General features: G+C 49.3%; 1 protein-coding gene across 2 annotated transcripts; it reads left to right on the plus strand.

The window, feature by feature from the left end:
• The first annotated feature begins 29,407 nt into the window (after positions 1-29,407).
• Positions 29,408-50,713, plus strand: PES1 (pescadillo ribosomal biogenesis factor 1). Of its 2 annotated transcripts, none has more exons than XM_054006466.1 (15): positions 29,408-29,528; positions 30,498-30,577; positions 35,372-35,525; positions 36,364-36,473; positions 39,930-40,101; positions 40,548-40,637; positions 43,842-43,958; positions 44,236-44,313; positions 44,800-44,889; positions 45,074-45,204; positions 45,718-45,843; positions 46,179-46,363; positions 46,598-46,725; positions 48,590-48,757; positions 49,822-50,713. In XM_054006466.1, the coding sequence occupies exons 1-15, from the start codon at positions 29,505-29,507 to the stop codon at positions 49,903-49,905; spliced, it is 1,737 nt and encodes a 578-aa protein (XP_053862441.1). In that variant the 5' UTR covers positions 29,408-29,504; the 3' UTR covers positions 49,906-50,713. The 2 variants fall into 2 exon arrangements, with proteins under 2 accessions (XP_053862441.1, XP_053862440.1); XM_054006465.1 differs by having other exon boundaries at positions 29,410-29,528; positions 46,595-46,725.
• The last annotated feature ends 10,235 nt before the right edge of the window (positions 50,714-60,948 follow it).

Below are 60,948 nucleotides of genomic sequence, written 5' to 3' on the forward strand. Positions count from 1 at the left end.
GGGATCTGTTTGTTGAGCTGCATAAAGCCCTGCACTGATTCTCGGAGAGGATTCCCCCGAGCAGTTGGGGGAGGCAGGACCTTATTCCTTACCTCCCGTGACAGGGCCGTGTGAGCGCTTGTAGGAAGCCAGAGGCAGCTTTCTAGAGGGTTAATTCAGAAAGTCCCTGTGGAACCTAGGGGCCGCGGCCTACGGCAGGAAGGAGCCAGGTGGTGGTTGGAGAGACTCTAGGAGGAATACTATGGGATGGCGCTCTGATCTCCTCTTCACTCTGCTTCTTCCCACCCCCACCTTTGGGGTAAGTGCATCACCTTCTCCTTACTGCCTGTGGGCTGGAAAGCAGAGATGGCAGGAGAGAGGTTGCCCATTCAGCCCACGCACAGGGGGATCGATTGTAGCTCACGTCCTCCTGCTTGTCCCAGCCCAGAGCAATGCCTGTCACCGAGCCTGGACTCGGTGACTGCATTAGTTGCCAACAGGGGAGTGTGGCAGGAGAGGACACAGAACATGTCTACAAATCACTTTTTCTGGACTGCTGAGCTGGGGGGAGAGGCCAGAACCCATCTGGTGCTTTAGGACTCTGAGGACGCTCTGGGATCAGGAGCGAAGTCTCTAGAGCCTCGGGAGGTGCAAGTTTGGAGACATGTGGCTCCTACCTAGTCCAGCGTAACCTGCTGTGTTCCCCCACAAGAGCCATGGTAACAGGCAACACTGCCTCTCTCTTTCCTTGGCCACATAGATCGTGTACTTTTTCTGGTGGCTAGCCCAGAAAAGAAGGACAAGAGCTCTGTCACGGAGTATTGGGGGACTCAGGGCCCTGCACCCCCGGCTTCCTGCGATTCACCATGACTCTCAGCCAGCCAGTAAAGCAGAAGGTTTATTTGGATGACAGGAATACAGTCCAAGACAGGTCTTGCAGGCACAGACAACAGGACCCCCTCAGTTAGGTCCAGCTTGGGGTCCCAGGGCATCCCAGCCCACCCCCCTTTGGGGGGTCATAGCCATCTCTGCCTTCCAGTCATCTCTCCAGCCCGCTTTCAGCACTCTGCCTTCAGCGACCCCTCCCACAGCCTTTGTTCAGTTTCCCGGGCCAAGGTGTCACCTGGCCTCCAACCCCTTCCTGGGCTCCCATGCTACACGCCCAGGTATTCGCCCTCGGGCAGACTCCCATCCCCCAATGCAGACTATCCTAGCCACACACCCCTGTCAGCATTCACACACCACAGTAAGAACAGGCCCAGCCAGAAAAGGAGGACAAGAGCTCACTACTGCTACCGCTGAGGGAGTTGCTGGGTGGAGATCAGCTGGTAGAAGGAGGCAATAGCCCCAGAATCTGGGACTTCAAGCCCCTAGAGCGACCTCTTACCTTTATAGACCCCCCGCCCCATACACAGCTATTTTAAAGTTTAGCCTGATAGTAAAGAGACCCCTTTTCAACCCTTCAGCACACAAGAGAGAGCCGGCAGCATTTGTCATTAAGTATTTATTTCTCCTTTCCTGGCTCCCAAACTGCTTCTCCTCCTTACTGCCGCCAGCCACCTTCACGTTCTCCCTCTTCTCTCCCCGGCTCTGCTCACTTGAGTGCAGCAGCTCAGCGGATGGTCCAGCTTTACTCTTTCACTTCCATTCTTCTTCCCTTCTTTGGGGGGCTGCATTTGCCATTGAGCAGGCTGATGGAAATCCCTGAGTGCTCGGCCTAGGCCAGGGGTCTCCAACACGCGGCCTGCGGGGCTATTTCTCTAGGTAAGCGGCTCCAGGCCACAGCCCAATGCCATCCTGCACCCCAACCCCCTGCCGTGAGCCCCCTGCCTGCACCCCAACCCTCTGCCACACCTCGCACTCCCGCCTGCACCCCACATCCCAACCCCCTGCCCTGAGCCCCCAGCCTGCACCCCAACCCCCTGCTGCACCCCTCCAACTCCCTGCCCTGAACCTCCTGCCTGCACCCCATTCCCCTGCTGCACCCCAACGCTCTGCCACACCTCGCACTCCCGCCTGCACCCCACACCCCAACCCCCTGCACCAGTACATGAACTGGAATCTTGGCTGTGGAAAGAGTCTGGAAATGCTGTCTAACTGACTGGATTTGTCACAGGCCCCCTGTAGATCAGCCTCACTTAAACAGAGGGAGAAAACAGATGGAGTGGCAAAGAGTACCCCATGACTAGAAAGGAGTCTGATTACAATTCAGCACTGTCAGAGTAAGGGCTTCAGGAATGGTCCCCAACTGAATGGGTGTTCTTTAGGGCTGTCAAGCGATTAAAAAAATTGATCACGATTAATCGCATGACTAAAAAAATTAATTGTGATTAATCATGGAATTAATCACACTGTTAAACACTAGAATACCATGTATTAATTTTTTTGATGTTTTCCACATTTTCAAATATATAGATTTCAATTAGAACACAGAATACAAAGTGTACAGTGGTCTTTTTATATTTATTTTTGATTACAAACTAATACAAGTACTGCAGTGCAATGTCTTTATCATGAAAGTGGAACTTACAAAAGTAGAATTACTACAAAAAATAACTGCATTCAAAACCAATGTAAAACTTTAGAGCCTACAAGTCCACTCAGTCCTACATTAGCTAATCACTCAGAAAACAAGTTAGTTACATTTGCAGGAGGTAACGCTGCCCACGTCTTGTTTACAACGTCACCTGAACGTCAGAACAGGCGTTCGCATGGCCCTGTTGTAGCCAGCATTGCAAGATATTTACATGCCAGATACGCTAAAGATTCATATGTCCCTTCATGTTTCAACCACCATTCCAGAAGACGTGTCCATGCTGATGACGGTTTCTGCTTGGTAATGATCCAAAGCAGAGTGAACCAATGCATGTTCATTTTCATCATCTGAGTCAGATGCCACCAGCAGAAAGTTGATTTTCTTTTTTGGTGGTTCAGGTTCTGTAGTTTCCACATCCTAATATCCAACCTAAACCTCCCCCACTGCAACTTGAGACCATTGCTCCTTGTTCTGTCATCTGCTACCACTGAGAACAGTCTAGATCCATCCTCTTTGGAACCCCCTTTCAGGTAGTTGAAAGCAGCTATCAAATCCTGCCCCCATTCTTCTCTTCTGCAGACTAAACCAGTGGTCTCCAAACTTTTTTCATCGCGTACCCCTATCAGTAAAAAAATTTTGAGCACGCACCCCCTGCCGCGCCGCAGAGCCGGCTGTACCATTTTTGCCGCTCCAAGCAAAAAAAAAAAAAGCCGCCCTTGTAAGACCTGGTACAGATCCCACCAAGTTTAGTAGAAGCCACATGAATGTATCAAAGGGCAAAATCTGGCTCTGTGAAAGAGAAAGAAATAACCAATTAAGGCTTCTCATTGTGTAAGACACTAACAGTTCAAAATTATAGTGATTGTACAGTACAAAAATCCTGATGTACAATCTATTCCTTTATGGATATGATTTAAAATTCATTCATTCTCCAGACTCATTCCCATTATTACCAGCAAACCAGTGATATGGAATTACTTACTTCTAAGCCATATGGTCTTTCCAGGACAGCTAGAATACCTCCTTAGAGTTTACCCTAATTAATACATTTTCTATACCAGAAGTTCATTCTGAATCTTAATTTTATGTTAACTAAACTGTACAAATACAAAAAGGAAAGTAGAATTTACAGTTAATATTACTGTTGCTTTTTTGTTGTTGTTGGGATTTGTTTTGTTGTAGAAAAAATTTTGGGCCTAAACTTAGCTGGATCAGGTAGGCCTATATTTTGGGCCTGGGCCTGAACATTTGTCAAGTTGAACTGAAAAAAGGGTTGTTGGGGTGTTGTTGTTTTTTTTTTTTTGGAGAAACAGGGACTTTTGGCGACAGGGTAAAGGGAAAGTACAAAAGAGGAACTACCTGTACTTACAAGGCTGGTGATTCATAACTGCCCACTGTTAGTCTGTAGGGAAGCATGTAACCGCAAAGGGCAAATTAAAAAAAACAGGAAAGCTTGCTATGCTATATTCCCTTTTAAGAATATTGTATTCCATTTATGGCTATAATGCTGATAAGAAAGTGTGTATTAATAATTGTGGTTTTGTCCTATATAAGCTGCTGAATTTTATCTGTCAGGCGAGTGTTCGGCTGCCTTAGCTGACTCCCCCATGCATGCATGTTTGGTTAATCAATAAAGGAGCCTCAGGCTGTCTGATCCAAAAATCTACTGTGTGGTCAATTTTTTCCACAACAATTTGGGGGCTCGTCCGGGATCCACAAAAGACTTCCCCAGACCGGAGGTCCGCGGGCAATCTCCCACCAAACCCAGGGCCCATCTGAAAGGTAAGAGACCTTTTGAAATCTCTGGAGTAGGTTTTGGTGGCGGATCTGCCCATAGGCTCAGGGTTGGGTGAGTTGCACGCTGGATCTTTTGTTAAAAAGACACGCCTGATGCCCTTTTGTTTGTCTTGTTTAGTTTGTTTTCTGGTTCTGGTTCTGGTTCCCCGGGAAAAGCCACCGGCGAGTGGCTAGGTAGGTCTTGAATAGGCCTCAGTTTTGTGTACCAGTGTAAAAGTAAAGGTCATCAGACCGGTGTGAGTGAGGGTCACAGGAAGATGCCCCGAGACCCCTGCGAAGCCTTAAGGGGCTCGTGACCAGGGATATCTTGAACGCAAGCCCTGCGACCCCTTTAGTGGGTCATAAGGACCCTGACCAGAATATGGACCTTCAGCATGGCATGACTGGCGAAGGGCCTATCCAGGTCTAGAAGTATGTATGTCCCTGTCCTTTACCATCTGCAAACGGTCTGGTTTCCTCACCCTCTTTCCCTCTGGTTCCCCTCCTCGTCTGCCGGTAGAGGCAGTCTCGTAGCCCACTGACTAGTCCAAACGCCCCACCAAAGGCAACAAAGTAGCCGACACTCTTTGCTGGACGGGGGTGTAGGCAGTTGTGGACACTCCTGAACAAACCTTTCCTGTGTAGGAGACCTGTGTAAATGTGTCAGATCCTGGGTTAGGTGAGCTCAGGGGGAGCGCCATCCCACCAGGAAAGTCAGGATACGGAAAAGCCGAAGGATCCTAATTGATCTTCGTCTCACAGGAAAGCTGTAAACTAGGGGGGCGGTGTTGAATCACCGTCCCGCCAATAGGGCACACTTGGTTCTGGTTTAGTTTATTTCTGTCTGTCTGTCTGTCTGTCGGTTTGTGTATATATTGTCTGTAAAAATATGGGGGCCAGTGGGTCAAAAGGAGTTACTATCCCTCCAAAAGGCACGCCCGCATTTTATATGTATACCAACTATAGCCCCTCTACTTGTAAATTCCTAAATAAATGGAATTGGTATACTCGGGACAACCCGGAAAAACATTTTCCCCTAGAGGGAAGCTTTGACCTGGATAGGATTGTCCACCTCAGAGGTGCACTCGTGAAAAATGAAGTAGGTCAGGGTCAGTTTGATGCATATTTTAATTGGTATGGGGAAACTGAGAAGCAGCGCCATGAATCGCAGGTGAGGGGTCTTAGAGACACCCAGGAAAAGCTTAAAACTTAAGAAACAAAGAAAAAATTGGCAATAGGCCATGGCCCAATAGACCAACAGGCCCCCCTCTATCCTGCTATGTCTCCAATACCCCGTAGAGTCTCCCCTTCTGCCCCATCCACCAATCTCATAGATTTTTTTTTTTTGTAAAAAGCCAACAGTGGCCTCCCCGTCCGCGACCCATTGAAGGAGCCATGGGGGAAGCTGGTCCCCCTGAGTTGCGGGCCCCAGAATATTCAGAGAAACCTGCTGCCCAGGAGCCCAGACCCCAGGCCTCTCCCACGGTTATGGCCATGGCAACCTCAACCCAGACCTCGCCACTCGGCAGGTCTACATCTACACCCACACCGTCCTCGTCCTTGATTGCGGATTCCTCAGAGGCCCAATTAGACCCCATTAAAGACTGGACTAGACGGGCGGATGGGTTGTTAACTAAATTTGAATGCTCGGATTCAGACTTAAGGGAAAACCCATTCCGACGGTTGTCTAACCATGTTGCAATTATGAAGGAACTCGTTAAGTCCCCCGAATATAGGGAATATAAAGATTCACCACCAGCAAAAAACACGAGATATCAGGGGGCCCTTAAAAGGATACAGGAAGTTTTAAAAACGACCCCAGAGGAGACTATTAGTTTCCCCTTCGCCAACTCCCTGGGATAAATCGGGATGGAGCGGGGACTATGGTAACTGTACATGAACCGTGGGCCCCTTCAGATTTATATAACCTGGTTAAAAAATTTCCCAAAATAAAAAAAGACCCTGTAAAATTTCAGGAGCAACTAAAGATGGTCATCCAGTGTTATAATCTCACCTGGGCCGACATGAACCAACTTCTGAGGGCAAAATCTGTATTGCTCAAAGAGACACTAGACCGTCTTTGTCAAAAAGCTGGTTGGCCTAACCCTGAAACTGGCTTAAATCTTACTCCGGCCAATTTGAACACGCACCGTACAAATCTGGTAAACGCAGTCCTCACCGTATGCCCCCCCAAAGCAGACTGGGCAAAGATTAATGGCTGTAAACAGAGCAAAGGAGAAAATCCAGCTAACTATATGCAGCATATTAAAGAGGTGTTCAAAAGACATTCAGGCATAAAAAATGCTGTTAGGGACGCTGAGTCGGCAATGGTGTCTGCCTTTGTTCAGGGACTCCTCCCAAAATTAAAAGACCATTTAAAAGTAAATACCGTAGACTGAAAGGAAAAAAAATTAGCTAAAATTTTGGCAGTGGCCCAGCATTATTATCGCCAATTAGAAAAAAAAAAAAAAAGGAATAATACCAAGACCAAGTTAATGGCTCTCCAAATTCACAATATGCAAGGAAACCATAATGGTAATAAGCGGCGGGGAAAGGGAGAAAAATTTAATCAAGGCCTTTCCTGACCTCCTTTCCAGAATCTAAGCAAGACAGCATGCTGCTTCTGTAAGCAAAAAGGGCACTGGAAAAACGAATGCCCCTATCGTTTAAATCAATCTGTTCACCCTGCTGCTCTACCGCAGGCCCCATTTCCCCAGAATTGCTAGGACAGCCAGAAGACTGGTAACATCATTGCTCCTCTTGTATCCCTGGACCAATCTGGACCCTATATAACGTGTGCTGTTAATGGCTCGCCCACCTCCTTTCTAGTGGACACTGGCGCTTCCCGATCCACCCTCCGCGGCAGTGATTTTCCTTCTCTTCCTTTATCTTCTGAAATCGTAAATGCAGTGGTGGTCAGCAGCATTCCCATACCCCATCCTGTCTCGTCACCCTTATCTATCTCCATTGGTCCTTTATCAAACCGTCATGCCTTTCTCCTTAATCCTTGTTCACCCGTTAACCTTTTGGGAAAGAATTTGCTATGTAAATTAAATTGTACCATTTATTGTTCCCTGGATGGGGTATATTTGAATGTTCCTGACCCGAGTCGCAATGAGGTCTTGGCGGTCTTACAGGAGGACCCCCCAAGCAGGGAGCTGGACCCCAGCCCCTCCTTGTTGCAACAGGAATTGCTGGCTAAAGTCACCCCCTCATTGTGGTCAGAACACGCTAACCAGGTCGGGCGTATTGGAACTGCCCAACCCATTAAAATCCGTCTAAACCCAGCAAAGCCTCTTAACAGGGTCCAGCAATACCCTCTTTCTAAACAAGTTGAAGAAAAAATTCGGCCAGTAATTGACTCCTTGATTCAACAAGGGGTTGTAATACCGACAATTAGTAAAAGTAATACCCCCATCTTCCCGGTCAAAAAACTGGGCAAGAAGGCCTGGCGTTTTGTCCAGGATCTCTGTGCTATAAATGCTGCTGTTCTCCCCATTTTCCCCGTTGTCCCTAATCCCGCGACCATTATCTCTTCTATTCTCTGTTCTGCCACTTATTTTACTGTAGTAAATCTTTGTTCAGCCTGCTTCTCTATACCTGTTCATGAGGATAGCCAATATTTATTTGCCTTTACCTATCAAGGGCTCCAATATACTTGGACCAAATTGCCCCAGGGTTATACTGAATCACCTGCTTTGTTTTCTCAAGCCCTCAAAAGGGACTTGAATAATATTGTGTTCCCCATGGAATCCGTTCTGGTCCAGTATGTAAATGATTTGCTTTTAGCATCCCCATCGCTAAAAGCCTCTCAGACCAATTCCCTTGTGCTCTTGCAGGCGCTGGCCCAAAAGGGCCACAAGGTTTCTAAGTCAAAATTGCAGCTCTGCCTACCCAGAGTCCATTATTTGGAACGTGACATTTCGGCAAAAGAAAGATGTCTGTCGCCTGTACGAGTACAGGCCATTCTCCAGGTGCCAAAGTCAACCACCAAGAAACAAATGAGAGGTTTTCTGGGAATGGCTGGGTACTGTAGGCAATGGATCCTTGGGTATGCAGCCATTGTCAAACCTTTGCATGAGATGACCCTTGATAGGGTCCCAGAACCCCTGCAGTGGACCCCAAAAGCCGAGAAAGCCTTCATGCAAATTAAAAAGGCACTTACAGGGACCCCTGCCTTGGGTCTTCCAGACTATCAAAAACCTTTTACCTTTTATTGCCATAAAAGGGATGGAATCGCCCAAGGGGTCCTTACTCAAACACATGGCACTGCCCAACGACCCATTGCCTATTATAGTTCCCCCTTAAACCCAGTGGCAACTGGACTTCCTCCGTGCCTTAGGGCGGTGGCAGCAGCTGCAGCCCTAGTAAAGACCTCTGCTACTCTTGTTCTGGGGTCCCCTTTGTGCGTCGCTGTTCCACATGCAGTAACAGCCCTGCTTTTAAAGGGAAGTACCCAGCATCTTTCTAATTCCAGGCTCACCAAATATAAAATGTTATTAATTAATGCCTCTAATGTAACCCTTACTCGGTGTTCTGTTCTCAACCCCACTTCCCTGCTCCCCATTGCTTTGGATGGGGAACCTCATAATTGTCTTGCTGTAACAGCGGAACTCTCCATCCCTCGAACTGACTTAAGTCCATAACCCTGACCTCTTGTTTTATGTCGATGGGTCCTGCCTTAGAAATTCTGCGGGCTCACTTGTTGCTGGTTATGCTGTTTGTTTTCAACATAAGCCTGTTAAGGCCTATTCTCTTCCGGACGCCCGCTCAGCCCAGGTCGCGAACCTGGTTGCCCTTACTCGAGCCTGTACCCTGGCGGCGGGAAAGTCTGTTACTATTTATACAGATTCCCGCTATGCATTCAGGGTAGTCCATAATTATGGACAGCTTTAAAAACATCGCGGGTTTCTCACATCAAACGGGGGGGGAAATTTGTAATGAAGCTTATGTGAATGCTCTTCTCTCTGCTCTTCAGCTTCCTTCTGCCATTGCAGTTGTAAAATGTGTTGCTCACCAAAAGCTCAATAATAATGTTACCAAAAAAAATGCCTTGGCAAATGCTGCTGCCAAGCATGCGGCCCTTTCCGGGTCTCCGGCTCCTATTAAATCTGTTTTTGTGTCACAATCGGCTTTACAATCCCCCTCCATAGCTGCTACCCATCAGGATTTAGCTCTCATGCAGGATTCGGCCCCTAAGTCTAAAAAAGCCCGATGAAGGCGGAATGGTTGTTCCTTACATCCGGATTCCTTGTGGTGCTCCCCTACTGGCCGCTTGGTGGCGCCCAAGGCCTTACTCCCCTACCTTGCCCGTGTGGCTCATGGGGTGGCACATGTAAGCAAAGGGGGGATAATTGCATCAGTACTGCAACATTGGTATGCCCCAAATTTTTCTATATTGGCCAGCAGTACTTTAATTCCTGTCCTGTCTGTTTAGCCCACAACAGTGGCAAACCGGTACAAACCAAGCCTGCTGGACATCCAGCCCCTTGGGGGCCTTTTGTAAATATCCAAATTAATTTTATCAGTATGCCTAAGTGTTGTTCTTATAAATATGTTCTTGTTTGTGTTTGTATGTATTCTGGGTGAATAGAGGCCTATCCTTGTGTAAGGGCCAATTCTCTCACATTAGCAAAAAAATTGTTAAAGGACTTTATTCCCCTGTTTGGTCTACCTGTCTCAATTAACAGCAATAAAGGCACCCATTTTACAGGCCAAATCATGCAACAAATTTGCCAGGCCCTCAATATTTCTCAGCACTTACACTGTGCCCACCATCCCCAAAGCGCGGGGGCGGTGAAACGGAAAAATGGGGAACTAAAAAACAAGATCTCTAAGATCTGTGCTAAAACTGGATTAAAGTGGCCTAATGCCCTACCCCTTGCTCTCATGTATATAAAAAGCACTCCTTCACGTAAGCACGGTTTTTCCCTACATAAAATCCTTATGGCCAGACCCATAAAAATGCCGGTATCCCCTCCCCTACTCCCTCACCACTTGAACCTGCAACTAAATATTAATACTATTATGGCATATTGCCGAACTCTAATAAGGTGTGTTAGGTCTCTTCACTCACAGGTCCAAAGTGCCCTGCCTGACCCAGCTAATACTCCGTGCCACACCCTGCAGCCTGAAAATTGGGTCTACATCAAGGTACATAAAAAAAAAAGTCTCTGAAACCTCGCTAAAAAGGCCCTTACCAGGTTCTGCTGACCGCCCACACCGCGGTAAAGTGCAAGGGACTGGCTAGCTGGGTACATGCCTCCCGCTGTAAATCGACTCTGCCACCCGTGAACCCAGACGCCAACAACTTCCATCCTGCAAGCCCTGCCTTGAGAAGCAAGTAACTGAACCTCTCCCCAGACCCTAACAAGAAACCTAAATATAACCTCAGAAGCAAAAAGCCGTGAACCTTCCAGTCAACGTCACTTCGTGATCCGCCTTTATAGTCAGTTAAGGCTTTGGACCTGCTAATAAAGGGGATACAAGGCCATAATAACGCCTTTTCAAAAAGTCCAGTAAAGAGCCAAGTGCCCACTGGCTACAGCCATAACTGACCCGTCTGCAAAAATAAAAAAGTCGGCCATGGTAAAAAAATGGCTTATACCCTCCATTTGGTTCATTTGTGTAACAATGCTTTTGTTATTAATATTAAATTTTCATGACACTTTGATGTTTTTCTGGGCCTCTGGAGCTGGTAGAACCACTCCTCCAGGAAGTCCTTTCCCCTTAGCCACAAAATCATTTATCCTTAAACGTCTGGACTTTGTAGAACCTCTTCAAAAAAAGACCCCACCAAAGTCCTCCCGCCCCTGGGATGGTGTAAAACCACTACCCTTTCGTAAAAAACAAAGAAATACTCAATCCATGAACATCAAAAAAACTGGGTCCCATACGGGGTATCAGGGTAACACGTTTTTTGACTATTTGCAAACTATTGCAAATACTAGCCATTTGTCAGACTGTTGAATTTGTGCCCACAGTCCAAAACATGCAGAATATGGGTTCCCTCTTTTTGGTATCCCCGACAATGATTCCTGGACTCTTTATAAAAAAAAACAAAAAAAAAACATGTACCTGGCTTGGGCAACCGCTAAAAACATACCTCCCACTTTTGCCTTTCCCCCAGAGGGACCTCCATTCTGTGTATAAAATCACTCCAGTAAAAACCACCCAAGCTGCCAATATATATTAAATTATAAAGAAAATAAAACTTTTAAGCTAATTGGTTCCCCATCCACCCAAACCTGGTGTAAAAACCTCAATTGTTATTCTTATACAATCCAATTAAATGGCTCGGCTTTACAATTATTTAACAACGGATGCATTCTTAGGCCAAATTCCTCCCTTTGTCATGCTAATACCACCTTTTTGTTAAATAAACCCCCTGCCTCCATCTTATGGGCCAGTTTGGTATGCAAAAATGCCTCTAATGCTGAATCTAACATCTGAAAAGGCACCTGCAAGTCCAGAGAAAAAGGTGCCCTGTACCCTGCCATCTATCAAAAGGGTGTATACTGGCTCTGTGGAAAAAAAGGCATATAAAATTTTGCCCACTAATTGGACCGGCACCTGTAGCCTGGGCTTGGTCAGTTCTGGCGGATCTGTTCATAAAACCCTCCTGGGACACCAAGTAAAAAACTATCGTAGCGTCTCAAAGGCCCAACGCGTCTGGGGCATATTAGTCCCGCATTATGGGGTCGCGGTGGCCTTTAATAAACTCAGAGCCCTGTCAAAAGCTTTAAAGACCTTAGGCAACACCATGCCAGCGCCCTCCGCTCCCTGAGTGGCAAGCTAGGTCAAGTTCGTAAAGTGTCCCTCCAAAACCAAATGGCTTTGGACTTTTTGTTATCCGTAAAGAGGGATATGTGTGCGCTAATTGGGGAAAAATGCTGTGCATATGTCAATAACACCTCTCAAATCATAGAACGGGATGCTTCGGCCATTAAGAAAGCAGTAAAAAAGGCTAAACAACCGAAGACCTGAAATAACCCCTGGTCTTGGTTCACCAACATATTTTCTTCATGGTCTCTTCGTTTAAAGCAAATATTTTTTGGAATTATTGCTGTATTATTGGGTGTTGTTGCTATGTATTTAGTGGCTAAATTGGGTTGTTGTTTTTGTAATTGCTTGCCTAAATTGTCACTAAAAATACAAGGGCCTCCTACTAGGGAGCAGGTAGCCTTAATAATTGTTAACAAAATGTATAATAAAAGTTGGGATGAGAAGAGGGAAAAGGAAGAGGAGGAGATTAGTGGGCTCATAAATATAAAAGTTTAGGCCAAGGTGATGCCTGTTTAGCATCAAAGGGGGGAACTGTTGTAGAAAAAATTATGGGCCTAAACTTAACTGGATCAGGTAGGCCTATATTTTGGGCCTGGGCCTGAACATTTGTCAAGTTGAACTGAAAAAAGCGTTGTTGGTTTTTTTTGTTTTGTTTTGTTTTTTTGAGAAACAGGGACTTTTGGCGACAGGGTAAAGGAAAAGTACGAAAGAGGAACTACCTGTAGTCACAAGGCTGGTGATTCATAACTGCCCACTGTTATGCTTCCCTACAGACTGTAACCACAAAGGGCAAATTAAAAAAACAGGAAAGCTTGCTATGCTATATTCCTTGTTAAGAATATTGTATTCCATTTATGGCTAAGAAAGTGTGTATTAATAATTGTGATTTTGTCCTATATAAGCTGCTGAATTTTATCTGTCGGGGGGGTGTTCGGCTGCCTTAGCTGACTCCCCCATGCATGCATGTTTGGTTAATCAATAAAGAAGCCTCAGGCTGTCTGATCCAAAAATCTACCGTGTGGTCGATTTTTTCCACAACAGTTTGTTTTAATATCAAAGAGGTTTCCACTCCATTGTGGGGCAGTATTTCATGGTTCTGTATTAGGAAATATTTTGGAGTGGAGTAACGTGTTATAAACCATCTGGGTTAATTTTAGATTTTCATGCTTCTAACAAAAATGTTACCCGTTTTAAGAGTTAATTGCAACAGAAAAGTCAGTTGGACATGTGCCTGAAAAGAGAAAAAACACCCTACCATGCTGACTCATTTATGTAGCAGGAGAGGTTTTATGTATGTAGTAGGACAAAAAAGAACTGCTGACCCATAGCAGCTTTTTTTTTGGTATTAACAGTAGGGCTTTTTCCCCTTCGGTTTTTTCAAATTGTCAGAATGACAGAGAAGAGGCAGGTCACTATGTCTGATTAATTCTGCAGCCAGTTAAACAAATATAGGGAAAGGCAAATAATTAGCTTGGAAAGCTCATCTGGAAAGTTTTCAAATGCCAGGTGAAATATCCTGAATTATGAAAGATTAAAGATAGTTCATAACAAAGCTTTTATGCAAAAAATAAAAAATCTACATATATACCTGGAAAACATACCAGTGGAAAGTACTGTTAAAATACCAAAAACAAGCAAACTAAACACACACGATCATTAAAAACCTATTGCAAATGCCAGAGCATAACACGATTAAAAATAAAGAAAATCACCTAACATAGAACTAAAGCCAGCTATCTCCTCCCTATCCACTGCAACCCCAGACTTCCACACCTATTTCCCATCAACACACAGGTTTCCCAAGTCCCTCCTGCTGCATGTACTCCTGTGGGAATTCTGCACCAAAACATTTAAAATTCTGTGCCAAAAAAATTAAAATTCTGTGCACAATATCTTAAAATGCTGCACAATTCTGCATATTTTATTTGTCAAAATAACACAATATAATCACACCAGTTTCTATTATTTTAGTAATTTATTTCAAAATACCTGTCTGCAAGTATGTCTGTACCCATGTTCCCTCTAATTTTTTCCATTCATGTGCGGAATGAATTTTGTTATGTGCAGATGTGCACTACCAGTAGAAACCAAAAACCTAGATATAATATGTATTTTTTAAAAGTTACCATAGGGATAATTACTCCAGCCAGGACAAGTTAGGCATTTTAGAACTCATTACTCAATTAATTAAATTTAAGAGTAAGAGAGAAATAAAAATTATGAAATGTATAAACCAGTCAAAAAACTAAAATAGCACTTTGAAAGAAGTATCAAGAAGTAACAACAACAATAATAATAATACAAGTATGTGTTGGGAGGTGAGTGTGAAAGATTGTGTGTGTGTGTGAGTGTGTGTGTGAGAGAGAGAGAGAGAGACACTGTGTGTGTGTGTGTGTGTGTGTGTGTGTGTGTATGTGTGAGAGAGAAAAAGACACACACAGTCTGGTGTATGTGTGAGACACATACACTGTGTGTGCGTGTGTGTGTGTGTGTGTGTGACAGAGAGACACAGTCTGGTGTGGGTGTGTGACAGAGAAACTGTCTTGTGTGTGTGTGTGTGTGTGTGAGAGAGAGAGACACACACACGCGCACACACACACACACAGCGCGTCTGGTGAGGGGGGCATGCGTTGCCCCTTTAAGTACTCTGCCCATTTAAGTAGATCGGCACTCACCAGTCTGAAACCTGCTTGTTCAGATACAGCAACGGCTGCCAGCAAGCTCCGTCCCACTCCTGAACCCTGTCATGTCTCACCCGCCCCCCACTGCACAGCAAGCAGGAGGCTCCTGGGAGCAGCTGGCCAGGGGCTCCAAGGCAGAGGGCAGGAGCAGCACGGCAGTGGGAGGAGGGGCACCTGAACTGCGTGGCACTTGATAGATTGTGGGCGGCCACCCAGCCACGCAGCTTAGAGGGAACTTAGGTCTGTACCAATACAGACAACTAAAAGGATTCAGGAATGTTTTTTAACAGTCCTTACTAGGCATATTAATACAGAACTTTGAGTAATAATTCCTTTAAACACAGAACTGTATTTCCTGCACTCTTCAGGAGCAGTGCAATGGCTTGTGGGAGTCAGGGGTAACGGAGGAGCTGAGGGAGAGGGAAGTAATTGCTGGGAAGGAGTCTGGGGGGTTCACACCTGGAGGGTTGTTGAGTGTGGATGGGAGAAGTATGGAATGGGGGGAAGAGGGGTTGGGAGGGGGAGAGCAATTGTTAGGGAACTGGGGATCCTCCCCCATGCGGACCCTGGCTGACCCTTGTGACCAAGGTCCTAATTGGGAGCCAGCTGTGGTCACTCAATTTGGGTGAACTGCAAAGAATGGGGCAGCCAAACCCCAAAAAGCTGGTGGATATTCCAATACTTACATTTACCAAGCCAGCATAAAACAGCTTCTTTATTACCTTACTGGTTACTCAGAAGTCCAAACAACACAGTTCGCTTAAGTGATCCAGCCTCCGGCCTCCATCCAAGTACCCACGTCAAATATGATGAAAATTTCTGTAAATCTTATTTCATCATGTAAAAGAAAAGGTTCTACCAATCCCAATGGATTGGACACATTACCTCCCAGGTTAATGAATGTTTCAGATCTTACCCGAATACAGCCAATTCTTATTAACTAAACTAAAATTTATTAAAAAACAAAAGAGAGTATGGTTAAAAGATCAATATACACACAGACATGAGTTCAGTTCATTGAGGTGCAGATTCACAGCAGAGATGGTGAGCTTTGTAGTTGCAAAGAGTTCTTTCAGAAATAATTCATATGTTATAGTCCAATGTCCAAATCTCATATTCAGGGCGGACCAGCATAACTGGGACCTGAGTCTTGCGACTCAAACTTCCCCTGATGAAACCTAAGCAGATCTGAGATGACAGAATCAGGACCCAAGGATCTTTTATACAATTTCATGTCTTTTGACAAGTTTGGTCAATGTACATTGGACAGTCACTACGCAAGAGGATAAATGGACACAAGTCAGATATCAGGAATGGCAACATACAAAAACCTGTAGGAGAACACTTCAACCTCCCTGGCCACACTATAGCAGATGTAAAGGTAGCCATCTTACAGCAAAAAAACTTCAGGACCAGACTCCAAAGAGAAACTGCTGAGCTCCAGTTTATTTGCAAATTTGACACCATCAGATCAGGATTAAACAAAGACTGTGAATGGCTTTCCAACTACAGAAGCAGTTTCTCCTCCCTTGGTGTTCACACCTCAACTGCTAGCAGAGCACCTCACCCTCCCTGATTGAACTAACCTCGTTATCTCCACACTGATATATACCTGCCTCTGGAGATTTCCATTACTTGCATCTGAAGAAGTGAGGTTCTTACCCACGAAAGCTTATGCTCCCAATACTTCTGCTAGTCTCAAAGGTGCCACAGGACCCTCTGTTGCTTTTTACAGATTCAGACTAACACGGCTACCCCTCTGATATTGGACTGTTGTTTCTGATCTCTCCTTGCCCGCCAACTCCTATTCCTTGGGCTCACTTGTAAAACCTATTACCTCAGGCAGATATTTATTTATTTTAAATATTTAATTTTCAGTGTCAGCCAGCTTCATAACAAAAGCTCAGTTGGATAAAAAATTACTCCCATATACACACCTGTTCATTTTTACTACCCTTTAATACAGCTCTTCTCAAAGTGTGGGACATGCTTCCAGATAGGACATGAAGAATTGGCAGAAGGCTGGGGGAGGGGGTGGTGGTGATACCATTCAGTTGTTCTCAGAACTCTGTTTTAATTTCTCTTGAAAAAAGTAAGGCAATGTCTACACTACCACTTATGTTGGCAAAACTTATGTCAGTCAGGGGTATGGAAAAAACCACCCTCCTGAGTGACATAAGTGGTAGTGTGCACAGCACTATGTGAGTGGGAGATCTTTTCCCACTGACAAAGCTACTGCTGCTCGTTAGGGGTGATGTGTATCAACAGGAAAACTCTCTTCCATCAACATAGAGTGACTACACGAGAGATCTTATAGCAGCGCAGGTGCATCGGTACAGCTGTGATAGTGTAAGGCCTCTAATGTAGGCATAGCCTAAATCTCTAGCTGTTATAGTTGTGAAAAAAACATGACCCAAGTGAAACTGATGTAAGGATGTCTGCCTGAGTCTGCAGAAAGCCTCAAACTGACCCATTCATTCATTAGGTGCTAACTCAGAGGCCGATGATACTTTCAATATCAACATTGTTAACTATTTCACTGCTCATCACAGCATGAAGGTAAGGAGAGAAAGTATCCTATTATAAAGATCTTCACACCAGTGTTTACCAAAAGGAGTGGTGGTGCAGAGTATAAAAAAGTAGCTGAAAAAGCGGTCTGGTGTGTGGAAGATCTATAAATTAATCTACATTGGCCTTTAACACCACATGGTGCAGCTGAAAGAGGAGGTGAATGGTTTCATTCTCCTTGAGGTAGGCTCCTCTTTCAGAAGTTTGGGAAATGTTACCTGGACAAGAAATGCACTCATTGTGGCTGTTTAGGTGTTTGCCACAACTGTGTGAATAGAAACCGAACCCAGCTCTTGTGCTCTCTGGTAAATTCATTGGCAGATAAATGAAGGTTACGGTGTTAGAATATAGAAATTCAGGCCTGCCTATACTTAGGTGTATTTTTATCACTTAGGGTATGTCTACACTACGAGAGTAGTTCGATTTTACTTAAATCGAATTTTTGGAATCGATATTGCAAAGTCGAACGTGTGTGTCCACACTAAGGACAGTAATTCGACTTTGTGAGTCCACAGTAATGGGGAAAGCGTCGACATTGGAAGCGGTGCACTGTGGGTGCACTGTGGACAGCTATCCCACAGTTCCCGCAGTCACCGCTGCCCATTGGAATTCTGGGTGGAGCCACAAATGCCTTCTGGGTAAAAAAAAAATGTGTCCAGGGTGCTTTTGGGTAACTGTTGTCATCTGTCCATCACTCCCGCCCTCCCTCCCTGAAAGCGCCGGCGGGAAATCAGTTCGCGCACTTTTCTAGTCAGTGACAGCGCGGACGCCACAGCACTGTGAGCATGGAGCACGCTGCGACCATCGCTGCAGTTGTGGCCGCTCTCAACGCCTCGCAGCTTATCATCCACCTTTCCCTGAGGCAGGTGCAGATAAGTCAGGCGAGGAGGCTACGGCACCGCGGTGAGGGCCTGAAGTCTGAGAGTAGCACAGACCTGTCAGAAAGCACGGGACCCAGCGCCGAGGACATCACGGTGGCAATGGGTCATGTTGATGCCGTGGAACAGCGATTCTGGGCACGGGAAACAAGCACTGAGTGGTGAGACCGCATAGTGCTGCAGGTCTGGGAGGAATCCCAGTGGCTGCGAAACTTTCGCATGCGGAAGGGAACTTTCCTTGAACTTTGTGAGTTGCTGTCCCCTGCCCTGAAGCGCAATGACACCTGGATGCGAGCAGCCCTGACTGTCCAGAAGCGAGTGGCCATAGCCCTCTGGAAGCTTGCAACGCCAGACAGCTACCGGTCAGTCGCGAACCAGTTTGGCGTGGGCAAATCTACCGTGGGGGTTGTTGTGATGCAAGTAGCCAAGGCAATCGTTGATGTACTGCTGTCAAAGGTAGTGACCCTGGGAAACGTGGAGGCGATCATAGATGGCTTTGCAGCGATGGGATTCCCAAACTGCGGTGGGGCCATAGATGGAACTCACATCCCTATCCTGGCACCGGACCACCAGGCCAGCCAGTACATTAACAGAAAGGGCTACTTTTCTATGGTGCTGCAAGCACTGGTGGACCACAGGGGACGTTTTACCAACATCTACGTCGGATGGCCGGGCAAGGTTCATGACGCTCGTGTTTTCAGGAACTCTGGTCTGTTTAGACGGCTGCAGCAAGGTATTTACTTCCCGGACCACAAAATAACTGTTGGGGATGTGGAGATGCCTATAGTCATCCTCGGGGACCCAGCCTACCCGCTAATGCCCTGGCTCATGAAGCCCTATACTGGCGCCCTGGACACTGAAAAAGAACTCTTCAACTACCGGCTGAGCAAGTGCAGAATGGTGGTGGAGTGTGCTTTTGGCCATCTCAAGGGGAGATGGAGAAGCTTACTGACTCGCTGTGATCTCAGCGAAACCAATATCCCCATTGTTATAGCAGCTTGCTGTGTGCTCCACAATCTCTGTGAGAGCAAGGGGGAGACCTTTATGGCGGGGTGGGAGGTTGAGGCAAATAGCCTGGCTGCTGATTACGCACAGCCAGACAGCCGGGCGATTAGAAGAGACCAGCGGGACGCGCTGTGCATCCGGGAGGCTTTGAAAGCTAGGTTCCTGAGTGAGCAGGGTAACCTGTGACTTTTAAGTTTGTGTACAGAGAAGCTGAACCTGCCCCCGTTTCTTTACCCAGTTAATGTTGACTATCCTCTCCAGTTACATACCCCCTTCACCCCCCTTCCAACACACGTTTCGAAATAAAATCAGTTCTACTTTGTTAATGAACACCGTTTTCTTTATTACTGTTTTCGCGGGAATTATTTTAAACTGGGACGCAGACTGTGGTGGGGAGCGGGTGTAGTGTAGTGACGCAAATGAAGCTTCTAAACTCAAGGATTGACAGGCTCCGCTGTGGTGGGCTGGTTGTTTCAACGGAGCCTGTCACCCCTCCTGATCGGGACTGTGTGTATGGGGGGGCTATGTGACTTTGTGGCAGGGGGAGGACGGTTACAGATCTCCTGCTGCGTGGCTCTGTGATCCTGCATAAGGACCGCCGCTTAAGATCTGTAACTGCCCTCCCCCGCCACAAAGTCACAGAGCAACCCACCCCCACCACATAACATGAAAACCACCTCCCAGACTGACCAGGGTAACTAGTCACTGCACTGTGTATGTGCCCTGCTGCTGTACCTGCCCCCGCCTATGTACCCTGCCAAAGGTGACTGTCCTGTCCAATTACCAACCCCCTTTCCCCTCCTCCTCCAAAAGAACATGATGGAAACAGTAGTTAGCAGAAACGTATTTTTTATTATCAACTACACATGGAACTGGGAGGTGAAACTTGGATGGGGGCTTGTGTCAGGCGGGAAGGAAAGAACTTGTCAAATTTTGGGGAATGAGAGCCTTCTACTACTAGAGCTCTCTGCAGGGGTGGAGTGAGAGTTAGCACGGACTCTGCCACCCCTCCTTCTTTGGAATTTGGGTGAGGTGGGTATGGGACTTGGTGGCGGGGGAGGGCGGTTAGAGATAGACTGCAGCGGGGCTCTGTCCTCCTGCCTCTGTTCCTGCAGAACATCCACAAGGCGCTGGAGCGTGTCCGTTTGCTCCCTCAGTAGTCCAAGCAGCGTTTGAGTCGCCTGCTGGTCTTCCTGCCACCACCTCTCCTCCCGATCCATGTTTGCTTGGTGCATTTGGGACAAGTTCTCCCGCCACTGGGTCTGCTGTGCTGCCTGGGCTCGGCAGCAGGCCATAAGCTCTGAGAACATGTCCTCCCGTGTCCTCTTCTTCCTACGCCTAATCTGCGCTAGCCTCTGGGAGTGTGATGCCAGGCTAGGTTGTGAGACAGTCGCAGATGTGGCTGTGGGAATGGGAAAAAGGGAGTGAATTCCTCAGAAAGATAAATGTAGTTGTGAACAAAGAACATAATCTTTCTCTGTGAACAAGACCATGCACAGCACCTATCACATGCGCACTCAGCACAAGGTCGAATTCTCGGCCTTCGCATTCAGTGCCTGGGGTCTTGCACAGCACATTTGAGAAGCGGGGAAGGACAACGGAATTTCTGTTGCAGGCAGACATGGTAAGCCGTAGACTTGTGGCAGCTTAAAATTTTAATATTAGAAATGGCCTCCTTTCACATTGAAAGCAATGTCAGTCCCTGCTGCCAGCAATCCGGCAAGCAGGAACTTGCGGCTGTCCCCGGGAACGATTCCTGTAGGCTGCCCCTCTCCTGCCTCCACCGCGTGGCTGCAAACCAGCGGTTACAGTTCTGTAAAGGAACGGGCAAGCAGTCCCAACACTAACATTCCCCTACCTAATTCAAAGCAGGTCACCATGAGCGACATCACTCTCATGAGGATCTCTGACAGCGAGAAAGAGAGAATGCTCCGGGAAAGCCTCCAAAGACCAGGGCCGTATGCCGCCCTGCTGTGCAGAGCAATGATTCCCGAGTACTTGATCGTCTCGTGGCGCGGCTATGTGTCATACTACGGAGGACTCAATAAGGCCGCTCTCCCCAGGAACCTGATGCAACGGCTTTCCAATTACCTCCAGGAGAGCTTCATCGAGATGTCCCAGGAGGATATCTGCTCTATCCCCGGACATATAGACCGCATTTTACTCTAGCTGCACTAGCAGTGACTAAACAGTAGAGCGGCTTGGGCAGGACAATCATGCAAAACCGGACATTGTTAGATTTTTTTTCAATAGTTGCACTGCCCATGACTGAACCGTTAAGCGCCTAGGGCAAACTAATCATGAGAAACCCATTTTTGTTACTGTTAATATTCCTGTTCTGTTAAAAATAAATGTTTAGATGTTTACAACACTTACTGGCTGATCCTTCCCCAGATTCTGTGTCCGGGGTAACGGCTGGGGACGGTTGGTAGGGGATCTCTGTAAGGGTGATGAAGAGATCCTGGCTGTCGGGGAAATCAGCGTTGTGAGCGCTGTCGACTGCCTCGTCCTCCTCATCTCCTTCCTCATCTTCCCCGTCCGCTAACATGTCCGAGGAACCGGCCGTGGACAATATCCCATCCTCAGAGTCCCCGGTCAGTGGTGGGGTAGTGGTGGCGGCCGCACCTAGGATGGAATGCAGTGCCTCGTAGAAACGGGATGTCTGGGGATGGGATCCGGAGCGTCCGTTTGCCTCTTTGGTCTTCTGGTAGCCTTGTCTCAGCTCCTTGATTTTCACGCAGCACTGCGTTGCATCCCGGCTGTATCCTCTCTCTGACATGTCTTTAGAGATCTTCTCGTAGATCTTTGCATTCCGTTTCTTGGAGCGCAGCTCGGAAAGCACGGACTCATCTCCCCACACAGCGATCAGATCCAAGACTTCCTGATCAGTCCATGCTGGGGCCCTCTTTCTATTCTGAGATTGCACGGCCATCACTGCTGGAGAGCTCTGCATCGTTGCCAGTGCTGCTGAGCTCGCCACGATGTCCAGACAGGAAATGAGATTCAAACTGGCCAGACAGGAAAAGGAATTCAAATTAAAATTTTCCCGGGGCTTTTCCTGTGTGGCTGGTCAGAGCATCCGAGCTCGTACTGCTGTCCAGAGCGTCAACAGAGTGGTGCACTGTGGGATAGCTCCCAGAGCTATTAGCGTCGATTTCCATCCACACCTAGTCTAATTCGACATGGCCATGTCGAATTTAGCGCTACTCCCCTTGTCGGGGAGGAGTACAGAAGTCGAATTAAAGAGACCTCTATGTCGAACTAAATAGCTTCGCGGTGTGGACGGGTGCAGGGTTAATTCGATGTAACGGCGCTAACTTCGACATAAACGCCTAGTGTAGACCAGGCCTTAGCTAGTTATAGAGGTATAAAACCAAGAATCAAAATCATAAGTCTGCCTGGATATGGGCCTTCTCTCACTAGGATACTCTGAGGGCTTGTTCTTAGGCTAAGGTCTTTGGCTCATCCTCACATCCCAAACCAGTCACATTGAAATAAGGTGGTATTGGGCTGTTGGGAAGATGGTCCTGTCCTAGGGTTACCATTCGTCCGGATTTACCCGGACATGTCCTCCTTTTTCTGCTAAAAATAGCGTCCGGGGGGAAATTTGTAAAGCACTCACAATGTCCGGGATTTCCCCCTCCCCCGGCAGAGCAGAGCGAGCGGCTGGGAGGGCTGCAGGAAAGTCCCGGGCTGGATTCCGGATCAGCTTCCTCCTCCCTGCATTCTGAGCCTGCAGCTCCTCCTCCTGCAGCCCGGTCCGGCAGCACTGTGCAGGGCCAGGGACCGGGTTTTGTTGTGCAGGGCCAGGGACCCGGTTTTGTTGTGCTGGGGAGCTCAGCCACGTGTCCGGCTGGCACAGAGCCCAACACCCTGTTCTGAGCAGCAGGGTAAGGGGGCCAGGGAGGTTCTGGAGGGGGCAGTCAAGAAACGGGGGGGGGCTTTTTGGGGAGAGTGGAGAAAGTTTTGGGCAGTCAGGGTACAGGTAGGGGGTAGCGTCCTGGAGGGCAGTTGGGGGGGGTCTTAGGAGGGGGCAGTTAGGGGACAAGGAACAGGGAGTCTTAGGTAGGTGGTGGGGTTCTGGAGGGCAGTTAGGAGCAGGGGTCCCAGGAGGGGGCAGTCAGGGGACAAGGAGCGGGGGGGTAGGGGGCTGGGAGTTCTGGGGGGGAGCTGTCAGGGGGCAGGAGTGGGGAGAGGGATCGGAGCAGTCAGGGGACAGGGAGCAGAGGGGTTGGGTTGGGAGTTCTGGGGGGGGCTGTCAGGGGGTGGGGAGTGGTTGGATGGGGCGTGGGAGTCCCAGGGGTCTGTCTGGGGGTGGGGGTGTGGATAAGGGTTGGGGCAGTCAGGGGACAAGAGGCAAGGAGGCTTAGATAGGGAGTGGAGTCCTGGGGGGCAGTTAGGAGCAGGGGTCCCAGGAGGGGGCAGTCAGGGGACAAGGAACGGGGGGAGGGTTGGGGGTTCTGGGGGGGCGGGAAGTGGGAGGGGCAGGGGCGGGGCTAGGGCGGGGCTCCTCCCGTCCTCTTTTTTGCTTGTTGAAATATGGTAACCCTACCTGTCCTGATAGTGCCATCACCACCAGTTTAAGAAACAGATCTTAAGATGGTTAAAGAAAACTTAGTTTGATAGCATCCTGTGTGGCAAGAAATCACTTATCAATAGTTGTGGTTGTGAAATCCTCATTTCTGTATTGTTTTATCTTTATGGCCCCCACTTTTCTACTGTTAATCTGTCTGTTTCTCTAATTGTTTCTGTCTGCTGTATAATTAATTTTGCCAGGTATAAGTTAATTAGGGTAGTGGGATATAATTGGTTAGAGAATTATGTTAGGATTGGTTAGTTACATTTCAGTAAAATGATTGGTTAAGGTATAGCTGAGAATATTACTATATAAACTGGGGTCAAACAGGAAGTGGAAGGGAAAATTGGAATCATGCTTGCTAAGGGGGGGAATGGGAACAGGAACACGGGGTAAACGCTGTGCGGTGTCAGAGTTGGGAACGGAACACTGGAGAACAGACTGTCGGCATATAGACTGGTGTGAAGGGCTTCGGAATATGCTTGCTTGGAAACTAACCCCAATAAACATCACATTGTCTGCGCTTCAGACTTCTGGTCAGTTGCTGCTTGCTGTCTGCATGACAAGAACCAGGGAAGTGGGAGAGTTGAGAAAAAGCCCTCTAACGTACTGTGACTCTAGGCACCCTATATTCACACATTACTGCAGTACTATTTGTTCAAATTATGCCTTGTGCAGTATTACCTGAAAGCTAATAGACTGGTTATTAATATAATTGTAAAATGCATGTGTTAATGTTTTATGTGAAGTTCTGAATTCCCTCTGTTTGATGTTACTAGAACTAGCCTGACCTAGGTAAAGGTAATAAACAGGTCTGTCTGAGACAAAGGAATGTAGGTTTACCTCAATATATATATAGTAAACAAAGCTAACTAGCTAAACCAGCGGGGGTTATCGTCATCCTGAACTCAAGAGACAGAGATTTAAGCCGGCTCCTGCACCAGAGAGGCACAGGAGGCTGAATCCTCAGGAGGCCTTCCTAACTTGTAAGATAAAGACAATCACTTTGGGGATATAAGGATCAGGAAGAGAGACTCCATTTTTATCCTTCACCTTAGGAGACAAAGGAACCAAGTTATTTGACCTTTGTGATGGGTCCTGGACAACCAAAACTGGAAAGGAGAGTGTGGGTGAGAGAAAGCATCTTGCAGAAAGACTGTATCTTGTTAGATTAAGTTTTAGTCTTTTAGATGCATTTGCACTTTTATTTTCTTGTTATTTCTACCTTTATCCCTTTTACTTGGTATCACTTTATCCATGATTTTTTTGTTAATATACTTCTTTTGCTTTCATTATAAACTGTCAGATTTCCCCAATAGGAACACGTTTAAGACAAGCAAATGATGCTGCCACTGCCGAAGTGGACTCAGATCTCACAGCATGAGGCACCAGACTGCTACTAACCTGTAACATTCAGGGACACATTGTTTAACCCATCTGAAAATGGTCTGAGCAGATACATCAGGGAAGATTTGGTAGGGGAAGTAGAAGTGGGTGGCAACCTAGGCAGCAGTGACCATGAAATGATTTAGTTCAGGATCCTGACAAAAGGAAGAAAGGAGAGTAGCAAAATACAGACCCTGGACTTCAGAAAAGCAGACTTTGACTCCCTCAGGGAACTGATGGGCAGGATCCCCTGGGAGGCGAATATGAGGGGGGAAGGAGTCCAGGAGAGCTGGCTGTATTTTAAAGAAGACTTATTGAGGGCACAGGAACAAACCATTCTGATGTGCAGGAAGAAAAGCCAAGCTGGTTGCCTGCCATATTTGCTAAACAGTGAAATTTCAGTGAGCTAAACTCAAAAAGGAAGCTTACGAGAAGTGGAAATTTGGACAGATGACTAGGGAGGAGTATAAAAATATTGCTTGAGCATGCAGAGGTGTAATCAGGAAGGCCAAGGCACAATTGGAGTTGCAGCTAGCAAAGGATGTGAAGGGTAACAAGAAGGGTTTCTACAGGTATGTTAGCAACAAGAAGATAGGGTCCCACATTTTCCCTGACTTACTGAATGGGGGAGGCAACATAGTGACAGACGATGTGGAAAAAGCTGAAGTACTCAATGCTTTTTTTGGCCTCGATCTTCACAGACAAGGTCAGTTCCCAGACTGCTGCACTGGCCAATACAGTATGGGGAGGAGGTGAGCAGCCCTCAGTGGTGAAAGAACAGGTTAAGGACTATTTAGACAAGTCCATGGGTCCAGATCTAATGCATCCAAGGGTGCTGAGGGAGTTGGCTGATGTGATTCCAGAGCCATTGGCCATTATCTTTGAAGACTCGTGGCAATTGGGGGAGGTCCCGGACAATTGGAAAAAGGCAAATATAGTGCCCATATTTTAAAAAGGGAAGAAAGAGAACCCCAGGAACTACAGACCAGTCAGCCTCACTTCAGTCCCTAGCAAGGAATCCATTTTGAAGCACTTGGAGGAGAGGAAGTTGATCAGGAACAGTCAACAAGGATTCATCAAGGGCAAGTAATGCCTGACCAACCTGTGCCTTCTATGATAACTGGCTCTGTGGATATGGGGAAAGCGGTGGTTGTGATATATCTTGACTTTAGCAAAGCTTCTGTTACGGTCTCCCACAGTATTCTTGCCAGCAAGTTAAAGAAGTATGGATTGGATGACTGGACTATAAAGTGGATAGAAAGCTGGGTAGATTGTCAGGCTCAATGGGTAGTGATCAACAGCTCTAACATGGTTGCAACCAAAGTCCTGTAGTGCCCCCAAATCTTGTATAAAGGGGGTCAAATGAAGTGTCTAAGACAAGGTTATGGTTTGCTGGTTATGATTACGCTGTCTATATGTGTGTATCAATTTTGTAGTTGAAGTTATGAATATTGGCTTTATACTGTCTGTATTTCAAACTTATGCTATGCTTCTGGGAAACATCCCAGACAAGCTGGTGCTAGCTCTGCCTAGCCTGCTTGATGGCCCATTAAGGACCATCAGCTATACAATGGACCCACTGAGCGAAGGAAAATATGCCTTCAGACTCAGCAAAGTATGCAGAAACTTGCCCATGTGACTCCAGACTCCATTTTGCTGTGATTTTTCCACAGTAAGAACAAAGAGGTGTTCGTACACCTGGAAAAGACTATATAAGGCTGATGCCTCATCTCCATCTTGTCTTCAATCCTGCGTCATACCTCTGGAGGAACTTTGCTACAAGCTGAAGCTTTGAACAAAGGACTGAGGACCCATCCCAGCGGGGGATGTATTCCAGAGACTGGATTTGAACCTGCAGTTTATTCTATCACTGCTGCAAGCCTGAACCAAGAACTTTGCCATTACTGTATGTAATTGATTCCATTTAACCAATTCTAGCTCTCATCCATATCTTTTTCCTTTTATGAATAAACCTTTAGATTTTAGATTCTAAAGGATTGGCAACAGCGAGATTTGGGGGTAAGATCTGATTTGTATATTGACCTGGGTCTGGGGCTTGGTCCTTTGGAATCGAGAGGACCTTTTTTCTTTTATTGAGGTATTGGTTTTCATAACCATTTGTCCCCATAATGAGTGGCACTGGTGGTGATACTGGGAAACTGGAGTATCTAAGGGAATTGCTTGTGTGACTTGTGGTTAGCCAGTAGGGTGAGACCAAAGTCTTCACTGTCTGGCTGGTTTGGTTTGCCTTAGAGATGGAAAAACTCCAGCCTTGCGCTGTTACTGCCCTGTTTTAGCAATTTGTCCTGAATTGGCACTCTCAGTTGGGTCCCACCAGAACCAGCATCGTTACAGCTGGGTAGATCGTCAGGCTCAATGGGTAGTGATCAACAGCTCGATGTCTAGTTGGCAGCCGGTATCAAGCAGAGTGCCCCAGGGGTCGGTCCTGGGGATGGTTTTGTTCAACATCTTTATTTATAATCTGGATGATGGGATGAATTGCACCCTCAGCAAGTTCGCAGATGCCACTAAGCTGGAGGGAGAGGTAGATACACTGGAGAGTAGGGTTAGGGTCCAGAGTGACCTAGACAAATTGGAGGATTGGGCCAAAAGAAATCTGATGAGGTTCAACAAGGACAAGTGCTGAGTCCTGCACTTAGGAAGGAAGAATCCCATGCACTGCTACAGGCTGAAGAATGACTGGCTAAGCGGCAGTTCTGCAGAAAAGGATCGGGGGATTACAGTGGATGAGAAGCTGGATATGAGTCAGCAGTGTGCTCTTGTTGCCAAGAAGGCCAACAGCATATTGGACTGTATTAGTAGGAGCATTGCCAGCAGATCAAGAGAAGTGATTATTCCCCGCTATTTGGCCCTGGTGAGACCACGCCTGGAGTATTGCATCCAGTTTTGGTCCCCCCACTTCAGAAGGAGAGAGTCCAGTGGATGGCAACAAAAATTATTAGGGGGCTGGGGCACATGACTTACGAGGAGAGGCTGAGGGAACTGGGGTTATTTAGTCTGCAGAAGAGAAGAGTGAGGGGGGGATTTGATAGCAGCCTTCAACTACCTGAAGGAGGGTTCCAAAGAGGATGGAGCTCAGCTGTTCTTAGTGGTGGCAGATGACAGAACAAGAAGCCATGGTCTCAAGTTGCAGTGGGGAAGGTCTAGGTTGGATATTAGGAAACACTATTTCACTAGGAGGGTTGTGAAGCACTGGAATGGGTTACGTAGGGAGATGGTGGAATTTCCATCCTTAGAGGTTTTTAAAGCCCAGCTTGACAAAGCCCTGGCTGGGATGATTTAGCTGATGTTGGTCCTGCTTTGAGCAGGGGATTGGACTAGATGACCTCCTGAGGTCTATGATCATGACTCATATGATTCTTAGAATAGGAAAAAATAATAGAGAAGAGTTCCTAAAACCTTTAGGTCTATTTAAATAATATGTTAATACCCTTCTAGCATCTAAAGTATGCAACTCAGATGGCCCTTTATTAGCATGCAGCTTTGGAAAAAAACACTTGTAAATTAACTGTCTGATTGACAAAAATCTTGGAAACTATTTTTGGTAAAAACCTGGGATAAGGTGTTTCTTATACCTGCTCTTTATGAAAAATAGTAAGTGGCAGGTCTGCCATTAAAGCATGCAATTCTCTGATCCTTCTGACTGCTGTTACAGCAACAACAGAGAAGTAAAATATAGATCACTGTGCTACCTGAACAACTTTCTCCTTTACATGAGGAAGAAAAGGTCTACGAGCCATGCAAATGGCCCTTACTTCTAAAATGTTTACAAGCAAATTCCTTCCCTGAGATGCCCCGATGAGCTCCCCATCCATTGTGCGAAACATCGCAGGTTATTGTGCTGGGTGGCAAAGCGCTGAACAGACCCACTGGGCATCTGCCCACTGCACCGCACCAACTCATTTCAATGTCCCTTCCCATTCCCAGCATGCCCCGCGCAAACCCTGGCCCCGTCCCAGCACGTTCTGCGCAATCTCTGGAACCCTATCCCAGCATGCCCTGCGATCCCAGGGTCTGGCCGAGTCATGCCTGAGGGGCCGCGTGGCGCCCCTCTCTGCCTTCCTGAGGCTCCCCCCACCCCGGGCCGGCAGCGCTGCAGGTTCCCCCCGGAGAGAGGCGGGAGGCCTGGCTCAGTGCCGCTCGGATGGTGCCGTCCGCGCAGGCAGCGATCGGGCAGCCCCAGCCGTGGGGTCCTCGGCGGGGCGCGGCGCGGCGAGCCGTGCGTTGCGCTCCACGTGGGGAAGCTGGGAGCAGCCGCCTGCAGACCCAGAAGAGCGGGCGGGCGGGAGCGCGGCCGCTGCTGAGCCGGAGCAATGGGCGGCCTGGAGAAGAAGAAGGTACCGGCGCGGGCCACGCGGGGCTGCTGCTCAAACTCGCCCCTCCCCGCTGCCTGGGGCGCGTCGCGGGCTCGTTCCCGGCGCTGGAAAGTGGCTCCCAAGCTCGCTTCTCTCCGGTGCTACCTTCGAAAGCTGCTGCGCAGGGAACGAGCGGAGCCTGGTGTCCCCGCGGGGGCCCTGGGCTGGACTCGGTCGTCTCCCGAACGTGCCAGCAGCGCCTCGGCCCCGGTCTCCGGGCGGGCCTGCCCTGGTGCGCCCCTTTCTGTGCAGGCAGGAGCGAAGCGCAGGGCACGTGCTGGCACCCGGTAGCCATCGGAAGTGTCACTCCTCCACCCCCCATTGCATTAGTGCTTTTCGTGGCATCTGCTTGCCCATTCTTAAGGTGCCCACAGATCGCTCTCAGCTGGGTGTCAGGGCACGTCGTGTAAATCCCTCTCTTGTCTCAGCTGCTGTGGGTTCCTCCTGCATGTCCCGCACATAGGAATAATCCATAGAATATTATTGCCATCAATAGATTCCTGAGATCCTAGAGATCTGTTCTCTAGAGAATTTCCAATTCGGAGGTGAGCATCTTTTTCTGTATCTCCGATCCTGTGTGGATTAGACTACTTAATACCTATGCTGAGTTACTCAGCTCATGGTCCCTGAATCAGTCATAAAAAAAAAAAAAAAAAAAAAAAAAAAAAAAAATAATAATGGAGATATCCCATCTCCTAGAACTGGAAGGGACCTTGAAAGGTCATCAAGTCCAGCCCCCTGCCTTCACTAGCAGGACCAAGTACTGATTTTGCCCCAGATTCCCAAGTGGCCCCCTCAAGGATTGAACTCACAACCCTGGGTTTAGCAGGCCAATGCTCAAACCACTGAGCTATCCCTCCCCCCTGTTTTCTTTGTGCTCAGTGATCCCAATTCAAGGACACTTCTGTCCCGTGTGCTGCTAATGAATCTTTGTCCTTGTTTTTTACAAAGTACGAGAGGGGATCCGCCACAAACTACATCACTAGAAACAAGGCCCGGAAGAAACTACAGCTGAGCCTTGCAGACTTCAGGTAAGGAATGGCTTAGTGTTTCCGAGTGAGGTTAGTGATGCTGAAAGATGCTGAATTGTCAGCCTTGGATATTGACTTGTTCTGTTCATGTGTAACGTGACATACAGTGCAAGAGCTGTCCAGCCTCCTTTGCCAATCTGGGATAGTCCTGCCCTGCAGGGTTTCTCTTCTAGAGGCGAGAGGGGGTTCTGTTTGTTTATGTATATATAGGTTGCTCCTCTCAGCCAATTCAGTCTTTTGCCTGTGTTAAGGTTGCTAGTAAGCATATAAAGAGATGTGAGTATCTGTTCTTAGGGCTTGTCCACACTGGCACTTTACAGTGCTGTTACGTGCTAGTATAGACAGCGCACCAGCACTGGGAGCTACGCCCCTCGTGGAGGTGGTTGCCGCAACTACACAAGCCATGGTAGCGCTTTAATGTTGCCAGCGTAGACAAGCCCTTAGTGAACTGTTTACAAAATCACTGTTCTTCTACTCTTTTTTGCACATACCTGGGGCTCAAACTTTAGATCCTCCTGAAATTGAACTCAGCTGCTCAGAATCTTATCTCAGCTAGTACATGGTACCCATTCTCTGTGGGGGAAGCAATATTGGAAAGTTATTAATGGTAAAACTTGTAACTTCAGGTGGCCAAGCCCAAGTGATGCACCAAAGAGATTCAAATCCCCATGTGTTGCATTGGGAAGCGTGTAGAAGTGTACACAAGGCCATGTCTATACTACAAGCTTTGGTCAATGCAAGTTATGTTGGCATAAAGACACTTCAGTTGTATACTTATCTCCTTGTGTCAGTTTGACAGATTTTTGTTATGAATTTGCTTGGGCTACGGTTGATTAGGCTGGGCCATAGGATTTTTTTTTTTTTTAGAGAGGAGATGACGAAGCACACCAAGGGTTTAAGTTTTTTAAAGCTTTACTAATATAATAATAAAATACAGCAGAGTGCTGGGAACGCTTTTATGTTACTTAGGGGAAGAAAGAAAGCATTAGAGCCCCAAGCCCTAACCCACTTTTATACTTACATATGCATTACCTAAAACTGGCTAGGCCTGGGTGTCACGTAAGAAGAGGAGGGGGAGGGGTGGATGGGAGTTTTTGCCCTGGGCCCAAGTTGTTTGGGGAATTTGCTGTAATTTTTGAATTGCTTTAGCTTTTGGGAAGGTTTTTAAATTTGGGTTTTTTTGGGGGGGGTGTTGTTGTTTAGGGCCCTTTTTTGCCTGGTGCTTTTTGTACCAGTTTTAATTATTTTGCAGTTGGAAAATCCACTGTGGGGCTATTGTCATGCAAGTGTGCAGGGCCCCTACTACTTAGGACTGTGACTCTTGGCAATGTGCAGGACATAGTGGATGGCTTTGCAGCAATGGAGTTCCTGACCTGCGGTGGAGCCATAGGGATATATGCATGCCATCTGTTTTGGCATTAGACCACCTTGCCACAGAGTACATTAACAGAAAGGACTACTTTTCTATGGTTGTGCAAGCACTGTGGATCACTGGGGACACTTCACTGACATCAGTGTAGGCTGGTTCAGGGAAGGGGCATGACACTTACAGGTTTAAGAACACAGGACTGTTCATAAAGTCACAAGCGGGGACTTTCTTTCCTGACTGGTGGATTGCAATTGGTGATGTTAAAATGCCAATAGTGATCCTAGGTGACCCAGCCTACCCTTTACTTCCCTGGCTTATGAAGTGGCCACTGACTACCTCAACAGCATCAAGGGGAGATTCAACTACTGGCTCAGCAGGTGCAGAATGACAGTTGAATGTGCTTTTTGATTGATTGAAGGGACATTGGTGTTTACTCACAAGATTAAATCTGTGTGTGGGGGGGGGTGGGGGAAATTCCCAATGGTGGTAGCTGCCTGCCATGTCCTGCATGATATGGCTCGGAGAATTTGAAAGTGCACTTTACTCCTGGGGGAATTCTGCACCATTGTGCATGTGCAGAATTTATGGGCCGTGCAGAATTTTTTTTTTCCTCTGCAGAAAATACATTCTGATGGAGATGTGCTGCACTTACACTTTTTGCCCACCAGGGGCTGCTGTGACGCCAGGACAGAGAGCTCCCACCCAAACCCAACAACCCTCCACATTCACACCCAGGTCCCTTCCCAGCAATTACTTCCCTCTCCCTTAGCTTCTCTGTTACCCCTGACTCCCTCAAGCCTTTGCACTGCTTCAGAGGGGTGCGGGAAATATGGTTCTGTATTGTAGTTTAAAGGAATTATTACTCCAAGTTCTCTATTAATCTGCCTAGTAAGAAATCTATTTGTCAAAAAACAGTTCCTGAATCTTTTTGTTGTCTGTATTGTTACAGACATACTTACCAAAATAATTGAAACTGATGTGATTATCTTGTGGTATTTTGACAAATAAAATTTGCAGCTTTTCAATTTTTTTGGTGCCAAATTCCCCCAGGAGTAGCACTTTAACAGTGAGCCACAGTAATGTGTTGTGGTGTACTGTGCTCTCCCTGGCCCTGCTATTTTGGGGCCTGTTAGGAACTGTGTGGTGCTCGATGTACATCAATGAATATAACATTGGCAATGCACCTATTAATTTTGCGGTGCATGGTGTACATTTGTGTGTCACTGATCTTATGGGTTGTGTCCCACTGTGTACAGTAACAAGTGGGTGCTTTCAGAACTGCTAGGCATTCTGCAGCATATGCTGTGAACGAATAAAGATGAATTAGTTTTCCAAATAATATAACTTTATTCAGTAACAATATCAGTGCAAAAAAAGTCTGTGATTTAAAAGCAAATACAATAAAAACTTATTATATTAAAGGAACAGAACGTAATAAGAGGAAAGGACATTTTAGTTGCACACACTGATGTGTGAGAACCGCAGCTGCTGTATATGTGAAGCTGTCGCTGTCCTTAATGTGGAGTAGCAGGGATGGGGCTACCTGCAATGATGAGGGGGTGGGGCTATAGGAGGTTTTGTAATGGAATTCTCCATGGACTGCAAAGGGAGACGAGCCTGTGGTAGTTGAACCACAGAATCTGCAGCATTTGTGTTTGCTGCTGCAGAAGCCCCATTATGTCCTGGTGAATCTCTCTCTCCTTTTCCTGCTGGGCCTCCCGGGCCTTTCTCCTCTCTGCTTTTTCCTTCTCCAGGCGGTCTGCAATATTCACCCTCCAGGCCCTGTGCTCACAGTCTGATAGCTGCACTGGCTTGTTGGATCTCGCTGAACATGTCATCCTGAGTTGTCATCTTTCTCCTCCGCGTGTGGAGGGTAAATCCCTCAAGGCTGCAATGGCAGCAGCTACAGATACAGCACACAGACGTGCCATTGTCAGTATAGTCCCAGCAGAAAGCGAAAGTTAAGATTCAAAAAACCATTGGAAGAGAATTGCAGAGTCTCTCCATGAAAGTTTTATTGAGATCTCTCAGGAGGATTAAAGGGACATCAATAAACAGCTCCACATGCCTCTCCTCCCCCTTTCCTAATGCTACAGGGCAGCAGTTCTCAAACTGGGGCGGCGGAGCTTGGGCTTCGGTTCCCCCTCCTCGGGTCATGCAGTAATTTTTGTTGTCAGAAGAGGGTTGTGGTGCAATGAAGTCTGAGAACACCTGCTATAGGGAAATGAAAAGCAGATGACACTACCTCTCTTCATTGTACTGCTATCTTCCTAGTACGAGTAATTTAACAAAAAGTCGGTAGCTGTATCCGCTGTGAAGGTGCCATCTCTGTAATGGGAAATATATTTACACACCTACCTGAGGATCCTTCCCTTGCATTAAGCTCGACTGACTGGACTGCGGTGGAGTCTCAAACAGGTCTTGGCTTGTGGCATAGCTGGACCCTCCCTCTTCTCCAGCCGCATGTCTCGTCCTCCTTCACCTCCTCTTCGTCTTGGCTGCTCATGCCAAGGTCCTGTGACTCGGGCGCCATGGAGTTATCCACTGTGGTTTGTGGGGTGTTGGTATCTCTGTCAAGTATAGAATGAAGCTCTTCAGGTCTGCGGTTTGGCATCAGATTGATTGTTGGCCTTTTTGGCCTTCTGGTATGCCTGACACGGTTCCTTTGCTTTCACTTGGCACTGCTGCTGGTCCCTGTTGTACCCTTTCTCCTGCATCTCCGATGCAATCTGCTCATAGATGTTTACGTTTCTATGGGTGGTCCATGTCTGTGGCTGTGCCACTGTAAGATCTCTAGTGTAGACATAGCTTCAGCCTGTGATACAGGTGTGTTATATTCTTGGGAAAGTGCCTTGAGTAGCACAGCTGTCTTAGAAGGGGCTTGAATCTTTATTCTGAAAGACTGCACACGATGACTTAGGCAGTACTTTACAGATCCTGCTATAAACAGTTATGAGAGAATGACTGCTGGGCCCAGTGCTGCTTTCCATTGTTTGGAGTGTAGCCTTGAGTAGCATGTTCCAAACTGTACTACTGCTCTGTATGCTGCAATGCTGTGTATGGCGACTTAGCACAGATCCTGCAAAGTCTGTCGCAGGGAATGTCCCAAACTACTTTCCAAATCAAACATTAGACCCATGCAGGGGGTGGGCTTGAGTATTTCCTGGTTTTCAGAGGTTTCTTTACCGCCCACTGTCCACCTTGTGGAAGGGCACGAGGCCTCACTAGGCCACCTTAACTCTCTATTAATAAAGTTTGGTGGCATTCAATTAACAAAGCCCTCCAAACAGCTTTCACCTGATAAACTTCTGCAGCGCCTGGCCTACAGTGGCTTGGAGGTGAAAGGCTCTGCATCCCGTTACCAATGCCTTGAGCCACCCAGTGTCTTTATATGGTTTCTGATCTCCTCTGTGTCTGTATTATAGGCGTCTCTGTATCCTGAAGGGGATCTACCCCCATGAGCCCAAACACAAGAAAAAGGTGAACAAAGGGTCCACTGCTGCCCGGACCTTTTACCTCCTCAAAGACATCAAGTTCCTCCTTCATGAGCCCATCGTCAACAAGTTCCGGGAGTATAAGGTAGGCTGGGAGGCCCAGGGCCAGCTGAGCCCTGCAAGCTATATTAGCTCTGTTCTATTTGAAAGAGACATTCCTCTACCACCACTCTACATACAGGCTCTGGAGCTCCTGACCTCCCTTGCATGGGCTGCTGTCCACCTCCCATTCGGTGGTGCATGTTCCTAACATGCCATGGCTCTTGGGGCTGCTCTTGTCATGGGCGATCTGGGCTTTGGAAACCAAAGGAGGCAGGCATCAGCTGCTGTGTGTGACTTCTTCGGCTGGTGGCCTGGTAGAGTGGGAAGCTGCTGATCTGGGAATAGTCATTGCCGGTGCAGATGGTGTGTTGCTGTAGATCCAGCTGTGCTTGTTAACATGCCACAGGACCTTTGCTTAGGATTTTAGGTCCGCGTGAAGAGATGCAGCCCTAGCGGTGGGGCACTTAAATCAACACTAGAGAGCACTAATGGGCTTTGACTCTGAGTGGGTGGAGGTGCCTGGTTTGTGACTACGAGCTGAAGGGCAGAGCAGCATGATCCAGTGAAGAGAGTAGTGGACTGGGAGCCAGGACTCCTGGGTTCTTTTCCCCTGCTCTGCTCCTGACTTTCTGGGTGACCTTAGACAAGTCCCCTTAGTCCTCTCTGCCACTGTGTGACGCGGTGGTGTGCTGTGAGAAGGCAGGTTTTGAGGCCTGTTTCCTGTTGGGTCTGTTAATCTGCGTACACTGTGCTGTAAGGGAGCCTTTGGCAGTGATGGGAATGTGCTGCATGCCTTGACCTGAAGTGTGGTAGGTGCAGGAAGTGGTCACATGATCACATTCTCTTGTATCAACCCTCTAGCCTCTCTGTCTCTGCTGCAGGTATTTGTCCGAAAACTCCGGAAAGCGTACGGGAAAAGCGAGTGGAATACCGTGGAGCGGCTGAAAGATAACAAGCCCAGCTACAAGCTTGACCACATCCTCAAGGAGAGGTGAGGTGGAGGCTGCCAGGGCTGGGACACCGATAGCACGGTGTGAAGCAGCCCTGTTGCTGTATAGCAGATAAGGTAACCATGTAGGCTGTCTGGAACTCAGAAGGCTTATTCTGATTAGTGAGAATCCATCTAAGCAAGCAGCTGGACCAGGGACTGTCACCCCCCACCCAGCAGTAGGGCTTGTACCTGGGACACTGCTTGGACTTGACCTCAGGCAGCCTCTTTCAAGCATCCAATCCCAAGACTGCAGCTCATGTAACTGACTTGTTCCAAGATAGAATCATAGAACTGGAAGGGACCTTGAGAGGTCATCTAGTCCAGTCCCCTGCACTCAAGGCAGGACTAAGTATTATCTAGACTATCCCTGATCGGTGTTTGTCCAACCCCCAATGATGGAGATTCCATAACCTCCCTAGGCAATTTATTCCAGTGCTTAACCATCCTGACAGTTAAGAAGTTTTTCCTAATGTCCAACCTAAATCTCCCTTCCTGCAATTTAGGCCAATTGCTTCTTGTCCTAGCTGCAGAGGTTAAAAGAACAATTTTTCTCTCCTCCTTGTAACAACTTTTATGTACTTGAAAACTGTTATCATGTCCCCTGTTAGTCTTCTCTTCTCCAGACTAAACAAACCCAGTTTTTTCACTCTTTTTTGCAACAGCATTACACTGTTGACTCGTATTTGTGATCCACTATGACCTGCAGATCCCTTTCCGCAGTACTCCTTCCTAGGCAGTCATTTCCCATTTTGTATGTGTGCAACTGATTGTTCCTTCCTAAGTGAAATACTGTGCATTTGTCCTTATTGAATTTCATCCTATTTACTTCAGACCATTTCTCCAGTTTGTCCAGATCATTTTGAATTTTAATCCTATCCTCCAAAGCACTTGCAGCTTGGTATCGTCCGCAAACTTTATCAGTGTACTCTCTATGCCATTATCTAAATCATTGATGAAGATATTGATCAGAACCGGACCCAAAACTGATTCCTGCAGGACCCCACTCATTATGCCCTTCCAGCATGATTGTGAACCACTGATAACTATTCTCTGGGAACGATTTTCCAACCAGTTATGCACCCACCTTGTAGTAGCTCCATCTAGGTTGTATTTCCCTAGTTTGTTTATGAGAACATGATGCGAGACAGTATCAAAAGTCTTACTAAAGTCAAGATATACCACATCTACCGCTTCCCCCCCATCCACAAGGCTTGTTACCCTGTCAAAGAAAGCTATCAGGGTGGTTTGACACGATTTGTTCTTGACAAATCCATGTTGACTATTAATTGCCACCTTATTATCTTCTAGGTGTTTGCAAATTGATTGCTTCATTATTTGCTCCATTATCTTTCTGGGTACAGAAGTTAAGCTGGCTGGTTTGTAATTCCACTGGGTTGTCCTTATTTCCCTTTTTATAGGTGGGCACTATATTTGCCCTTTTCCAGTCTTCTGAAATGTTTCCCATCTTCCATGACTTCAAAGATAATTGCTAATGACTCAGATATCTTCTCAGTCAGCTCCTTGAATATTCTAGGATGCATTTCATCAGGCCCTGGTGATGTGAAGACATGTAACTTGTCTAAGTAATTTTTGATTTGTTCTTTCCCTATTTTAGACTCTGATCCTACCTCATTTTCACTGGCATTCACTATGTTAGACGTCCAATCGCCACCAACCTTCTTGGTGAAAATCGAAACAAAGAAGTCATTAAGCACCTCTGCCATTTCCACATTTTCTGTTATCGTCTTTCCCCCTCATTGAGTAACGGGCCTACTCTGTCCTTGGTCTTCCTCTTGCTTCTAATTTATTTGTAGAATGTTTTCTTGTTTCCTTTTATGTCCCTAGCTAGTTTGATCTCATTTTGTGGCTTGGCTTTTCTAATTTTGTCCCTACATACTTGTATTATTTGTTTATATTCATCCTTTGTAATTTGACTGAGTTTCCACTTTTTGTAGGACTCTTTTTTTTTTTTGAGTTTTAGATCATTGAAGATCTCCTGGTTAAGCCAGGGTGGTCTCTTGCCATATTTCCTATCTTTTCTACACAGTGGGGTAGTTTGCTGTTCCTGTGAGTTGCATCATTGCCTTTAAAACGTTCATAAACTGTTGCTTATGAGTTGCAGAGACAATGGGGCAAAGCAGGGTTGAGCCTGTGCAGCCTTAGTACAAGTTCCAGGGCCCAGGGGGCTGTGTGATACCTAGCAGGATGTCATGGGCTCCCCTTCTCTCCCTGAGTGGTGATTTCAAAGATGATGCTCAGAGCCACTCCTAGAGGAGTGTGAACCGTGCAGATGATCTGCCCGGTCACATAGTGACTGCAGTGAAACATGAAGGACGCACCCACCAACCTGCCGTTATCAGCAGAGCTGATCTGTGTTCTGGTGGTGCTTGGAGGCCTCAGCTGAGGTCAGGACCCCATTGTGCTAGGTGCTGTACAAACACCTAGTAAGAGATGGAGAGCTGACCATCTACATAGACAAGACAGTGGCTGGGAAGGGAAATAACCAGAGAATGGAAGATGCACGGCAGAGCCAGGAGTAGAACTTAGGTCTCATGACTCCTAGATCAGTGGCCTAGTCCAAGCCCATGCGGCCTCCCATCTCTCTTAGTAAGAGCTTTGTTGCAGGGCTTGTTCTGTGTGTGTAAAGCACCATGTTGTCTGATAGCGCTACTGGGCAGATTTTCAAAGGTCATTGGCACCAAACGATGCACCAAGGTGCCTACTTTTGAAAACTGCCCTAGGTGCCTAAATACCTTTGAGACTCTCTCTCTCCTGCTGTTGATTGTAAAGATATCAGGATATGGACAGTCACAGTAACACTGGTAGCAGTGCAGACCAGCTGGGCACTGGAGTCCATAGTAGATGTGGTGGTACCATAAACAGACCCGAGTGAGTGTTCGCAAGCTAATGCCTGTGGCATGGGTTGGTGAAACGTCCATTGTACACAATGCAAACACACACAGCATACAAGCCAGGGAGCCGCAAGTGTTTATACAAGTCAGGCAGAGGGAACATGATTTGTTGTTGCACTAGTGAGCTTCCCAGGCTGTCTCCATCTCATTTCTCCCTACTGTGTGTTTCCTCTTTGCCACAAGTGTAGGTGTGCCTGGGGGGGGGCTTGTTGTTCACTACTGCCTGAACGGCACCAGAGTGGGTCTGGACTCTGACCCCCCCCACTAGGGGGTGCAATGTCTCTGCAGATCACATGGCTTTGTTGGCATCTGGTGCCAGCTGTGGTAGTAAGGCGCTCAGGGATGAAGAAGCCTGCTCTCTAGAACTGGTCTGAGATGGCCCCAAACTTGGCTCACAGGGGCCACCCAGCAACTGTTGGAAGGCCCCAGTTTTTGGCCACTCCTGGGCTGGGTGCGAGTGCCGCCTTGTTAGCTGTGTGGGAGGAGGATGCTATTCGGAGCCCCCTCCTATTCTCACCGGGATTCTCTCCTGTGGCGGCTGCAGGTACCCAACCTTCATCGATGCCCTGCGGGACCTGGATGACGCGCTGTCCATGTGCTTCCTCTTTGCCACCTTCCCGCGCACTGGCAAGTGCCATGTGCAGACCATCCAGTTGTGCCGCCGGCTCACTGTGGAGTTCCTCAACTATGTCATCGCCTCCCGCTCCCTGCGCAAGGTGAGAGTACCCTGCTAGCACAGGCCCTTCGCCCACCTGGGTAGCACGGTGAAGACATCGGCAAAAGGCGCCCTTTTGTGGCTGGCTGGGCAGTTGGGCTAAGAGATGTCTTTGGTTCCAGAGCATCTAGTCACCAACTAATGCTTGCCCTGAGAGTTCCCTTGGAGAAGTGGATGAGAGGCCTTCTGCAGCAGGGCAACACTATGCTGTTGTCAGCTTGTGCTCTGGAAAAATTCACTCCCTGGATAGCGAGGGGTTAACTGATGTCAGTCTCCTGCCTAGTACAGATCTGAGAGCCTTGCTTACGCTGCTGGAGGGTGGTGTGGGCCTGAATGCGTGTGGGATTCACAGTGTGCTAGCTAGGCTGTCTCCTTTCCTGCCAGTGGCCGTGCCCCCTCTTTCCCCCCGCTCCTTCTCTAGCTCCTCTCCCTTTGCTCTCCCGCCAGGTGTTCCTGTCCATCAAAGGGATCTATTACCAGGCCGAGGTGCTGGGGCAGCCCATCACCTGGATTGCTCCATATGCCTTTGCCCACGATGTGAGTACCGTCCGCTCTGCTCCTGTGTCTCTGTCCATCTCCCAATTTCCCTAAGGCCTGTGAATGAGATGGGGGGGGGGGACTCTAGTATCCCTCCATCAGTATAGGGGGGTGTCCCAGGAGTGGGCAGGATGGCTCCTTGAAGCTGCTGTAGTTGAGCTGCCCCCCAGGGCCTGCATTGCAGCATGGCGTACAGAGGCCAGGATATCCTGGGGCCTGATGCCCAGGGAACCGTCTGAAACAGCCTCTCCCCTGCCCCTCTGGGGCACCCCTGCCTCTGGGTCAGAGTCACCACCTTGCATGCGCTAGTCAGCAGCCCTGGTGCTGGTTCATTGTTCTCCTCTTGGGCTGAAAATAATTAACTTTATTAAAGTTCAGCGAAGTAATTAAAGATTAACTGGGGCTGGGTGGTGAGTGGGATGGAAGGAGGAACGGAGCCTTCCCTAGCGAGCTCACCAGCTCCCAGACAGCTCTGGTTGGTGGAGACTCACAGCTGGTCCCATCAGAGCATTGGGAAGCGGGTGTGGGGTGTCAGCCCTTGTCCTGGGGCCAGGGTCCCTCATTAGCTGCTAATTGTATCCACACAGGCCAGGCAGACTGCACTGCTCTGTAGAGGTCAGAGCTGTCTCAGGGCAGTGTGGGGGATCCTTTGCTGCTCTCTGAGTGCCCCCTGCCAGTGAAGGCGGGGGGAGTCTGTTGTGATCATCTTGACGCACAAGCTGGGATTTGTTTCCAGTTCAGTCGTGTTGGAGCTGGGACTTGGAGAGCAGCTGGGGATGGGGATGCTAGTGTCTGGGCTTCAGGATGGGAGCCAGGCTGTTAGACTGCAAATGTCATCTTCTGGAAAATTTCCTTTATATGAAGGCTATGACATGCTACGAACAGGACTGTCCTTTGCTGCGCAGGGTAGATGTGATATGAGGGTGCAATGGGCAGCAAACAGAGCAGGATCCTGCAGTGACAACGGGGTGATCAAAAGTCCGTGACAACATGATGCACGTGCACGAGGGGGCAGAGTTAAGGCTGAATGGTCCCTGCTGTGCCCTGCTCGTCAGCATTTCACTTTGCCACTGGCTCTCTCTCTCCATACTTATCTGGCCCCCTGTTACCATGGCATCTGAGTCCCACAGCGCTGCCGAGAGGGCTCTCATCCCCATTGTACAGGTGGGCAGTGGAGGCACAGAGACTAAGTGACTTGCCTTAAGTCACAGGATGTTTGTTGCAGAGCAGGAATCGAACTTGGGTCTTCCCAAGACCAAGGTAGAACGCTGGCCCCTAGGTCATTCCTCTGGTTTTGCTCTAGTTATAGATTCATAGAGTGAAAGTCAAAAAGGATCACTATGATCATGTAGTCTGACCTGCTGTATGACACAGGCCGGAGAACTTCACGCCACGATTCCTGCATCAGGCTCAGAACTTCTTCCTGAGCTAGAGTATCTCTTTGAAGATCCTGCTCTCTTTCCCCTTCTGACATGTCCGATCAACCTCAATTTCTAGTTCCCACTGCCCCAGGAAGGTGTCTCTTTTCCCCCCTCCAGCTATGTCTCTGCTGGGTTATTCATTTACTGGCTGGGGATCTGTATTGTACTCCTCCAGTTGACTGGAAATCAATGGCCTTTGCTGATCTTTAAGTCCCTCTGGGGCCTCCTGAGCTCTCCCAGACCCCTCCAGTCTGAGCAGCAGACAGTCCTGGAGATGCTGTACAGCCATCTCCAGCTGAACCTGCCCAATCCACTCCTCCTGTGCCTTTCACTTTCTCTTGGTGATCCCCTGGAGGGTCTCCACAGGTCATTGAACTGGAGTCCTACCTGTTAGTCGTGTGTTTTAAGACCAACCTCTCGTCCTCTTGTGGCTGCAGTTGCAGGTCTCTCTTGTGTGGGTTCCCTTGTTCTTTGGCTGCCCTGGGGTTCCCAGGGCAGCGTGTGGGTGACATGCAGGCAGTGCCATGTAGGGTCCTACTCTGATGCTAACGCATCACACCCTGCCCTGCTAGGGGACTGGGTGGAGGGGTACTCTGCAGGCTCCCTCTCATCAGCCTTCAAGGACCTTTTCCCAAGGTTGTTACCTCCCTGCAGTGCCTGCTGAGAGCGCTTAATGAGCAGCCTGGAAATGGCTGGCCTGGGGCATGGAGGCAGCTCCTGTGAACGCTGGGTGAGGGGGATGAGTCTCTAATGCAGAGTCAGTGAGTTTCTTCCTGCCGTTGCCTGGAGATTGAGCTCTCCCTGGCTCACTGCAGCGGGAGCAGCCCCAGGCGGAGGGGTGGTGGGGGAGACAGCCCAGTTCAACTCTGTGCTCCGGCTCTTGGGGCTGAGCACTTGCCAGGCAGACCACTCTAAGGCTTGTGTGTGTGGGGCGGGGTGGGTACAGTGGTATTAATTGGAGAGACCTAGGCATGGGAACTAGGGTTGCGGGGTGCTGCAGCACCCCCAGGTTTCACTGTGAGAAGTTGCTTTATGACAGAGGTCTCCCAATCTGTGCTGCGTGCCTCCCTAGGGGGTGCTGAGGAACATTTTGGGGGTGTGTAGGTTAGGCCTGGGTCAGCCCCCAGAGGGGTGGGGAGGGAGCGCCACCCAGCTCCACTCCTGGCCCCAGCCTGGCTGCTGGCCCTGGTTGCCAGTCCAAGGGCTCTGCTCCTGGCCCCGGTGCTGAGTATTGGCTCTGCTCCCAGCCCTGCGTGCGGGGTCCCATCTGCCATCGGCTCCGCACCTGGCTATGAGCCTGATCCCGGCTGCAGGACCCGTGCCTGGGGCTCTGCTCCCGCCCCCAGCTATGGTCCTAGCCAGGCCCCCCTTACCACTGTCCACATCCTCCTTTCCCAGAGCCACTCTTGGCCCCAGCTCTGGGGGGTGCAGACAGGGATGGGGGGGGAGCAAGGTAATTGGGGACCACTAGCTTTCAGCACCCCTACTGTAAAAAGTGTTCCAGTGCCACTGCTGAGGGACACAGAAAGGCAGAGACTTTCCCAGCCCAAGATCGTGCAGTGAGTCAATGGCAGACCTGCAAAGAGAACCCAGGTGTCCTGCGGCCTCCCCTTTAGAGAGCTTAACTCTCCTTCCCCCACCCCAAGCTGGTTGGGCAAGAATGGACCATGCCTGGACCCCTGTGTGTGGGGAGGGGGAGGTGCTGGTTATCACTGCTCCTCCCTCCCTCCCTCCCCCCCCATACTCTTGATGCCCCTGGTTGACCTCCCACTGTCTCTTCCAGCACCCGACGGACGTGGACTACAGGGTCATGGCAACTTTCACGGAGTTCTACACCACACTGCTGGGCTTTGTGAACTTCCGCCTCTACCAGTCCCTCAACCTGCACTACCCCCCCAAGGTGAGGGACAGGGGGCACCGCCAGGGCTTACGAGCCCAGGCCCTTGGTACCAAGGGGAGAGGTGACTGTTGCATCAGGGCTGGGGGACCGCAGTGTGATTCAGGCTCTTCCCTTGCCCCGGTGCTTAATGTTGGGTGATGCTACTGGTGGGGCGGGAGTGCTGTGGGCGAGCACAGCAGGGTCGGATCCTGCTGGAAGGGTGGTGACTGCCTGTGGGGCTGGGGAAGGGAGCAGCAGGATCATGCCAGACTCTGGCCATGCCTTCTCCTCTCTGTAGATTGAAGGCCAGGCTGAGGCAGAGCGGAAGCCGGAGGAGGGGCAGGCGTATGCCATGGACTCGGAGAGCTACATGGAGGTGAGAGGCCCTGCCTGGCATGTGGACCCTATATGACACCCTGGAGCTGTTTAATGGGCCCTGAGCCACATATCACCCAATCATGGACCCTGCCCCTCCCTGGGGGCTCCTGCATAGCTGGACACTCCCCAGCTGGCCTGGGGGTGGGGCACAGACCCTGCCATTCTTGGCTGCCCTGGCTGGGGAGCTGGGCCCCTCTCCCTGATGCACTCGGTATTGTTTGTAGCCATGCAAGTAAAAGGGACCTTGATCTCTGACGCAAGGGCTAGAGGGGAGCCATTCCCTGGTGCCATGCAATGGACCAGGTGCATTATGGGGCTTCCTTTGAGCCCTTGGGTATTGGCTGCAGCTGGAGGTGGGATAAGAAAGAGGACCCCCATAGGACCTACAGCCTGGGTCCTGCCCTGAGATCTTAACTACCTTTCCGAGCAGCCTCCCCCATACGAGGAGCTGTGTGAGACGTGTTGCTGGTCTTTCCCACTGCAGAAGCTGTCGGCTCTGAGTGCCAGCCTAGCCCGAGTGGTAGCGCCGAACCCAGAGGACGAAGTGCAGGTGGATGAGTTCCCTGTGGACGGGGTAAGAGCTCAGCAGGTTGAATTTATCACTGCTCCAAGTCCCCCCACACCTCGAAGGAGGCTGGCAGGGCAGGGACAGCCATGAGGGAGGGGGCTCCCGGCTGTCCCTTTCCTTGTCTAGGGTTGGCATGTGGGGAAGGGAGGGCATGGCAGAGGAGCTTCTCACAGCACCTTGCTCTGGCCAGGAGAGTGCGGAGCAGGAGGAGGCGAGGAAGAAGGAGCAGGAGGCAGTAGAGAAGCAGAAGAAGCTGTTTGAGGGGCTGCGGTTCTTCCTGAACAGAGAGGTGCCTCGGGAGCCCATAGCCTTCATCATCCGGTACGTGCCGATCGCACTCTTCCTCCCTCAGGGCGAGCCGGGGCAGGAGGATGCAGACCAGACTCCCCAGGGGACTGAACTGGGTGGGTGCCAAGTCCAGGAGTAAGTGGGGAGCAAGGGCAATATTAGTGATGGAGGAAGCCCGTGAGCCATCTGGAGACCCTCTAGCCATGAGAGTAGGATTAACCCAGGTGTGTTGCTCCAGGGAACCCTGCCCGTGAAAGCTAACCAGCGAGGCTGGGGTGAACGGGGTCCCCGGAGCAGCCTTGAAGCCCGGCTGTGGCTGTGAGAAGGTGCTGTGGGCCCCTTGACAAGGCTGAGGGCGGGGATCTGCATTTCTGCTCCTCTTGGCAATCCAGGCTTATCCAGTCTTAGCCTCACCGTGTCCCTGCAAGTTTCCACTGCAAACGGTGAGGCCCCTCTGTGTCCCGCATGGGACGCTGTTCCCTGCTCCTCAGCTCATGCTGGGCCTTCCCTGCCCAGCCTGATTCACGGGTGTTACTCATTGGGCAGGTGTTTTGGAGGCAATGTCTCTTGGGATAAGTCCGTGTGCATCGGTGCCACCTACGATGTGAGGGACCCAACCATCACCCACCAGATTGTCGACCGGTCCAGCCTGGAGAAACAGGTGATAGGCAGGTGAGCTCTGTGCCTTTGCCTGGGTGAGATCTGATCCTCTGCACAAGTGGCAGGAGAGACCAACTGACTGTCCTGCTCTGGAGCCATCCAGCCCAGCTCTTTGTCCTCAGTGTTTCTGTCCTGCCACCCCTGGGCGTCTATCTGCTGACTTCAGTGCACTTTGAACCAGGCCCCTGTGAGGTGTCTGCCCCAGTCCCCTTTTGGTGTGCAAGTGGCTTGCTCCATGTTCTAGGGACCCTGCTGGGGGGGTGTCACCCACTCACATCCACCTCCGCTTGGCTCTTCCCTCTCCTCCACTCCTCTCGCTGACTCCAGCCCTCTCCCCACCCTCCTAGGTATTACCTCCAGCCGCAGTGGGTGTTCGACTCAGTCAATGCCAAGATGTGCCTCCCAGTGGCTGATTATTTCCCTGGCGTGCTGCTGCCCCCGCACCTCTCGCCCTTCGTTTCAGAGAAGGATGGGGACTACATCCCGCCTGAGAAGCTGAAGCTGCTGGCCCTGCAGAGGGGCGAGAACCCAGGTAATGGGGAGGCCAAGTCCCTAGGATCCGGCCAGTTTTCCCACCTTGGGCATCCTTCACCTCCCCCCGGGTGTCGGTCCCTCCCTCCTTTTGCCTCCCCGTCCCAGTTTACCAACTGGTCCTTTAGGAGCACAGACCTGGGAAACATGCACCCGGGCTGTCTGCCAGCCCATCCTGCTCTGTTTAGGGTCAGAATCCTGAATGGTACCTCTGCTCTCTTGCCTTCTCTAGCAGAAGAGAGCGGAGAGGAGGATGACAGTGATGAAGATGATGATGATGAAGGCTCAGAAGGAGAAGAGCACTCTGAAAAGGAAGATGAAGGGAAACTGAAGAAGCTGGAAGAGCAGCGATCCCAGGGAAAGGTACCGTGCATAGCTATGGAGCCAGCGTGCCCTGAAGGGGACATCCCCATTGTGGTGCAGCTCTGGTCACACTCCATGCCTCCCGTCTCAGCCTCCACTGGGTAGCACCTGCTGGAGGCAGGTTGCCATATGGTTTCCGTTCTGAGCCCCCTGCTCAGCTGTGCAGAACACTCCCCTTTGACTCAGTCTCTGCAGGTGATGTCCCTTTCTGAGAGAGCAGGGGCTGGGCAAAGGACTTGGAGCTTGAGGTTGATTTTTTTTGTTTTTGTTAAATAAATTCACTCCTTAATCTTTGATGGGGCTCCTGCAGAACGGGCTGGGGTCTGGGCCTGGTCTGGCCAGTCTTTATCCAGGGCTAGCACCTGTCCTTAAATCCAGACCACTCTTCTCCAGCCCCACTGAAATCTGCATAGTGATTATGCACAGCAAAAACCATTGCTACACGCGCAAGTGCGTAGTCAAGACGCTGTGTGTACTCATGGGAGGTTGGAGGGGACAGGTCCCCCTCTGTGCCAGTCCACAGAGGACAGGAGTCTGCACAGCCCCAGCTAGGGAACATTGGCTCAAGCAGTAGCTGCTCATGCTTTTGACTCTGGAGGTCCCTGGTTCAATCCCTCGTGTTTTTGGACAAATGTGTTCTAGGGACGTGTGTACATTGTCTGAGGAACCTTGAAAGTTCCCCCAAGCCAGACAGTGCCATGCTTTCTTCTCTACTTTTTTTAGAAAAAGTAAGGAAACGAATTGCAAAAACCTGTTAGTGCAGTGCTGAGGGAGCACAGCTAAAGTTCCTGCTGCTGGTGGTGCTGGGCACATGCCCTCTTTCCCATGATGGTCTTTGCCTTAATTCCTGTGGGAGGTAGCTCTGAGCACATCCAGGAGGGACCTTGGTGCATTCTCTGCCATTCATAGAATCCTAGAATATCAGGGTTGGAAGGGACCTCAGGAGGTATCTAGTCCAACCCCCTGCTCAAAGCAGGACCAACCCCAACTAAATCATCTCAGCCAGGGCTTTGTCAAGCTGGGCCTTAAAAACCTCTAAGGATGGAGATTCCACCACCTCCCTAGGTAACCCATTCCAATACTTCACCACCCTCCTAGTGAAATAGTTTTTCCTAATATCCAACCTAAACCTCCCCAACTGCAACTTGAGACCATTACTCCTTGTTCTGTCATCTGGTACCACTGAGAATAGTCTAGATCCATCCTCTTTGGAATCCCCTTTCAGGTAGTTGAAAGCAGCTATCAAATCCCCCCTCATTCTTCTCTTCTGCAGACTGAACAATCCCAGTTCCCTCAGCCTCTCCTCATAAGTCATGTGCTGCAGCCCCCTAATCAGTTTTGTTGCCCTCCACTGGACTCTTTTCAATTTTTCCACATCCTTCTTGTAGTGTGGGGCCCAAAACTGGACACAGTACTCCAGATGAGGCCTCACCAATGTCGAATAGAGGGGAATGATCACGTCCCTCGATCTGCTGGCAATGCCCCTACGTATACAGCCCAAAATGCCGTTAGCCTTCTTGGCAACAAGAGCACACTGTTGACTCATATCCAGCTTCTCATCCACTGTAACCCCTAGGTCCTTTTCTGCAGAACTGCTACCTAGCCATTCGGTCCCTAGTCTGTAACAGCACATTACGTTAATGGCACCTCGTTAGTGGGGTGCTAGCTCAGCACTCCGCCTTACCTGCATGCAGTTCTAGCTCACGCTACCCCAGCTGCTCCAGGCTCGGCAGTGGGGTCCCCTCAGGATAGGGCCACCCTGCTGGGGAATGGGCAGTGCTGTCTGCAGGGTTGGGGGTGGAGTCCCTTGCAGTGGGTGCAGCAGGGGCTTCTGAGGTAACTGGCTCTCTTTTGCCCTCCCCAGAAACTGCCAGCGAAGGTGTCGGTGGGCACGGTGCGGCTGGAGGACAAGCAGCGAGCAGCCCAGGAGGAGCAGAGCGAGGAGAAGCGTCTCGCCATCATGATGATGAAGAAGAGGGAGAAGTACCTCTACCAGAAAATCATGTTTGGGAAGAAGCGCAAAGTCCGAGAGGTATTGTGGCTGGAACTCCCTCCCCAGCATGGGGATGAACCCCCCGGTCACTAGAGCAGGACTATAGGCCTTAACACTCAGCCTGCTCCCACCACAAAGTGCACACTGGTGAAGAGAGGTGGGTTACCCTAACCGAGCCAGGCTGCAGTGAGTTCTAACTGGATGGAGATGACACAGCACTGGGGGAGTGGGGAGTGCTGCTTAACAAATGGGAAAACTGAGGCACAGAGCCAGTGACTTGCTCAGTGTCCCAGGGAGGGTTGGCGCCTCCACGGTGATTTGAACAGCGTTGCTGACTTCCAGCCCTATGCTCAGTCTAATAGGCAATGCTGCCTCTCTATGGTGTATACAGAACAGGAGAAGCCACTGAGGGAGGATTGTGCATTCAGAGACTTGGGCCTGGGTTCAGCAGTGATGAAAATGTGGTGTAAACGTCTTGGGGAGGGGGGCTTTTTCTACAACACCTCCCCTGGCCCGCTTGGTCTGTAATGTACACCCACCCCATACCTCACCTCTTGGCCCTTGGGGCTTTCACCTGGGGCTTGCTGACATTGAATAAATGGGAGCAAGACTGAGCCTTTTGCTACTGGAGGCACTTCTGCCCTCTCCACCCCCCAGAGCATCTGAGTCCCTCCTCCTCCCTCCAACGCCCCACAGTTTTCGCTGCCTGCCAGGGTGGGTGGAAGTCTAAGCCTGGTGCAGAGCTCTGGCCTGGGAGTCAGCGAGGTTAGGTCCCTGACGTGGTCCTGGGGTGTCCCAGGGGGCCTGTGTCCATAGCAGTGATGTATACCATGAGTCAGCATTCCCCCCACCACCACCACCACCCCCGGGGGGGGGGGGGGGAGAGAAAGCTAGCGCTAGTGAATGACTTAACTAACTGGCCTGATCCAGCAGCAGGCCCAGAGCTAGGAGTGGGTGGGTCTGGCCCGGAGGCTGAGATCGGGGTATGATCACCACCAGTGTTGGAGGGGGTTAGAGTCTGGCTCTAGCATGACTGTAACAGGCAGGGGGAAGAACTGTCAACCGTGTACAGGGGTTAATCTGGGCGGCTTCTCCCTCCGCAGGCGACCAGACTCGCCGAGAAGAGGAAAGCTCATGATGCTGCCACAAAATCCGAGAAGAAAACCAAGAAGGTGCGACGGGAGTGACGGGGCTGTCGGGCTCTGCCCTCCCTCCAGGATTGGAGCTGCCCCTTGGCCCGGGAGACCTGCTTTCTAGGCTGTACCTCAGGCCTTCTCCAGGATAGGCCAAACTGAACAGAAGCCACCATCATCTGGCCGGCTGTGACCTTCAGCTCTGTCAATGCTCTGGGGACACCCCCATTACCACTTATTCCCTCTATTTAAAAACAAAACCAGCCTCTTCCCCCATCCTCCAGGACCCCATCCAAGGCGAGGCTGCGGGATCGTTCTTTGTCTGCTTCACCCGCTCCAATGCCAACAGGTCATGGGTGGGAGGGGGCAGTGGATATCCCCCACCTGGTCTCTCCTGGCAGAGCCTCCGGGTAGGCAGATGAGGAAAGGGAAGAATCCTCGTGGCTGCAGCAGATCATGGATGCAGCCAAAGGTCCCCAGAGAAGCCGAATGGCCTGTTAAGTGTCAGCAGCTCTCCCTAGGTCAGGGGAGGGGAGACTGTGCCTGGTGCAGGCGAACATCTTGGGGCTCTGGGTACAGGTAAAAACGGGACCCAGGGTGAGCTGGCCCAGGCCCTGAGCTGGGGCTCCTCCAGCAGGCTGGGCACCTTGGAGCTTGCGGCAGGTGCTGCTCTGAGAGGGAAGGTCCCTTTGCTGCTTGCTTTGCAGGCTGGGGATCCGCACCGTCCCTTGCAGCCAGTGCAGGCAGGTTGTGGGGTCTCCTGGGAAAAGCTGGCCCTCCCCCTGAGCTCCCCTCCGCACAGGAGCTGGGGCCTGTAAATGACTGTGATTTTTACTGTATTTTAGTAAAGTCAACTTTCACAGCTGGCCTCCTGCATGGTCTGTCCCCTCCTGCTTGGTGCTGGCAGGGCTGGAGCAGTGTTTCAGGTGCCTGTTTTCAGACACTGCGGTGACAACAGGATTAGATGGCATCTGAGCAGCAGGGTTGGGGATCTCAGAGGTACCTAAATGTTGGCCTGAGGCACCTAAAGCAATCATTAGGTCTTGTCTATGTGACAGTGGCTGCGGCAGCACAGCCGCGGCACTGCAGCTGTAGCCCTCTAGCATAGACGCTTCCGACATCGAGGCCAGGGGGCAGTCTGTGGCTGTACTTATTCCATCTCTCTGAGAGGCTGTATCGAGGTTGGTGGAAGAATTCTTCCATCACCCTAGCTGTGTCTGCGCTGGGTGTTTCGCAGCCCTGGGCAACGTAGCTGGGTCCATAAGTTTTAAGGGTTGGCCAGGCCTAGGCAGGGCCAGCTCCAGGCACCAGCCAAGCAAGCTCATGCTTGGGGCGGCAGATTCTAAGGGGCGGCATTCTGTCCAATCCTAGGGTGGCACGGCTGCCCTATTTTTTTTTGTTTGTTTGTTTTTTTGCTTTTTGCTTTGCCTCCGGGTCCAGCTGCTCTGCACCCAGGGTTTTTGTTTTTGTTTTTTGCTTTGCCTCCGGGTCCGGCCACCCTGCACCCTGAGGTTTGTTTATTTATTTATTTATTTTTGCTTGGGGTGGCAAAAAAGTCAGAGCTGGCCCATGGCCTAGGTTCCTGTGTGGCTCTAGCCCAGAGATACCAAATGATTGGCCCAAGATCCCACAGGCAGCCTACCAAAGCAGGGCCTTGATTCAGGGTTTCAGTCCTAGACCTGCAGTGGGCCATCCTTCTCTATAGTCCCAGTGTGTGTTAGTCCACTCTCAGGGCCCCACCCTGCTCTTTTGCTATACTTCTGCCTGTTAGTTGCAACACCGACGGCTCATTGACGTGGCAAATGGAACTGAGATAACTAAGTTAATCATAACATGCCTTTTGCAGGGTTTTTATTTGGGGGGGGAGGGGGGTGATCCACATGTTTATAGTGCAGTATTTGAGCTTTTAGGTGCAAAGAAAGGGAGAGAAGCAGTGGTGAGGAGTCACTGGTTTTATAATCCCTAGCTCTTATCAGCTCTCCAGCACTTTCAAAGAGGTCTATAGCATCCCCTTTTTACAGCTGGAGAAGCTGAGGCACAGGGAGGCGAGGTCAGCTTGCCAGGGGTAGTGTTGGGCATAGAACCCAGGTTTCCTGAGTCTTATTCCAGTGTTCAATCTACTGGGCTACACTGCCTCTCTAGCTGCAGCCAGCCGGAGAGTGGGGCAGCTTAGCTAAAAGGAGCCAGAGAGATCTGACCAAGGGGTGTTGGAGTTACTGGACATGCTCTTTCCGTTAAGTGTAGGCAGTCTTGCAGGTTCCACATGTTCACGCTCTGTGAGATGAGCCAAGGGAAAAGGTTATAAATATGGGAGTTGGAGAGTCCTGTGGACGCAGTGGCGGATTGACCCAGAACCAAGAGAGGGCTGCTGTGGAGACTTCATCCCAATACTTGTACCACTTTGGATACAGGCTACAGAGTCCTGATCTACTAGCTTTGGATCTAGCCCTGCTCCTGCTCTGAGTAATTGCCATTGAGATCAATAGGGGCCTGGTATACAAGGCAGCTGCTGGTCTGAGCCCCTTTTCTTTGTCATGTGGCACCATGCAGTGAGAGGCAGGCAACCCAACCAAATGCCTGCCAGGCGGCAATGGATGATGTCTGATGTGCACCAGCCTGCACAGGGTCTGAATGGGTAAAAAGCTCTGCATCGCTGTACTCCACCCTCTGAACTGTGAACTTCCCACTACTGGAAATTATTTTGCACAGTTAAGAATATTGATTAGTTTCAACCTCTAGGCAAGGGCCCAGCCCTCTAAATTTAAACTTGTAGATGATAAGGGAATGATAAGGGTGTGGCTAGCTGGAGCATGCAAGATTGGACTCTACTTCCAACCTGAGCTAGGTCCTGCTCATAAACTTTAGTGCCTGTCACATGGCAGTTGCGGGGGTGGGGGTGTTAAAACTATATTTTGCAGATGGCCCCTGTTTTTATAAAGTGTTGAACCAAAAGCCGGGATCCAAACAGCCTGGACAGCAATATGGGTGAAGGCAGGCTCCTAGTTTTTTCTTCTGTCTGCTTAAAGTAAGGGCAGTATATCAACAGAGAGATAGTAATGCTTTCCAGACCACTCTCTGCTGCTTGGTAGCCGCCTTGTTGTGCCAGCCTGGGGCCTGGCTTGAGCAGACCACACCAACTTGAGTGTATTTTGTACAAGCTACACAGAGCCACCAAACTCCTGTAATTGGGATTGTAGTTTCAATTGAAAAGACCCATGCGCCAGCCTGCTTCAGCACATCTCCGTATCCTCACACCAGTCTGCTCAAACCACCACCATTGTATTCTGAGCAATGTCTGTCATACAAACCATGTCCCCCAAAACCTTCCATCATTAAACTGCAGCAGTGTAACACAATGAGCGATGTAAGAAGGCAATGACTGGTTGATACTGTCTACAACTAAAGGAAATTTTTTGAATGAAGTGATTTTTTTCATAGAAAAACAGCCTTGTTTTTTAAATAAACCTTTTTTTTTCTTCTTCAGAAAATTGTCTGTTTTTTACTTATCTAAATTTGTTGGTGGTTGAGTTTTTTATTTCTTGGTTTTCCTTCTTTTCTCCCTCCCCCCTTTTCCCTATTTTTTGTTAATTTTTTTAATATAATTTTTCCCCAAACTAAAAAATTAGCAAAACACTTTTAAAAAATTGACCCATTTTGAACCCTGCTGAAGAAAAATAGGTGAATTAATTTGTACATTTCTTAAAAATGTGTGTTCCTCCCTTTTCTGACTAGCTCTAGTGGGTGTGACTGATGAGATGTGAGAGAGGATGATGCAGAGAGATAGAGGGAGGCTGCTGTAGATGGCAGGAATGGTGGTGGCAAAGGCTCTCGCACTGCGTGGCTTATTCTGCATGAAGGGACGTAGAGGAGGAGGCCAGGGGTTAGAGAGCTGAGGGCATCAAGGAGGAGCAGCGGGAGGAAAGTCAGGGGACTGTTTGGAAAGCATGGAGGACCATTTTGAGCTGGAGGACAGGCATCAGGCATGGGGTGCTCGCTGTTCTCTGTGAGGGTGGCAGCGACGCTGCAGGTGCTGAGCTCTGGGAAGCCCGTTCTGGAGAGGCTCTGCCTGGATTGATGCTGTCGGGTGGAGGGGCCTGGTCTGGGCCCTGGTACCGGGTTGACAGGGAGCACTCAGGGCAGGGCCAGGCCTGGGTGGAGAGCCCCCTAGTGGTGACCCCAGCCACGCAGCAGGACTGTCTCCTCAGCACAGCTCCTGCGGGTGAGGTCTCCAGGCTTGGTTCAGGCGCGAGGCCTGGCTGGGAGGGGGTGACACCGGTCTCCTCTCCGTGCCCCCAGGCAGGGGTGAGGGGAAGAGGGTTACAGTGCTGGGGCCACGGGGCAGGCTGGGGGCTCTGGCTGAGGGAGGGAGCAGCTCCCCTGTGGTTTGGAGCAGAAGGGCTGGCAGCGCTCTGGGGGTGTAATTGTACCTCAGGCCCGATGTAACCTCATGTAGGGCCAGCCCCCTGAAAGCAGGCCCCACCCCATCCTGTGGGGATCCTTGCCAGTAGGCTAAGGAGAAGCAGTAACTTTCCCTACAGGCCTTTGTTTTCCAATGATGATTTCAATTGTAGAGCAGCTGCCCCAAGCAACCCTACAATAACAAACCCATGTTTCCAGCTCAGCACTCACAAGTCACCCCACAATAACAAGCCAGAGTAGGGGTATCCTGTGGCTGGTGGGCTGCCCTATGAAACCCAAACAAGTGCCCTAAAGCTAGAGGTCACAAGTAGGCCTCCAATAGCAAACCACTGTGTCTAGCCCAGCCCTCACGAACAACCCTACAATAACAAAACCGGGGGGTGGGGGGGCATTCAGTAATGAAATGGGTTTCTGGGTCAAGCGTCTACTGAGGTTAGCAGTAAATACAAAGGGAGTGCTCGGGTGACTTAAAATGAGAAGTACCTCTGAGAAGCCTGCAGGCCCCGCCCCCAGCATTGCTGGCTTGGAGGCAGATTTGGGCTGCTGCAGGTTTGCACGCATCACTAAGCAGTGTCACAGGGTTGCCAGCCCTCCAGGATTGAACTGGCAGCCCTAGGCAGGATGTGTGTGCAGGGATGGAGCTAGCTCAGTTAAAGGTGACACTGCTGCATCCCAGGGTAACTGAAATGCGTCACTCCCTTTGCCAGAGTTGTTCCCCCTCCACAGCCTAGCCAGGAGGGGGGCGGACTGAACGGCTGTTACTCTGTGTGTGTCACACCTGATCAAACCAGAAAAATCCAATAGCCTTAGTCCAGGCCTAGTTTTTGTGCGTTGAAGGGCACAGGGAATGGCTGTCCCTTGAATGTGCACTGGCTTTGTCAGACACTTTGCTGAGCTTGTGTAACCCAGAAACAGCTTCTTGTTTAAAACACCAAGCAGCATTATCCTGAGCTGGGCCCTCAATGATTATTTATTGTTTGTGTATTAAAGCACCTTAGTGTAGATCAGAGCCTTGCTTTGCTAGATAATCTACAAAGACCTATGGCCTGGAAAGCGTATAATCTAAATAGACAAGATGCACCCAGTATAGGCTGGGAAACAAGTGCGTAATAAATAACAGGTGCCAGAGCATTGCATGCAGACCTATCCCCTGAGGCAGCCTGGGCAGTTTGTCACTGGATCATTGTTTTTGGAGATATCCTATCTCCTAGAACTGGAAGGGATCTTGAAAAGTCCTCAAGTCCAGGCCCCTGCCTTCACTAGCAGGACTAAACACTGATTTTGCCCCAGATCCCTAAGTGGCCCCCTCAAGGATTGAACTCACAACTCTGGGTTTAGCAGGCCACTGCTCAAACCACTGAGCTATCCCTCCCCCCTTTTGTTCTGTCCATTCAGCATGTAAATTCCAGAAGTATCAGACTCTGCATCCACACTTAAATATTCCTCATGCTCCAGGGGCAAGGTGTGATGGAAGCTCAGATGGCCCCTGAGCCTGGCCAGCCAGCCCCGCCCTCCTCCCCAAAGAGCCCCCTTGCTAAGTATATCTGAATGTACTCTCAGGGGATCTGACCCCATTTCTTCCTACAGACTAAGGGATCTGATGATTTGTACCGTGGGCACAGCACTCTAGAGGGGAGCCTGTCAGTAAGGGACACTTCAGAGCATGCCCGTTGTCTGGCTGTTATTTGCACTGGGGGTGGGGAACCTCCTCCATCCAGCAGGGCTGATTCGCTTTCATTCAGATTAAACTGCACAACCACATGGAAACTCCCAGGGCTGAATCCAGAACTGTTTGAATCGGTCACAGCTCGGCTCCATTTCCTGTCCATATCCCAGGCTTAGTACTGCAATTCCTTTTCGCTGCCTTTCATAGAATCATAGAATATTAGAGTTGGAAGGGACCTCAAGAGGTCATCTAGTCCAACCCCCTGCTCAAAGCAGGACCAATTCCCAGCTAAATCCTCCCAGCCAGGGCTTTGTCAAGCCGGGCCTTAAAAACCTCCAAGGAAGGAGACTCCACCACCTCCCTAGGTAACGCATTCCAGTGTTTCACCACCCTCCTAGTGAAATAGTTTTTCCTGATATCCAACCTGGACCTCCCCCACTGCAACTTGAGACCATTGCTCCTTGTTCTGTCGTCTGCCACCACTGAGAACAGCCGAGCTCCATCCTCTTTGGAACCCCCCTTCAGGTAGTTGAAGGCTGCTATCAAATCCCCCCTCATTCTTCTCTTCTGGAGACTAAACAATCCCAGTTCCCTCAGCCTCTCCTCATAAGTCATGTGCTCCAGACCCCTAATCATTTTTGTTGCCCTCCGCTGGACTCTTTCCAATTTTTCCACATCCTTCTTGTAGTGTGGGGCCCAAAACTGGACACAGTATTCCAGATGAGGCCTCACCAATGTCGAATAAAGGGGAATGATCACGTTCCTCGATCTGCTGGCAATGCCCCTACTTATACAGCCCAAAATGCCGTTAGCCTTCTTGGTAACAAGAGCACACTGTTGACTCATATCCAGCTTCTCGTCCACTGTGACCCCTAGGTCCTTTTCTGCAGAACTGCTACCTAGCCATTTGGTCCCTAGTCTGAAGCAGTGCATGGGATTCTTCCGTCCTAAGTGCAGGACTCTGCACTTGTCCTTGTTGAACCTCATCAGGTTTTTTTCAGCCCAATCCTCTAATTTGTCTAGGTCCCTCTGTATCCGATCCCTACCCTCTAGTGTATCTACCACGCCTCCTAGTTTAGTGTCATCTGCAAACTTGCTGAGAGTGCAGTCCACACCATCCTCCAGATCATTAATAAAGATATTAAACAAAACCGGCCCCAGGACCGACCCTTGGGGCACTCCGCTTGAAACCGGCTGCCAACTAGACATGGAGCCATTGATCACTACCCGTTGAGCCCGACGATCTAGCCACCTTTCTATCCACCTTACAGTCCATTCATCCAGCCCATACTTCTTTAACTTGGCAGCAAGAATACTGTGGGAGACCGTATCAAAAGCTTTGCTAAAGTCAAGGAATAACACATCCACTGCTTTCCCCTCATCCACAGAGCCAGTTATCTCATCATAGAAGGCAATTAGGTTAGTCAGGCACGACTTTCCCTTCGTGAATCCATGCTGACTGTTCCTGATCACTTTCCTCTCCTCTAAATGTTTCATAATTGATTCCTTGAGGACCTGCTCCATGATTTTTCCAGGGACTGAGGTGAGGCTGACTGGCCTGTAGTTCCCCGGATCCTCCTTCTTCCCTTTTTTAAAGATGGGCACTACATTAGCCTTTTTCCAGTCATCTGGGACCTCCCCCGATCGCCATGAGTTTTCAAAAATAATGGCTAATGGCTCTGCAATCTCACCCGCCAACTCCTTTAGCACCCTCGGATGCAGCGCATCCGGCCCCGTGGACTTGTGCACGTCCAGTTTTTCTAAATAGTCCCGAACCACTTCTTTCTCCACAGAGGGTTGGTCACCTTCTCCCCATGCTGTACTGCCCAGTGCAGCAATCTGGGAGATGACCTTGTGCGTGAAGACAGAGGCAAAAAAATCATTGAGTACATTAGCTTTTTCCACATCCTCGGTCACTAGGTTGCCTCCCTTATTCAGTAAGGGACCCACACTTTCCTTGATTTTCTTCTTCTTGCTAACATACCTGAAGAAACCCTTCTTGTTACTCTTAACATTTCTTGCTAACTGCAACTCCAAGTGTGATTTGGCCTTCCTGATTTCACTCCTGCACGCCTGAGCAATATTTTTATACTCCTCCCTGGTCATTTGTCCAATCTTCCACTTCCTGTAAGCTTCTTTTTTGCGTTTAAGATCAGCAAGGATTTCACTGTTTAGCCAAGCTGGTCGCCTGCCATATTTACTATTCTTTCTACACATCGGGATGGTTTGTTCCTGCAACCTCAATAAGGATTCTTTAAAATACAGCCAGCTCTCCTGGACCCCTTTGCCCTTCATGTTATTCTCCCAGGGGATCCTGCCCATCTGTTCCCTGAGGGAGTCAAAGTCTGCTTTTCTGAAGTCCAGGGTTTCAGGCTTCTGTAAGCAGTAAATACATCTAAAGAGGCTCTTAGAAGGAAGACAATATGGATAGTGAGCGATCAGCTGTTGCAACCTGCACAGGATGTGCCATGTTTGTCTTTCTCCCAGAGGATAGAAGTGACTTCATCTGTACAAAGTGCAGGTCTCTGTATTGGAAGAGAAGGTTAAAGGATTAGAGACCCAAGTATCAAACCTGTGTTGCATCAGAGAAAATGAAGAGTTTCTGGATAGAAGTCAGCATTTGGTACTGCAGGCACAGCATGTTGAAGAATCAGAGAGGGCAGTGCAGAACGGGGAAGAAAACTGGCAGCATGTGACCTCCAGAAGAAGAAAGGGGAGAACCCATGTACCCCCAATGCAGATAGAGGTAAGAAACCATTTTCAGGCTCTCTCTGCACAGGTACTACGGTGGAGAATGGTTTGGAAGAGTCATCTGAGGGAAGGGATCAGAAGGAGACCCCATTGGCATGGGATGCATTGTCCTAGAGATGGGGGTTCCACAACCACCACTCCCAAGAGGAGGAGACGAATCGTGGTGATCGGGGACTCCCTCCTAAGGGGGACAGAGTCCTCCATTTGTCGTCCAAACCAGGAAACTTGAGCAGTGTGCTGCTTACCTGGAGCTAGAATTCAGGATGTGATGGAGTGTCTGCCAAGACTGATCAAGCCCTCGGACCCCTACCCCTTCCTACTTCTCCATTGGGCACCAATGATACTGCCAAGAATGACCTTGAGCAGGTCACTGCAGACTACATGGCTCTGTGAAGAAGGATAAAGGAATTTGAGGCACAAGTCGTATTCTTGTCCATACTCTCTGTTGAAGGAAGAGGCCCAGGTAGGGACCATCGAATTGTGACGGTAAATGCATGGTTGTGAGGATTTTGGATTCTTTGACCATGGGATGTTGTTCCAGGAAGAAGGATTGCTGGGAAGAGATGGGATCCACCTAATAAAGAGCATCTTCACAGGCAGGCTGGCTAACCTAGTGAGGAGGGCTTTAAACTAGGTTCACCGTGGGATGGCGACCTAAGCCTTGAGGTAAGTGGGGAAGTGGGATACTAGGAGAAAACACAAGGAGAAGGGTGCAACTGGGAAGGCCTCCTGATTCATACAGAGAAAGTTGGGCAATTGGCTAGATATCTCAGGTGCCTGTACACGAATGAAAGAAGCCTGGGAAACAAAAGGGAAGAATTGGAAGTCAAGGAACTATGATGTGATTGGAATAACAGACTCAGTGGGGTAACTCACATGACTGCAGCACTGTCATGGATGGGTATAAACTGTTCAGGAAGGACAGGCAGGGGAGAAAAGGTGGAGGAGTTGCACTGTATGTAAGAGAGCAGTATCATTGCTCAGAGCTCCAGTATGAACCTGGCGAAAAGCCTGTTGAAAATCTTTGGGTTAAGTTTAGACGCGAGAGGAACAAGGGTGATGTCGTGGTGGGCCTCTGCTATAGACCACCAGGCCAGGAGGATGAGGTAGACAAGGCTTTCTTCGGACACCTAACAGAAGTTTCCAGATCATAGGCCCTGGTTCTCATGGAGGACTTCAATCACCGTGACATCTGCTGGGAGAACAATACAGCAGTGCACAGATAATCCAGGAAGTTGTTGGAGAGTGATGGGGACAACTTTCTGGTGCAAGTGCTGGAGGAACCAACTAGGGGCCATGCTCCTTTTGACCTGTTGCTCACAAACAGGGAAGAATTGGTAGGGGAAGTAGAATTGGGTGACAACCTGGGCAGCAGTGACTATGAGATGGTCAAGTTCAGGATCCTGACAAAAGGAAGAAAGGAGAGCAGCAGAATACGGACCCTGAACTTCAGAAAAGCAGACTTGGACTCCCTCAGGGAACTGATGGGCAGGATCCCCTGGGAGGCTAATATGAGGGGGAAAGGAGTCCATGAGAGCTGGCTGTATTTTAAAGAAGCCTTATTGAGGGCGCAGGAACAAACCATCTCAATGTGCAGAAAGAATAACAAATATGGCAGGCAACCAGCTTGGTTTAACAGCGAAATCTTCGATGAGCTTAAACACAAAAAGCAAGCTTACAAGAAATGGAAACTTGGACAAATGACTAGGGAGGAGTATAAAAATATTGCTTGAGCATGCAGAGATGTATCGGGAAGGCAAAGCAAAATTGGAGTTGCAGCTAGCAAAGGATGTGAAGGGTAACAAGAAGGGTTTCTACAGGTGTGTTAGCAACAAGAAGGTGGTCAGGGAAAGTATGGGACCCTTACTGAATGCAGGAGGCAACCTAGTGACAGATGATGTGGAAAAAGCTGAAGTACTCAATGCTTTTTTTTGCCTCTGTCTTCACAGACAAAGTCAACTCCCAGACTGCTGCACTGGGCAGCACAGTATGGGGAGGAGGTGAGCAGCCCTCAGTGGTGAAAGAACAGGATAAGGACTATTTAGAAAAGCTGGACATGCACAAGTCCATAGGGTCAGATGCAATGCATCCGAGGGTGCTGAGGGAGTTGGCTGATGTGATTGCAGAGCCATTGGCCATTATCTTTGAAAACTCGTGGCGATTGGGGGAGGTCCTGGACGATTGGAAAAAGGCAAATATAGTGGCCATGTTAAAAAAGGGAAGAAGGAGAACCTGGGGAACTACAACCTCACCGCAGTCCC

The sequence above is a fragment of the Malaclemys terrapin genome, chromosome 16 (genome assembly GCF_027887155.1).
Source record: "Malaclemys terrapin pileata isolate rMalTer1 chromosome 16, rMalTer1.hap1, whole genome shotgun sequence".
Taxonomy (NCBI): Eukaryota; Metazoa; Chordata; order Testudines; family Emydidae; genus Malaclemys; species Malaclemys terrapin.

Bases quoted from the DNA above. Each gene is read 5' to 3' on its own strand.
- PES1 (XM_054006465.1), top strand. From the start codon at position 29,505: ATGGGCGGCCTGGAGAAGAAGAAG. The intron at 43,959-44,235 runs GTGAGGGACAGG...TCCTCTCTGTAG, and splicing joins ACCTGCACTACCCCCCCAAG to ATTGAAGGCCAGGCTGAGGC. The intron at 46,726-48,589 runs GTACCGTGCATA...TGCCCTCCCCAG, and splicing joins AGCAGCGATCCCAGGGAAAG to AAACTGCCAGCGAAGGTGTC.